Below are 72,089 nucleotides of genomic sequence, written 5' to 3'. Positions count from 1 at the left end.
TATGTGTGGAATCTTATGGGACTTAACTACTAAGGTCATCAGTCCCTAAGCTTACACACTACTTAACCTAAATTACCGCCGGCCGGAGTGGTCGTGCGGTTCTAGGCGCTACAGTCTGGAACCGAGCGACCGCTACGGTCGCAGGTTCGAATCTTGCCTCGGGCATGGATGTGTGTGATGTCCTTAGGTTAGTTACGTTTAATTAGTTCTAAGTTCTAGGCGACTGATGACCTCAGACGTTAAGTCGCATAGTGCTCAGAGCCATTTGAACTATTTTTGAACCTAAATTACCCTAAGGACAAACACACACACCGATGCCCGAGAGAGGAATCAAACCTCCGCCGGGACCAGCCGCACATTCCATGACTGGAGCGCCTAAGACCGCTCGGCTAATTCCGCACTGCCTCCGTCAGGTGAAGGCGCCTTAACCCTTTCAGACATCAAGTTTTTTCTGCAGGAAGGAAAAGTTTTATTTGTGTGGTAATGTTCTTAGGTGATTTTTTAATGATTTTAGATTCCAGATGTATACAAAAGTATGTACCCATTTTCAAAACGTATTCTTGGCTTCGTTTTATGGACTAAACTAACTAATTACGAAATATTCTCTATTGTAGTAAATAGTGATCATTTTGATCATTCAATAATTAACGTGCAAAATAACAATAACAATATTCAATTATGCAGTGGAATATAGCGAACCAACCGCATCCATATATTCTGGTGATCACGAGCTGCTGGTATTTTCATAGTGATACCCAACAGTTAGCAGCACTTTCACATGATGAAAAGGTTGAACATTCACAAATATGTACCTCAGGTTTCCAAAATACTTCTGTGCAGCTAAGACACAATGAAAATTAATGTATACAATTGTACCCAGAGGGTCTGAAAGGGTTAAGAAGAAGGATAGCTGTTATTCCAGCTGACCAGAATTTTATAAAATACTAGTTACTTGGCAGATATTTCTTTGAATAGGACTGAAATTTCAGTCATTCACCCTTATACTCATCACCCGTGTCTAAGTACAGCATTAAGCACTACAATTCGTTTCTTCATAAAGTTATAACTTTTCTATCACAGTAACCGTATATTTTATCGTGAAACTTTTTGTCGTTAGTATATCCTTGATACGCAGTTTTTTATTCTGTTAATGACAAAACTCGTCTTCGAGTTCCACTATCTGTGAAAACACTGTGCTGACACGAAAATAATGAACTACTTGTGGAGCCGGAACGACAAAAGACTGAACGAAAACATTTGGTCTACATTAAGCAGCGAAAAGACATTCAAATACTCGTCATTCGTAAGTGTGACATGATCAGAATAAGATGTTCTTTCATTTGAAGAACTAGCCGTGATGAGAACGCCGCCCTTCTCTTTATGAAAATAATTACGCATATGGGGAACTTCGAAAGCAACGGGATAGATTGTCATAGCTCTTTTACAGGAAATCCAATGCCTTACTACAAGCTCTGAATGAATCAAAAGGCTCGCTCCGTCTGCTTTCCAGACGGTTGTCGTATTGATCGACACCGAAACGTGTTTCACAGCTGACTGAGAAATGTTTAAAGGTCACTGCTCCTCACTGGGTGACACAGGCGGACGCAGCAGGAACTTTCACTCTTTCCGAAACAAGAAGTTTATGAGCGGTTGTAGTAGACTTTGTAACCCCTGATACAGTACTCGTTAAAGCCTGTGCTGTGGTAAGTGAGCGAGATTCACCTTATGAGAAAGGATTTTCGCATAGATATCGACTGCGCGTACCTGAATGGAGGCAAATCAGACTTACATCCACTCTGTAATAACAATGATCGGTCAAGCAAGTTCGAAATGAAATTGCACGTCAGGATGGACCAAAAGCAAACCAGAAGATGCTACCAACGTGACAATAATACGGTCGCCAACCTAATTAGGCATTAACTGAGTTTCTTCCCTGTACAAGTTGGTATATATTCATGTAAAACAACAAGTTGTAACACTGCATAATATAGTAGAATTTTAGAACCAGAAACTCTATTGAACTGATAGTTTCACGTTCTGTACTGATATGGAGAATCATGAATACATAACACTACACTATAATGTTTACTACAAAACTTTATACTATCTATTAATCTGATTAAAATCTGGCATAGGTTATCCTAGAAACTGTGCTTTCATGCCACATACAAAATGTCAATTTTGATAAAGATAAAACACTGATAAATTTTGACTTTTATATTGACTTTAACTTTTGCTGGTCAAGCCAATTTAGAACACTTCAGAATTCAAATGAATGAAGGGGGGGCCCTGAAACTGTTATGATAGCTCTATTTAAAAAAAATGATTACTGAATTTATTATTCATTAAAGATTTCCAGTATATAAGTTACTAACTCTTTTCATCTTACTTACTGCTCATTTAAATGCCTTTAAATCTGTCTCGAAATAATAAACTTTATTAAAATATTAATACTAAAGTTATCTTTCGACTTCGTTAGACCTTCGCTATTCATTTACTGGTTCATTAATAAAACATTTCTTTAAACACTACTCTAATATAGCTAGTTTTGCAAATAATTAGTATTAACACAATTTTTAATTTTCGGTTCGGGACACTCGAATTGCACAGCGTTTGGAAAGGACCCTGTCTAGGTTAGTTGTGAGGATAATTAAATGATGGAAAAGTTCTGGTAAAATTTAGGTTATTATTGCACCAAACAAACACAGTTCACTCTTTGATCCACACGAATACAGTACTAAAAGTTTGAAACTGCTATTATCGATGCGGCGGTTGGCGGGCGGCAAGGTGGCGAGGCACAGAGCACACATACAACCACAGCTATGGCTCTTGACGTATCGGCGCTTTAATTCTTCTTAGCGTAGCAATACTTTTCCATTTAGTGCCTATGGAATTTTGCCATGTTGTGTGGGCGTTGGAACGGCATACCCGAGGCTCAGTGAAGCTATGTCTTCCAGGAGAGCCTCCTCGCTCCATAAGGTGTTGCTCAAACCAGTGCCAAACTCCAACTACTACTGTGCCCGTTGTACCGTGCAGTGCCCGCGCCTATCTTCCCGCGCTCGCCTGCCATCCTCCTTTTACCGCTCCCAGACAGGCCGGGTATTCACCCGAGGTTTTACATTCTACGTATCCTAACACATTGCCTACGTGTGGACCAGACGCACCGTTACAATTTTAAACGTCTTACAACAGTTTCAACATTTCTATTACAATATTACTTAACATTTGACTAAACATTAATATTCACATTGAAACTTACAGTTTTCTTAACATAATGGCATGAAACAAAAAGAAATGAAATCATAACATCAATTACACAAGTTTATCGTAAAATCAGACGAAAAGAATTTCTTATATGTACAATAGTACAGAGTCGTTGTTGTTACAACTTTGCTTGTATTCACAACAATTAACTGTAATGGCAGCAAGCTGTACAGAGCAGTGAGACGGGTTGCACGTCATTTTACAGCATTCCGACACTTGGAATAATAAACAAGTCAGGTAACTTGTTAGCGGGCGATCAAAATACTGTGGTTGACTACATTTGTGTTCAATCACAGTGAATATGTCATTATCAGAATGTACAACGGCAGCATGTTTTAAGACTTAAGCGTTCTTTTCGATGTCTATAGGTCTTTAAATCTGTTTAAGATTTGTCCTAGTTTTCGGTGTTCTGTTAGTTGGTACTGCTATTCCCGTTTGGTTATCTGAGAATAATATGCACCATCCGTCCAAACACACACATCAAAAAAAGTTTTGCATAAATCCGGTTCCCAGAACTCCTGAAGATAGATGCTCACTGTGCGTATTGTATCACAGACACAGTCCCTTTCACTGTTCAGAGACGTAAACAACCATGCATGAGCAGCGCTTATTAGACGCAGGGGGTCCGACAGCCGATCACTTCCAGTCATTCCACCAGAAAGGAGGTATACGGCTCGTGTTGTCTGTAGTTAAACCATGCCTAGACGGTCAATACCGCGGTTCGATAGCGCCGCATTGTTACTTTGTGCCATGAAGGCCTCTCAACAAGGGAAGTGTCCAGGCGTCTCGGAGTGAACCAGGGCGATGTTGTTTGAACATGGAGGAGATAGAGAGAGACAGGAACTGTAGATGACATGCCTCGCTCAGGCCGCCTAAGGGCTACTACTGCAGTGGATGACAGCTACCTTCGGATTATGGCTCGGAGGAACCCTGACTGTAATGCCACCATGTTGAATAATGCTCTTCGTCCAGCCACAGGACGTCGTGTTATGACTCAAACTGTGCGCAATAGGCTGCATGATGCGCAACTTCACTCCCGACATCCAAGGCGAGGTCCAACTTTGCAACCACGACAGCATGCAGCGCGGTACAGATGGGCCCAACAACATGCCGAAGGGACCGCTCATGATTGGCATCACATTCTCTTCACCGATGAGTGTCGCATATGCCTTCAACCAGACAATCGTCGGAGACGTGTCTGGAGGCAACCCGGTCAGGCTGAACGCCTTAGACATACTGTCCAGTGAGTGCAGCAAGGTGGAGGTTCCCTGCTGTTTTGGGGTGGCATTATGTAGGGCCCACGTACGCCACTGGTGGTCATGGAAGGCGCCGTAACGGCTGAACGATACGTGAATGCCATCCGCCGACCGACAGTGCAACCAAATCCGCAGCATATTGGCGAGGCATCCGTCTTCATGGACGACAATTCGCGACCCCATCGTGCACATCTTGTGAATGACTTCCTTCAGGATAATGACATGGCTCGACTAGAGTGGCAGCATGTTCTCCAGACATGAACCCTATCGCACATGCCTGGCATAGATTGAAAAGGGCTGTTTATGGACGACGTGACCCACCAACCCCTCTGAGGGATCTACGCCGAATCGCCGTCGAGGAGTGGGGCAATCTGGACCAACAGTGCCTTGATCAACATGTGGATAGCACGCCACGACGAATAAAGGCATGCGTCACTGCAAGAGAACGTGCTGCTGGGTGTTAGAGGTACCGGCGTGTACAGCAATCTTGACCACCACCTGTGAAGATCTCGCTGTATGGTGGTACAACGCGCAATGTGTGGTTTTCATGAGGAATAAACAGGGCGGAAATGATGTTTATGTTGTTTTTCTGTATAGGTTCCGGAAATGTCGGAACCGAGGTGATGCAAAACTTTTTTTGATGTGTTTCTGTATGTCAAAAAATGGTTCAAATGGCTCTGAGCACTAACTTCTGAGGTCATCAGTCGCCTAGAACTTAGAACTACTTAAACGTAACTAACCTAAGGACATCACACACATCCATGCCCGAGGCAGGATTCGAACCTACGACCGTAGCGGTCGCGCGGTTCCAGACTGTAGCGCCTAGAACCGCTCGGCCACTCCAGCGGGCTTTTTGTATGTCCATCCTTTTTTTTATGTGTGTAGTTCCGAGACACGTTTTATACGAGCTGTAGAAGCTGGAACTAGCAACTGAAAATAATAGATGTGCATTCGACTGATCAGTTGTGAGCAGGAAGACGTTCAGGAATAGTGTGTCAGCGTTGTGCCGTCAGAAATCGCAATGGAGGAGTTAAGTGTTAATGGCATTCTCCAGAATATTTTGAAAAATTGTAAATGACTGTACAACGTCGTACCCCCACACCATGTCTGCTGACCAAAAATAATGACGTGTGGACGCCGACCTTGACTTGACTGAAATGCAGAACACTGATAATTATTTTCGAGAAGGAATTACACTCCTGGAAATTGAAATAAGAACACCGTGAATTCATTGTCCCAGGAAGGGGAAACTTTATCGACACATTCCTGGGGTCAGATACATCACATGATCACACTGACAGAACCACAGGCACATAGACACAGGCAACAGAGCATGCACAATGTCGGCACTAGTACAGTGTATATCCACCTTTCGCAGCAATGCAGGCTGCTATTCTCCCATGGAGACCATCGTAGAGATGCTGGATGTAGTCCTGTGGAACGGCTTGCCATGCCATTTCCACCTGGCGCCTCAGTTGGACCAGCGTTCGTGCTGGACGTGCAGACCGCGTGAGACGACGCTTCATCCAGTCCCAAACATGCTCAATGGGGGACAGATCCGGAGATCTTGCTGGCCAGGATAGTTGACTTACACCTTCTAGAGCACGTTGGGTGGCACGAGATACATGCGGACGTGCATTGTCCTGTTGGAACAGCAAGTTCCCTTGCCGGTCTAGGAATGGTAGAACGATGGGTTCGATGACGGTTTGGATGTACCGTGCACTATTCAGTGTCCGCTCGACGATCACCAGTGGTGTACGGCCAGTGTAGGAGATCGCTCCCCACACCAAGATGCCGGGTGTTGGCCCTGTGTGCCTCTGTCGTATGCAGTCCTGATTGTGGCGCTCACCTGCACGGCGCCAAACACACATACGACCATCATTGGCACCAAGGCAGAAGCGACTCTCATCGCTGAAGACGACACGTCTCCATTCGTCCCTCCATTCACGCCTGTCGCGACACCACTGGAGGCGAGCTGCACGATGTTGGGGCGTGAGCGGAAGACGGCCTAACGGTGTGCGGGACCGTAGCCCAGCTTCATGGAGACGGTTGCGAATGATCCTCGCCGATACCCCAGGAGCAACAGTGTCCCTAATTTGCTGGGAAGTGGCGGTGCGGTCCCGTACGGCACTGCGTAGTATCCTACGGTCTTGGCGTGCATCCGTGCGTCGCTGCGGTCCGGTCCCAGGTCGACGGGCACGTGCACCTTCCGCCGACCACTGGCGACAACATCGATGTACTGTGGAGACCTCACGCCCCACGTGTTGAGCAATTCGGCGGTACGTCTACCCGGCCTCCCGCATGCCCACTGTACGCCCTCGCTCAAAGTCCGTCAACTGCACATACGGTTCACGTCCACGCTGTCGCGGCATGCTACCAGCGTTAAAGACTGCGATGGAGCTCCGTATGCCACGGCAAACTGGCTGACACTGACGGCGGTGGTGCACAAATGCTGCGCAGCTAGCTCCATTCGACGGCCAACACCGCGGTTCCTGGTGTGTCCGCTGTGCCGTGCGTGTGATCATTGCTTGTACAGCCCTCTCGCAGTGTCCGGAGCAAGTATGGTGGGTCTGACACACCGGTGTCAATGTGTTCTTTTTTCCATTTCCAGGAGTGTATAATGAGAGACGAGACTTCGTGTAACATTCAAGCCAATGTGAACTGCGAGTTGAACAACACAGCAAAGAAGGACTTTTCTAACAGTTTCACAAGGTTGTGTGAACGTTCTGTGGGTTTTACACAAGCGGGGGCAAGGTAAGGTGAGATGAGGATGTTAGCTTCCTGATCAGTAGGCTTCGCTCTGATGTCCTGGATTAAATTCTCCGCTGTTTATTATGGAGTGTGAGCATCTGATAGTGTTCATTGCGATTTGTCGGCCTGCCGCTGTGGCTGAGAGGTTCTAGGCGCTTCAGCCCCGAACCGCGTGACTGCTACGGTCGCAGGTTCGAATCTTGCCTCTGGCATGGATGTGTGTGACGTCCTTAGGTTAGTTAGGTTTAAGTAGTTCTAAGTTTTAAGGGACTGGTGACCTTAGGTGTTAAGTCCCATAGTGCTCAGAGCCACTTGAACCATTTTTTGCGATTTGTTAACGGGCGGTCCTCATGGTCATGTTAGCGAGGAGGAGGCCACGTACCAGCACCGGAACTCCATTACATCCATCTCTCTCGTGGTCGACAACATAAACACAGTTTCACTTGCTCTTTTCACACTCTCCATCAAACAAAAGATACACTTACGACACAACTGTCGCCGTTCGTGAACGAACATGGTCATTATGCGCGAAGAAACAAAAATCTATATTTAGAGGTCTACAAGCCAATAATGCAAAGCCCGTCTTTCTTCTTTTTATTATTGCCAAACGTAGAAAATTCATTTCAGTAGCCTGTATTTGTTTTATTTGTATCAATTTTGTAGTACATTTTCGCTTCCATTCAGCAGTAATACACTGAAGAGACAAAGAAACTGGTACACCTGCCTAATATCGTGTAGACCCCCCGCGAGCAGGCAGAAGTGCCGCAACACGACGTGGCATGGACTCGACTAGTGTCTGAAGTAGTGCTGGAGGGAACTGACATCATGAATCCTGCAGGGCTGTCGATAAATCCGTAAGAGTAAGAGGGGTGAAGATCTCTTCTGAACAGCACGTTGCAGATATGCACAATAATGTTCACGTCCAGGGCATTTGGAGGACAGTGGAAGTGGTAGTGGTAAGTTCCTATGGGACTAAACTGCTGAAGTCATCGATCCCCAGGCTTACACACTACTTAATCTAACTTAAGGGGCTCCGGAACGCCCTATACTTGCAATGTTAAAATAACGCTTATAAATTACATCTTACCTCACAAACTACACTCCTGGAAATGGAAAAAAGAACACATTGACACCGGTGTGTCAGACCCACCATACTTGCTCCGGACACTGCGAGAGGGCTGTACAAGCAATGATCACACGCACGGCACAGCGGACACACCAGGAACCGCGGTGTTGGCCGTCGAATGGCGCTAGCTGCGCAGCATTTGTGCACCGCCGCCGTCAGTGTCAGCCAGTTTGCCGTGGCATACGGAGCTCCATCGCAGTCTTTAACACTGGTAGCATGCCGCGACAGCGTGGACGTGAACCGTATGTGCAGTTGACGGACTTTGAGCGAGGGCGTATAGTGGGCATGCGGGAGGCCGGGTGGACGTACCGCCGAATTGCTCAACACGTGGGGCGTGAGGTCTCCACAGTACATCGATGTTGTCGCCAGTGGTCGGCGGAAGGTGCACGTGCCCGTCGACCTGGGACCGGACCGCAGCGACGCACGGATGCACGCCAAGACCGTAGGATCCTACGCAGTGCCGTAGGGGACCGCACCGCCACTTCCCAGCAAATTAGGGACACTGTTGCTCCTGGGGTATCGGCGAGGACCATTCGCAACCGTCTCCATGAAGCTGGGCTACGGTCCCGCACACCGTTAGGCCGTCTTCCGCTCACGCCCCAACATCGTGCAGCCCGCCTCCAGTGGTGTCGCGACAGGCGTGAATGGAGGGACGAATGGAGATGTGTCGTCTTCAGCGATGAGAGTCGCTTCTGCCTTGGTGCCAATGATGGTCGTATGCGTGTTTGGCGCCGTGCAGGTGAGCGCCACAATCAGGACTGCATACGACCGAGGCACACAGGGCCAACACCCGGCATCATGGTGTGGAGAGCGATCTCCTACACTGGCCGTACACCACTGGTGATCGTCGAGGGGACACTGAATAGTGCACGGTACATCCAAACCGTCATCGAACCCATCGTTCTACCATTCCTAGACCGGCAAGGAAACTTGCTGTTCCAACAGGACAATGCACGTCCGCATGTATCTCGTGCCACCCAACGTGCTCTAGAAGGTGTAAGTCAACTACCCTGGCCAGCAAGATCTCCGGATCTGTCCCCCATTGAGCATGTTTGGGACTGGATGAAGCGTCGTCTCACGCGGTCTGCACGTCCAGCACGAACGCTGGTCCAACTGAGGCGCCAGGTGGAAATGGCATGGCAAGCCGTTCCACAGGACTACATCCAGCATTTCTACGATCGTCTCCATGGGAGAACAGCAGCCTGCATTGCTGCGAAAGGTGGATATACACTGTACTAGTTCCGACATTGTGCATGCTCTGTTGCCTGTGTCTATGTGCCTGTGGTTCTGTCAGTGTGATCATGTGATGTATCTGACCCCAGGAATGTGTCAATAAAGTTTCCCCTTCCTGGGACAATGAATTCACGGTGTTCTTATTTCAATTTCCAGGAGTGTATTTGAGCTAGGAAGTTGAACTTTTTACAGATTATTTATTGGAATATGGGCTACAACTTAACACAGGGATTTTACAAAATTTTTGTTCAGTTATTAAAGATGATTTTTTTTTTCAATTGTAATGAAAATTTACAACATTTTTTTGCAATTTTTTATTTATATATTCAAAAATATACAGTTTTTTGGAAAAAGGCTGTGTTAAATTATGCAGAAGGTACTGTGTAACATTTACTGAAAGTTTGAAACAAATATGTTTGGAAGATCCTTAGAAAACATGTAATTAGTATGAGAAAATAAAAGTTTTGGGAATCGAGCGACAAAGATTGGATTAACTTTTTAGTGCATTCCAGGTCCATAGGATGGATTATCTTCATCCTCTGCAAACTCCTCCTCCAGCTTCCTCTTGTTCCTCCTCCTGTTTACTCTTGCTTGTATTTCTAGACTCTTTACAGCCCTGTCTGCAGCCCGAAGGCGTTCCTTGTCTAAAGCAAGCATCGCTCGTTGTTGTGTTCGTAGATTTTGCTACCATTTCCTTCAGCTGCAGTTACTGCAACACTGTTCCAAAAGGTGGTCATGTATGAACACTTATCACATTTCAGTTGTATTTCACTAGCAAGTCCTACGTGCTTTATTATGGAGAGTTCCAGACCAACTTCACTACAATGAATACATCTTACACAGTTTGAAAAAATTCCTTTGAGAACCGACATATCAAATATTTCATTCACATCCGATTCGCCATAAAACATTCATAGTATTCACTCATTGAACCAAGCTTCTTCTGTGAAGTATTTTCTTTCCCACTTTGACTGCTATGGGCAGGTGTACTTGAGAGGTTAGGTTCACTCACTTGGTTATCGTCTTTATTGTTTACAGTAATAACACATACCTTTGGCTTTCCAACATTTCTCTTTTTCTTAAAAACCTTCAGAGGATTTCTAATAACTTTACTTTTACTCATTATTATACTTCAACAAAACAGAGACTCAAGAAACAGAATTAATTACGAATATTTTCGAAATAACGACAGAGTAAATAAACATGAAACAATCGACAATCACACCAGCGATATATATTGAACCATCACAGGTTAGCCACAACACATACTTTATCTCACATCACTAAAATGTACCTGATGAACACGGACGTTAATAATAACACCATTTGACAGCAGTTTAACAGCGCCACAGTGGTCACGCCCATGTAGAACACATTTCAAAAAAAATTTAAAAATAGTTGTAGTCTTCGGAATTGAATAAATTAATATCTATTAAAAGGCAATAGTCTGCAGATTCAGAAAACGCAAAAAAGTAAAAATTGAAGTTTTCATGATTTTGAGCCTTTCCGGAGCCCCTTAAACTAACTTACGCTAAGGACAACATACAAACACATGCCCGATGGAGGACTTGAACCTCTGAAGGGGAGAGTCGCGCTTACCGTGGCAAGGCGCCTCAAACCGCACGCCTACCCTGTCCGGCAGTGGAAGTGTTTTATCTCAGAAATCTGTTCCTGGAGACACTCTAAAGCAATTCTGGAGGTGTGAGGTGTCGCATCGTCCTGTTGGAATTGCCCAAGTCCCTCGGAATGCACAATGGACGTGAATGGATGTAGGTGATCAGACAGGACAGGACGCTTACGTACGTTTCACCTGTCAGAGTCGTATCTAGACGTATCAAGGGTCACATATCACTCCAACTACAGACGTCCCACACCATTACAGAGCCTTCACCAGCTTGAACAGTCCCCTGCTGACATCCAGGGTCCATGGATTCATCAGGTTGTCTCCATACCCGTACACGTCCATCTGCTTGATACAATTTAAAACGAGACTCGTCCGACCACGCAACATGTTTCCAGTCATCAAGAGTCCAATGTCGGTGTTGACAGGCCCAGGGTACAAGGGTACAAGGTTGGTCCTTCGACGCCGAAAACCCATGTCGATGATGTTTCGTTGAATGGTTCACACGCTGACACTTGTTGATAGCCGAGCATTGAAATCTGCAGCAATTTGCATGTTGTATTCACGGACCCAACCAACCAACTAACTCGCGCACGCGCGCCCTGACCGTGACATCGCTGGCCACAGTTCCTGTCGCGGCCGTCGGCGTCTCAGGGCGTTACCGCCGACGGAAGAGGTCGCGCCATAGCTGAGCTCGGGTCCGCAGCGCCCTCTGCATTTTGCATATAAGGAGGAGCGCTGGCCCCGAGACGGACAGTCTATTGTCGAGTGTCTGTTGCTAGCCTTTCGTGGAGTTTATAGCGGAGCCATTGCAGTGTGATATTTGCTATTGTACTCGACTAGGCTCAGTACACTTGGACTTGTATTGCTGGTGCACGTTTCGTCAGAAATAAAGGTAAGTTATCTCTTCATTCTAGCTGACGCAATTCTTGTCATTAATTATTTTTCGGCCAACAGACATAGCTACTATCCACGCTTTATACAATTTGTGGTGGCTGCCCCAAAAGTACCGCCGAGTATCTTGGGTTAGGGAGCCGTCACAAAATTGCACTTCTGCCACGTTGGATGGCCCTCTTCAGTTGTCGTTGGTCCCGTTCTTGCGGAATCTTTTTCCGGCCGCAGCGATGTCGAACACTTGATGTTTTACCGACTGCTGATATTCACTGTATGCTCGGGAAATGGACGTACGGGAAAATCTCCATTTCATGGCTACCTCGGAGATGCTGTGTCCTAACGCTCGTGCGCCGACTATAACACCACGTACAAACTCACTTAAATCTTGATTACCTGCCACTGTAGCAGCAGTAACCGAACTAATAACTATGCCAGACACTTGTGTTATATAGGCGTTGCCGACTGCAGCGCCGTATTCTTCCTGTTTATATATCTCTGTATTTGAATACGCCTATGCCTATACCAGTTTCTTTGGAGCTTCAGTGTAATACTAACGTTACGACTTGTAATATAAGTAACGTTTCCCTTTTTACAGTGCAATTGACAATATCTTGCACTCTTTCTCATGGACTGTCTGAATCTGTTAAATAACATGGGCACAATGTTTAGACTTTTGTTTTAATATTATGCGAAAACACCAAACTGGCAAGCCGGCCGAAGTGGCCGAGCGGTTCCAGTCGCTACAGTCGGGAACCGCGGGACCGCTACGGTCGCAGGTTCGAATCCTGCCTCGGGCATGGATATGTGTGATGTCCTTAGGTTAGTTAGGTTTAAGTAGTTCTAAGTTCTAGCGGACTGATGACCTCAGAAATTAAGTCCCATAGTGCTCAGAGCCAACCACCAAACTGGCAAATTCTGTACTGGGATTGCCGGGTGCATCCAGAAATAAGAGATCAATCCAGATGGGTAGTCCACTACTGGCCATTAAAATTGCTGCATCACGAATATGACGTGCTACAGACGCGAAATTTAACCGACAGGAAGAAGATGCTGTGATATGCAAATGATTAGCTTTTCAGAGCATTCACACAAGGTTGGCGCCGGTGCCGACACCTACAACGTGCAGATATGAGGAAAGTTTCCAACCGATTTCTCATACACAAACACCAGTTGACCGGGGTTGCCGGGTGAAACGTTGATGTGATGCCTCGTGTAACGAGGAGAAATGCGTACCATCACGTTTCCGACTTTGATAAAGGTCGGATTGTAGCTTATCGCGATTGCGGTTTATCGTATCGCGACATTGCTGCTCGCGTTGGTCGACATCCGATGACTGTTAGCAGAATATGGAATCGGTGGATTCAGGAGGGTAATACGGAACGCCGTGCTGGATCCCAACGGCCTCGTATCACTAGCAGTCGAGATGACAGGCGTCTTATCCGCATGGCTGTAACGGATCGTGCAGCCACGTCTCGATCCCTGTGTCAACAGATGAGGACGTTTGCAAGACAACAACCATCTGCACGAACAGTTCGACGACGTTTACAGCAGCGTGGACTGTCAACTCGGAGACCATGGCTGCGGTTAACCTTGACGCTGCATGACAGACAGGAGCGCCTGCGATGGTGTGCTCAACGACGAACCTGGGTGCACGAATGGCGAATCGTCACTTTTTCGTATGAATGCAGGTTCTGTTTACAGCATCATTATGGTCGCGTCCGTGTTTGGCGACATCGCGGTGAACGCACATTGGAAGCGTTTATTCGTCATCGCCATACTGGCGTATCGCCCGGCGTGATGGTATGGGGTGCCATTGGTTACACGTCTCGGTCACCTCTTGTTCGCAATGACGGCACTTTGACAGTGGACGTTGCATTTCAGATGTGTTACGACCCGTGGCTGTACCCTTCACTCGATCCCTGCGAAACCCTACATTTGAGCAGGATAATGCACGACCGCATGTTGCAGGTCCTACACGGACCTTTCTGGATACAGGAAACGTTATACTGCTGACCTGGCCAGCACATTCTCCAGATCTCTCATCAATTGAAAACGTCTGGTCAATGGTGGCAAAGCAGCTGGCTTGTCACAATACGCCAGTTACTACTCTTGATGAACTGTGGTATCGTGTTGAAGCTGCATGGGCAGCTGTACCTGTACACGCCATCCAAGTTCAGTTTGACTCAATGCCCAGGCGTATCAAGGCCGTTATTACGGCCAAAAGTGGTTGTTGTGGGTACTAATTTCTCAGGATCTGCGCACCCAAATTGCGTGAAAATGTAATCACATGTTAGTTCTAGTATAATATATTTGTCCAATGAATACCCGTTTATCATATGCATTTCTTCTTGGTGTAGCAATTTTAGCGGCCAGTAGTGCAAAAAAATGAAATATCGCTCATATTCTAAAGAACTTAATGTTGTTTTGAGTATCATATCGATCTACCGTATTTTCTCCTCTTTCTCGTTTATTGTACTGGTAACTATTTAAAAGTTTCGGACCTATCGAAAATAATGTACTTTACAAGGATAATCACCAAAATATATATTTAAAATAACTGAGCAAGACGTTCTTAAAAAGGTCTTGCACCAATATGACATTGTCACTGGAAATATCATTTTATAAACCAGAACCGCCAATAGGGTAATGTTCGACAATGCTTGTCGTACTCTTATATGGCGAGAGGTGGGAACACGTAATGCACCCAGAAGTATTGTCGAACATGATGGTGTTGGTAGTCAATGTGTTGTGTGGGGAGGCACAACGTTCCAAGGGCGTAATGTCCTCCAGATCTTTAAAAACCGCGCACTCAGTGGTGAAGTTACTGTGACACGGTACTCCTTCTACATGTGCGTCTTGTTGGTGGTGCATTCGGGACTTTGTTTTTACGGATGACAATGCACGACCGCATAGAACAACGGCGGTGGAGGTGCTTTTCGAACAAGACGATGTTCGGCGAACGGACTGGCGTGCCCGGTCCGTCAACTTACATCCCATGGAGCGCGTGTGGGATGCATTGATGAAACGTACTGCGACACGCCCTGTACCAACAACATCCGGCAGTTGTCGTAACCTCTGGTGGAGCAACGGAACACCTGGCCACAAGAACTTCTCAGCAACCTTGTGGTCAAAATTGGAGCACGTTGTCACAGCATGCATTGCCGTACCTGGTAATCACACACCCTGCTAAGAACTATGGCTCGCCTTTTGTAATGCCCAGAGGACCGTAATGAATCGCGACAATTTTAGTGTAATTATTGTCTTTGAATAAATGTGTATTTTCTGTATGTCTATTTGAGTATATGAACTGTTACCTTCTGTACTGAATCAGTTATTACTATACAGGGTGGTCCATTAATAGTGACCGGGCCAAATATCTCACGAAATAAGCATCAAACGAAAAACTACAAAGAACGAAACGCGTCTAGCTTGAAGGGGGAAACCAGATGGCGCTATGGTTGGCACGCTAGATGGCGCTGCTATAGGTCAAACGGATTTCAGCTGCGTTTTTTTAAAGAGGAACCCCCATTTTTTTAAACATATTCGTGTAGTATGTAAAAAACATGAATGTTTTAGTCGGACCACTTTTTTCGCTTTCTGATAGATGGCGCTGTAATAGTCACAAACGTATAAGTACGTGGTATCACGTAACATTCCGCCAATGTGGACGGTATTTGCTTCGTGATACATCACCCGTGTTAAAATAGACCGTTTACCAATTGCGGAAAAGGTCAATATCGTGTTGATGTATGGCTATTGTGATCAAAATGCCCAACGGGCGTGTGCTGTGCATGCTGTTCCGTATCCTGGACGATATCGTCCAGGTGTCCGGACCGTTCGCCGGATAGTTACATTATTTAAGTAAACAGGAAGTATTCAGCCACATGTTAAACGTCAACCACGACCTGCAGTAAATGATGATGCCCAAGTAGGTGTTTTAGCTGCTGTCGCGGCTAATCCGCTCACCAGTATCAGACAAATTGGGCGAGAATCGGGAATCGTAAGAACGTCGGTGTTGAGAATGCTACATCAACATCGATTGCACCCATACCATATTTCTATGCACCAGGAATTGCGTGGCGACGACTTTGAACGTCGTGTACAGTTCTGCACTGGGCAGAACAGAAATTACGGGACGATGACAGATTCTTTGCACGCGCTCTATTTAGCGACGAAGCGTCATTCACCAACAGCGGTAACGTAAACCGGCATAACATGCACTATTGGGCAACGGAATATCCACGATGACTGCGACAAGTGGAACATCAGCGGCGTTGGCGGGTTAATGTATGGTGCGGCATTATGGGAAGTAGGATAATTGGACCCCATTTTATCGATGACAATCTAAATGGTGCAATGTATGCTGATTTCCTACGTAATGTTCTACCGATGTTACTACAAGATGTTTCACTGCATGACAGAATGGCAATGTACTTCCAACATGATGGATGTCCGGCACATAGCTTGCGTGCGGTTGAAGCGGTAATGAATAACTTATTTCATGACAGGTGGATTGGCCGTCGAAGCTCCATACCATGGCCCGCACGTTCATCGGATCTGACGTCCCCGGATTTCTTTCCGTGGGGAAAGTTGAAGGATATTTGCTATCGTGATCCATCGATAACGCCTGACAACATGCGTCAGCGCATTGTGAATGCATGTGTGAACATTACGAAAGGCGAACTAATCGCTGTTGAGAGGAATGTCGTTACACGTATTGCCAAATGCATTGAGGTTGACGGACATCATTTTGAGCATTTATTGCATTAATGTGGTATTTTCAGGTAATCACGCTGTAACAGCATGTTTTCTCAGAAATGATAAGTTCACAAAGGTACATGTATCACATTGGAACAACGGAAATAAAATGTTCAAACGTACCTACGTTCTGTATTTTAATTTAAAAAACCTACCTGTTACCAATTGTTCGTCTAAAATTGTGAGCCATATCTTTGTGACTGTTACAGCGCCAACTGTCACAAAGCGAAAAAAGTCGTCCAACTAAAACATTCATATTTCTTTACGTACTACACGAATATGTAATAAAATATGGGGGTTCCTATTTGAAAAAACGCAGTTGATATCCGTTTGACCTATGGCCGCGCCATTTAGCGGGCCAACCATAGCCCCATCTGGTTTCCCCCTTGAAGCTAGACAAGTTTCGTTCTTTGTAGTTTTTTCGTTTGACGCTTATTTCGTGAGATATTGGCCCGGTCACGATCAATGGACAACCCTGTAAATCTACCAAATTTCATAGAGCTACGTTATTGACAGTGACACATGTCGCGAATGTTACTTTTGCACACCAGTGTATCTTTGGTGCTTACGTCCAATTGTTGACAGTATAGAAGTTACTTTCACTTCACAGGCCTGTCGATTCTCTGCCGATGACCAACTCCTCCGCCTCACTCATCTCCTCTCCCCCCAGCTTAACTCCCGTCGCTCCGCCATTTTTGCCTCCCTCGACCTCGAAAAGGCCTACGACCGTGTCTGGCATCCCGGTCTCCTATTTAAACTCCAAACCTACGCCCTTCCTGTCAACTACATCCATCTGATGGCCTTCTACCTCCCCGCTGCCCCTCCTACGTTATCATCCATAATGCCAATTCCCACACCTTCTACCCCTCTGCAGGTGTGCCCCAGGGCACTGTCCTCTCACCTCTCCTCTAACTCCTGTACACGGCAGATATGCCCCAAAGCCCCCCCCCCCCCCCCCAGTCCAGTTCACCTCTTGCAATATGCCCATGACACCACTTTCCTCTCCCTCGCTCCTACCCTCCAACGGTCCCAACGCCTTCTCCAGAATCACCTTGACCTTTTTGTAACCAGTGGCTCCTGAAAATCAATCCTTCCCAGACCCAGGCAATCATTGTAGGTCGTACCACTCACTCCTTCCGGCTCCTGGATTTCTCCCTGACCGTCTGCGCTCGTCCTGTCCACCTCACCCCCACTCTCACCTACCTTAGCCTCACCATTGACCGTCACCTCACCTGGATACCTCATCTCCGCTACATCCAATCCAAAGCCCACAACCGCCTCCGACTCCTCAAAGTACTCTCTGGCCAGACATGGGGTTTGCACCCCTCTACCATATTCCACACCCACAAATCCTTAATCTGTCCCATCCTCTGTTATGTATGCCAGTCCCATCTTGATATCTGCCCCCACCCCCCCCAAATTCTGTAAGTTCCTCTAGATCCTTGAGCATGATGCACTCCGCCTCGCCTTCCATATACACCTCCCGTCCCCCACGCAGATCCTCTATGACCTCATTCCTTCCCCCCCATCTGCCCCTATTCCTCCAACATATCCGCATACTCTACACCTCCTGCAGCCTCGATCCCCCTCACCCTCTGGTTGCTCCTCTCCTCTCCCGTCCCCACTCCCTGCCATGCCTTCACTGTTGTGTCCCGCCTACCCTCCATCTCTACACCCTTCATCTCCTTTCCCAATTCCCAAGGTAGCTTCCATCAACTCCCCCTCCCAGATGATGCTCTCTCTCCCTCCATCTGTCCCTCCTATCAACTCTGATCCTCACCCCCCCTCCTTTCCTCCATCCTTTCCCTGGGCTCCCTCTTCACCCCCCTTCCATCCTGTTTTCTCTCTTCCAAACCTCTCCCTAGCTCCCTTCTCCCCCTCTCCCCCCGAGTCCTTTTTGTATTCCCCTCCTCTACCTTCCCCACTACCTGTAGCGTCTGCCCAGCACCCCTCACCCCTCTTATGGGTCCTCATCCCCCATCAGCTACTTTCCCCCTCCCCTCTTCGCTTTTCCTCTCCTTCCCCCCCTTTTTTTATTTTCACGTCATCTGTCCAGTTTCCCCCCCCCCCCCCCCACTTGCTCTCGGCTGTGGTATGTCACATTTGCCAACCTTTTAGTGCAGTGTTCCAGTGAATGTTCAGTGTTGTTCGTCTTTGTAGTGTTGCGAACAGAAACCAGACTGTCACAGTGTTTTTTAATTGTCTATTATTTTACCTGTCTGCTTCGAATGTATTTTATTCGCATCATATCCCCTTTGGTCTATGTTTTAAGTTCAAAGATTTTTTCGCCATGTTACAATTTAAGTCTCCGATTTTATCGCCTGTTTTTATTCTCTTCATCTTTTTAAAACAAAGTCTGTAGGCTGAAGAACGGCATACGGCATACTAAGCTGCTGCCAGCCCGCCCCCCTTCGGGGGGGGGGGGGATCGAAATTCAATAAAGAAAAAAATGCATGAAGACCCCTGTACGATCAAATAACGAATATGGTGTTATTTCCAAGTACTAAGAAATGCAATGTAACAGTCTTATAAATGAAAATATAGGTATATGAGATATGAACAGGTATTCGGCACGACTTTCATAGCGTAAATCGTAATGTAGTAATGCAATACTGTACACTAATTGCAGAATCACTCGAAAATGCCTTCAAAGCTGAAGGACAGAAAACCGTAAAAAACTTAAAGCAATATCAGTCACACAATTCCTTATGACCGTGATTGCTACTAATAAAGAAATCATGCGTTGTACTTCTTGTTCGGAAATATACGGATACTTATTAGAACGAGTGACTCTGGAATAGGGAAATGCGAGTGGTGTTACACCCCTCGAGCTGACAGCTAGCAGCGTGGGTGTGCGGTGGCCGGCTTTCAGAAGACGCAAATAAACGGTATCGACTTTGATAGGGATTTTGACGAGCAGCGCATTCACGGCGCCAGCGCGCCGGGTGCAGCTTATCTGGGCAGCTCGCACGCCGCTTTCATCCCGCGCCGCCTGTGTTCTGCGCTGTCATCATGTAATTCACACACCCTGCCACTGGCGCAGGCAACCGACCACGGACGCGCTCGCCGTTCGTTTATCGCCTCCTCGCAGGCACAAGCTGAATTCCTGAATAGGTCGACTTATACACCTTAATTAAATATGAACAACGATCGACAGCCTATCTCAGAGAACGGGGCGTACATCTTAATAGAAGACAAATTTCTTCTTTCAGATGTTTTGTTACGATGGTATTTCTAGTCCTACTAAATCTGTATGACATTCGATGGGTAACGGTATATTACTTGTAGAGAACACAGTTACGGTTCAATTTTTTTTACTTTCTCTACAGTGCTGGTTTTCATGAAGTGCTGAGTGCTATTGACAAGGGATTTCAGATCGATTCCATATTTCTGGAATTCCGGAAGACTTTTCCCACTGTACCACACAGGCGGCTTGTACTGAAATTGCGTGCTTATGGAATATCGTCTCAGCTATGTGACTGCATCTGTGATTTCCTGCCGGCCGGGGAGTCGAGCGGTTCTAGGCGCTACAGTCTGAAACCATGCGACCGCTACGGTCGCAGGTTCGAATCCTGCCTCGGGAATGGATGTGTGTGATGTTCTTAGGTTAGTTAGGTTTAAGAAGTTCTAAGTTCTAGAGGACTGATGACCTGAGAAGTTAAGTCCCATAGTGCTCAGAACCATTTGAACCATTTTGTGATTTCCTGTCAGAGAGGTCACAGTTCATTGTAAATGACGGAAAGTCATCGAGTAAAACAGAAGTGACTTCTGGCGTTCGCCAAGGTAGTGTTATAAGACCTTTGCTGTTCCTTATCTATATAAACGATTTGGGAGACAATCTGAGGAGCCGTCTTCGGTTGCTTGCAGATGACGCTGTCATTTATCGACTAATAAAGTCATCAGAAGATCAAAACAAACTGCAAAAAGATTTAGAAGAAATATCGGAATGGTTCGAAAAGTGGCAGTTGACCTTAAATAACGAAAAGTGTGAGGTCATCCACATGAGTGCTAAAAGGAACTCGTTAAACTTCGGTTACACGATAAATCAGTCTAATCTAAAAGTCGTAAATTCAACTAAATACCTAGGTATTACAATTACGAACAATTTAAATTGGAAGGAAGACGTAGAAAATGTTGTGGGGAAGGCTAACCAAAGACTGCGTTTCATTGGCAGGACACTTAGAAAATGTAAGAGACCTACTAAGGAGGCTGCCTACACTACGCTTGTCCGCCCTCTTTTAGAATACTGTTGCGCGGTGTGGGATCCTTACCAGATAGGACTGAACATCGAAAAAGTTCAAAGCAAGGCAGCACGTTTTGTATTATCGCGAAATATGGGAGAGAGTGTCACAGTAATAATACAGAATTTGGAATGGACATCATTAAAAGAAAGGCGTTTTTCGTTGCCACGGAATCTTCTCACGAAATTCCTATCACCAACATTATCCTCCGAATGTGAAAATATTTGGTTGACGCCGACTTACATAGGGAGGAACGATCACAAACATAAAATAAGGGAAATCAGGCATCGTACGGAAAGATATAGGTGTTCATTCTTTCCGCGCGCTATAGGAGATTAGAATAATAGAGAATCGTGAAGTTGGTTCGATGAACCCTCTGCCAGGGACTTAAATGTGATTTGCAGAGTATCCATGTAGGTGCAGATGTAGATGTGCACTGAAATCCTCTCTCCACGTTACCGTAGACACCGCTAGAGGAGCCAAATGAGTTGGCGCGGTTCATTGTTGATGTGGAGGATGGGGCGGCTGCCGTAATTCCTTTTCTCCATTCGAAGGCGACAGTCCAAGTGTACGTCAACAACGCGCTGGCATATGACATAATGAGTAAACTTCCAATGTGTTAGACAAGCCTGAATGTCTAAGAACGAAGTAGCGGCCATCTGTCTATGAAGAACCGGAAATCGCAAGAGAAGTGGAGGACTTACTGCCGCGAATCGCGATCATGAAAAATGGTGAGTTTTGTACATTTTGTATCAAGTTTTGAACATTACTTGTATTGGCGCTCGTTAGTTTCCACGCCTGCTGGTACTCATTCAAAAATCCCGTCAAATCGAGGCAGCAGCGGAACTGAAACTTCCTGGCAGATTAAAACTGTGTGCCGGACCGAGAGTCGAACTCGGGACCTTTGCCTTTCGCGGGTGAAAGACAAAGGTCACGAGTTCGAGTCTCGGTCCGGCACACAGTTTTAATCTGCCAGGAAGTTTCATACCAGCGCACACTCCGCTGTAGAGTGAAAATTTCATTCTAGCAGCGGAATTGTTGCAGTTGGGACAGTGCTGTCAAGATGACATTTTAGCGACTTAATCATCACAGTCGACGCCGGCCGAAGTGGCCGCGCGGTTCTGGCGCTGCAGTCTGGAACCGCGAGACCGCTACGGTCGCAGGTTCGAATCCTGCCTCGGGCATGGATGTGTGTGATGTCATTAGGTTAGTTAGGTTTAAGTAGTTCTAAGTTCTAGGGGACTAATGACCTCAGCAGTTGAGTCCCATAGTGCTCAGAGCCATCACAGTCGACTCTATGATCGTGAGACACAGGTGCTGGGCAGGCAGTGGAACCACCGCTTAACAGGGCGAAGGCCCAACCACAATTGGGAAAGATGATGTGGAGTGTTTTTTGGGACTTCCAGTGTGGTGTGCTGACAGCTTATGCCTGTAAAAGGGTAATTCGTCACAGTGGAGGGCTGCCTGGGTTGTCGTCCTAAGAGTGAGGTCTCGTCGTAAAGCTAGTACCTCACGGCGGCACCACAACATGTAGACAATCAGTACCAGGCGCAGCCACGAATTTGAGACGTAGACAAAGAGAGGCTTTCCAGAATTTCCGTACGACGCCGTACAAGGTAGCCTACTTACCAGCAGGTTGGTTTTATTCAGGATTCCAGTACGCCACACTATTCCCCACTCACTTGTCTACAAAACCCCATTTATCATCACAATATCCTTTCAATGCGACGGCCTTACGCCACCTTACTGTGGGCACGCATGGTAGCACTGTACCTGTCGACGTTAGAGTCAACCTCTTCCTGCATCAATAACGGCTATATCACCCGCGTACTCTACCTGCTAAGTGCACCCTACATTGGGCCAGCCGCGCGGGATTAGCCGATCGGTCTCAGGCGCTGCAGTCATGGACTCTGCGGCTGGTCCCGGCGGAGGTTCGAGTCCTCCCTCGGGCATGGGTGTGTGTGTTTGTCCATAGGATAATTTAGGTTACGTAGTGTGTAAGCTTAGGGACTGATGACCTTAGCAGTTAAGTCCCATAAGATTCCACACACATTTTTTTTAATTTAATTTAATTTTATTTTATTTTTTTTTCGTTGGGCCAAGCAGATGGAAGTCAGCAGGTATGAGCCCCGGGCTGTAGGATGGATGAGGAACAACAGTCCAATGAAGTTTTGTGAGCTCCTCTCGGGTGTGCAGCCTCGTGTGAGGCTTTGCGCTGTCATGGAGAAAGAGCAGTTCTCTTGCATTTTTGTGGCGACGAACAGCATGAACTCTCTGACGGTGCGTACGACCGTCCGGCACGTGGGGCAGGTTTGAGCGACCTTGTTGCGATGATTACAGAGACTCGCCCAAAGACTCACCGTGCTTTTGTTCATTGCCAGGTCTCCGTAGACATTTTGCAAGTGCCTATGTATATGTGCAATGCTCTGGTTTCCCGCCAAACAATCTCACTGACACCTCACTGCTTGGAACGCACATCCATTAAAGAGGCCATTTTGAAGGCTACCTTCCGAAACTTCATAAAACTACACTACTGGCCATTAAAATTGCTACACCAAGAAGAAATGTAGACGATAAACGGGTATTCATTGGACAAATATATTAAACTAGAACTGACAGGTGATTACATTTTCACGCAATTTGGGTGCATAGATCCTGAGAAATCAGTACCCACAACAACCACCTCTGCCCGTAATAACGGCCTTTAGACGCCTGGGCATTGCGTCAAACAGAGCATGGATGGCGTGTACAGGTACAGCTGCCCATGCAGCTTCAACACGATACCACAGTTCATCAAGAGTAGTGACTGGCGTATTGTGACGAGCCAGTTGCTCGGCCACCATTGACCAGACGTTTTCAGTTGGTGAGAGATCTGGAGAACGTGCTGGACAGGGTAGCAGTCGAACATTTTCTGTATCCAGAAAGGCCCGTACAGGACCTGCAACATGCGGTCGTGCATTATCTTGCTGAAATGTATGGTTTCGCAAGGATCGAATGAAAGGTAGAGCCACGGGCCGTAACACATCTGAAATGTAACGTCCGCTGTTCAACGTGCCGTCAATGCGAACAAGAGGTGACCGAGACGTGTAACCAATGGCACCCCATACCTTCACGCCGGGTGATACATCAGTATGGTGATGACGAATACACGCTTCCACCGCGATGTCGCCAAACATGGATGCTGTAAACAGAACCAGGATGCATCCGAAAAAATATCGTTTTGCCATACGTGCTCCCAGGTTCGTCGTTGAGTACATCATCTCAGGCGCTCCTGTCTGTAATGCAGCGTCAAGGGTAACCGCAGCCATGATCTCCGAGCTGATAGTCCATGCTGCTTCAAACGTCGTGGAACTGTTCGTGCAGATGGTTGTTGTCTTGGAAACGTCCTCATCTGGTGACTCAGGGATCGAGACGTGGCTGCACCATCCGTTACAGCCATGCGGATAAGATGCCTGTCATTTCGACTGCTAGTGATACGAGGCCGTTGGGATCCAGCACGGCGTTCCGTATTACCATCCTGAACCCACCGATTCCATATTCTGCGAACAGTCATTGGATCTCGACCAACGCGAGCAGCAATGCCGCTATACGATAAACCGCAATCGCGATAGGCTACAATCCGACCTTTATCAAAGTCGGAAACGTGATGGTACGCATTTCTCCTCCTTACACGGGGCATCACAACAACGTTTCACCAGGCAACGCCGGTCAACTGTTGTTTGTGTATGAGAAATCGGTTGGAAACGTTCCTAATGTCAGCAAGTTGTAGGTGTCGCCACCGGCGCCAACCTTGTGTGAACGTTTTGAAAAGCTAATCATTTTCATATCACAGCATCTTCTTGCTGTCAGTTAAATTTCGCTTCTGTAGCACGTCATCTTCATGGTGTAGCGATTTTAATGGACAGTAGTGTATAGGGGCTGAAGCGGGAATATTCCCTCCTATCCCACAAAAATTTCCGCAGTTTTTTCAACCTGCACTGACTGAGAAAAAAAGTGTTGATTAACTTATTGAACGTAGCACCGCTCGCCCATCCTGACACTAACCTCTTCGTAGTCTGGATCCGGTAACGATCTAGGGTCGTGTACTGAAGTTCACAGTTAAATATAACAAGCGATATTTGAATGTCGTATTGGGCTGAGAACCTTTCTGTGTAGAACAATTATTCAGTACAAGAACTATAAACAGTTGCGACAACAGCAGCACTATTATTCGATGTAGAGAACTGTTTATCATTGAATGTGTTTTGAGATTGCATGATGTATTATCGCCCCACATAAGGACATGGATGTCTTGTAAAGGTAAGTATTTGCTTTAAAGTATTTTGCTGAATCTGATCGAATGATACGAGGCGTGTTTTTTAAGTAAGTACCGTTCTGAAATTTTAAAATAAAATTGCTATGATATCTCAATAATTTTATTTTTACATGAAAGCCTGTTCCTTGATCTGCTTTTCTACATAATTTCCGTCAATATTGAGGCACTTGTCATAACGTTGTGCCAGTTTCTGAATACCTTCCTCATAGAAGTCTGCAACCTGACTTGTTAACCACTGCATTACCACTGTTTTGACTTCGTGGTCGTCTTGAAGGCGCTGACCGCCCATGTGTTTCTTCAAGTGCAGGAACAGATGGTAATCACTGGGAGAAAGATCGGGGTTGTTCGGAGGATGATCTAGTTTCCCATTGAAAAGATGTGATGAGATCTTTGGTCTGATTCGCCACATGCGGACGGGCATTCTCTTGCAGAGAAACGATGCCCGTGCTCAACTTCCATGGACTGTTGCTTTGATTCTGGTGTGACGTAGGCCACCCATGTTTCATCGCCCGTAACAATTTGGCTTAAGAAATCATCACTGTCGTTGTGGTACCGCTCAAGGAAAGTCAATGCACTGTCTAAAAGTTTGGTTTTGTGCACATCCGTCAACATTTTCGGTACCCAACGTGCGCACAATTTTCGGTAATTCAAGTGCTCGGTCACAATGCCATACAAAACATTACGAGAAACATTGGGAAAGTCATCCCGAAAGGAGGAAATCGTAAATCGTCTGTTTTCTCTCACCTTATTGTCCACTTCCTGCACCAAACTTTCATTAACGTGCGAAGGACGCCCACTCCGTTGTTCATCATGCACATTTGTACGGCCATTTTTAAATGTTCTCACCCACTTTCCTACCATTCCATCACTCATAATGTTTTCTCCGTAAACTGCACAGATCTCAAGATGAATATCGATCGCTTTTAGGCCTTTAGCACTAATAAATCTTATAACAGCCCGTACTGCACAGTCGGCGGGACTCACGACTATCGGAGGCATCTTAAATTCTCAGAACACAACGTAAACAAGGAAGAATCAGACTGTAATGGCGTCAGTGCGTAGATTAAGGTACAGGCTTTCATGTAAAAATAAAATTATTGAGATGTCTTAGAACGTCTTTTTTCAATTTCAAAAACGGTACTTACTTAAAAAACACGCCTCGTATTTAAACGTTGTAAAGGCTTCTCGGCCTCCTTCGGAAGTTAACACCGTAGAAGTGTGGTCTAAGCTTCCTACGACACAAAAAACTACTGAAATCTCCGGATGAGGTTACGGGAGGCTATCAAGGCGAATCGCGCGGGTAGTTAACCAATGCGATGTTTTTGCTCCATGACAACATCCCAGCTGGTTCTGCACAGGTAACAGTTACTCATGCTGCTTCTTTGAGCTAGAAAATTTTATCTCCATCCCACCAGTATTCCTCTGACGTGGCAGCAGGTGTTTTCTTCCTCTTTCCTCGGATGAAGAGTCCATTAGATGGAAGCAATTTCCAGACTAATCATGTACAGGTTTTCGAAATGTAACGTATCCTACACAGCCAAAACTCAGACTGTTGCTACCAAAGTCTCCGCTGATTTATTCATCGATGGGAGAAGTGTCGCATATAAGGATGAAGGTGTAGAGAAGAACTAATAACAGCACAGAATTTCATAGCTGCAGTTTAAAAATTAAAACCTGATGACTCCGTCTGTTGTGGTCCCGGCTGCACCAGGCTAGCGTTTTCAGTATTTTCTAACTAATTCATCAGTAAGTCCTATGTCTCTGAAGACAATCAGATTCGGTCCCACACTTCGTTCACCTTCAAGTTGTGTCTACCAGGTAGTTCGAATCTGAATGATATAAGCAATTTTTGTCCGCAGCTCGTGGTCGTGCGGTAGCGTTCTCGCTTCCCACGCCAGGGTTCCCGGGTTCGATTCCCGGCGGGGTCAGGGATTTTCTCTGCCTCGTGATGACTGGGTGTTGTCTGATGTCCTTAGGTTAATTAGGTTTAAGTAGTTCTAAGTTCTAGGGGACTGATGACCATAGATGTTAAGTCCCATAGTGCTCAGAGCCATTTGAACCATATAAGCAATTTTTGTGGCTATTGGTGGAAGAAAGTGAATTCCTGATGCAGCATCACAGTTTATCCCTCAATGCCTCGTTATTGGTGTTTGTGCAGTTTACTGTTGTGTGGTGTGTTGTGTGAATAACACTGGTCCATGAATTTTCACTTCTTATTTCTTACAGAAACTAAAATAGCCGTGCCTTATAGATTTAAATGCGCTGAACACGGATGTGAATGCCAAAATTATCTTGTAGCTCAGAGTTACAAGCAGACAAGGTTTTTTTGTTTCATAGTCACGCTTATGGGATATTATAAAAGCTACAGGCAAAGGCATTCTGACAAGGGTTCCTCTGCCATAGGTGAGTGGTGCGGACACTTCCAGTATAATTTGGCAACACTGCTTTTCACCATGACTCGTGTGCGCACCATAGAGGCAAGTGAGCATTGCGTTGAGGTAGGAAGCGGACGCGATTTTAATGATTGTTGGTCAGTGCTGCGTGGCGTGCTCTTGTGGTGTGTTAGTTCACTTGTTACTCGAACGAGAGTCATTGCGATTCGTAGTGAATTTAAGTGAGGTGAAGTGTTTAAATTGAAGAACTGCGTTAGTGTGCACGTATATGCTTTCACAAATATGCCCCGCTCTTCAGTAACAAACCTGAAACTTTTGTTATATTTGTGCAGATGTTTTTTGTGGCTCAAGAAGTCGACCATTAATTAAAGCAATGAATCAAGTAAAAGTAGTGTATTTCGGGTGTCGAGTTGGAGACCAAGATAAATTACAGGCTACACAATTATGTTCACCTCGTGTTTGTCCACAATGAATACTTGGATGAGCAGTGAAAACGTCTCCATGAAGTTTGATGTGCATGCTATCTGGCATGAACACACAAATCATGCATCGGATTTCTATTTATATATGGTACCTTCGTTGAGGAAAGGAGTCAATTCCAAGAGAAAGAGGAATATTCAGTACCCTGACATTCCATTTGCAATTCGCCCTTTGGCTCTTGAAGGATTGCCAGATCCTTTTTCCCCCAGATGTACCACTATCAAGGAGTGATAACAATTATGCTGAACCGACACATACAGCCGGAAAAATGTAATCATCCGCCAGTAAAACTCCCCCTACATTTACACCAACATCGTCATCTGGAGAACCATACAAAACCACTCAGTGTGAAATCAGTGATCTGATTGGGGATTTAGATCTTCCAACGCATAAGGCCAAACTCTTGGCCTCACGACAGCAGCAGTAGAATCTCCTCTCACACACAGTACCTGTATTACACAATAGTACGACGGTGAGTCAAATGAAAACCTTAAATATTTTTTAAAATATTATTTATTGTTCAGAAGTGGTACAAAGCTGTATCACTTTTCAACATATTCTCCCCCACGCTCAATTCAAGTCATCCAGAACTTACAAGGTTCATAAATTCCTTTAGAAAGAAATTCTTTTGGTAGTCCGCACAACCACTCATGCACCGCGTGGCGGACCTCTTCATCAGAACGGAACTTCTTTCCTCCCATTACGTTTCTGAGTGGTCCAGACATATGGAAATCACTTGGGGCAAGGTCCGGTGAGCATGGTGGGTGAGGATACTCTAAATGCAGGTCTGTGATTGTTGCAACTGTTGTACGGGCAGTCTAGGGCCCTGCATTGTCATGTTGCAAACGGACACCTGCTGACAGCAATCCACGTCGCTTTGATTTGATTGCAGGCCGCAGATTATTTTTTAGGAGATCTGTGTATGATGCACTGGTGACAGTGGTCCCTCTAGGCACGTAATGCATAACCTTCCATGCTGATCGTCCTGTTCAAAACTTCTTTGGTTTTGGTGATGAGGAATGGCGCCATTCCTTGCTCGCTCTCTTCGTTTCCGGTTGGTGGAAGTGAACCCAGGTCCCGTCTCCAGTAACGATTCTTGCAAGGAAGCCATCACCTTCTCGTTCAAAGCGCCGAAGAAGTTCTTCACAAGCATCAACACGTCGTTCTCTCATTTCAGGAGTCAGTTGCAGTGCCACCAATCTTGCACACACTTTGTGAAACTGGAGCACATCATGCACAATGTAGTGTGCTGACCCATGACTAATCTGTAAACATGCTGCAACGTCATTCAGTGCCACTAAGCGGTTTTCCTTCACTATGGCTTCAACTGATGCAATGTTCTGTGGAGTCACAACTCGTTGTGCCTGACCTGGACGAGGAGCATCTTCCACTGAAGTCACACCATTGCGAACTTCCTATTCCATTCGTAGACTTGCTGCTGTGACAACCATACATCACCGTACTGAACCTTCATTCGTTGATGAATTTCAGTAGGTTTCACACCTTCACTACGCAAAAACCGAATTACAGAACGCTGTTCTTCCCTGGTGCAAGTCGCAAGTGGGGCGGCCATTTTTATACTGATACTGCGACGGTATCTGTACATCTGCACTACGCTGCCACCTATAGACCATTCTGCACGCTGTTTGTAGCACGCTTACCAACTTACAGGATAACGGCGCCAAATTTGGATTTGTTATTACAAATTCAAGGTTTCCCTAAATCGCTTAAGATAAATGCTAAATATTTCTTTTCAAAACAACGGGAACTACTTCCGTCGCTGTTACTCACCAACCCGTTCTTCTCTTCGCTCTCTAATGACTTATTTGTTGACAGGTTGCTAAATCTTAATCTTATATCCTCGTTTACAGCGATATTCGGTGCAGTAAATCTCAGTGATAGCCAAATTCTGTGAGATTTTTTAAACATTGTTCCCCAGACTTGTTACCGTGAATTGGACCGTTGTTTAGAGAGGATTCTAAATTCGTAAGAACAGTGGTGAGCAGCATTTGAAAGACAAATTTTGTCTTCCATAGGTAATAAATCGTCCTGCTTTTACGTTTAGATGAGCAAATTTATCAAATCCTTGGCCTATTTAAAAACCAACTAATTTCTTGTCATTCGCGCCACTGCTCAAAGCCTGAGTATATAGCACGAAAAGTACGGCTTAAAGGTGGACTGTATTCCGAATAAAATCAGTAGCGATTTCACTTAATGGAAATAGTCACATTATATCTGTACTATGAAAACGAACTTTTCAACCAATACATTGCAAGATGAGTAAATCAAGATTAATATCCAGTTTTAAATATTACTGTACAGTTTGTATTGTTGGACACACACAGGCATCTAGTTCGATTACTTAGAACTGTGCAGCGAAAGTTTAGAAAAACTCTGTTGAACAATGTAATATCCATGACACTATGTTCTAGCCACAAGATGTTAAAATGAACTAAGTGTAAAAACTTCAACAAATATTATCGATACTACGTACAAAAAAGACTGCATCGCGTAAAAATGACGATAATTATTTCATTATTTCTGTAATAATTTAATTTCTGTGTGAATTAAAATTATTATCAGAGAACTACACTCATGGACAACGAGAATTATAATTTTATTGTTATCTGTGATAATTGTGGTTCAGTTGTTCTTCCTGTGCTAACCGATGAACTGTTGGGACGTGAGACGCATGACGTCTGTAAAGAGAAAACCTGTAACTATATATTGTTAATCATTATTTGAAAAATAGAGTCGCTATTGTCCAGACGTGGATTTGTATTTATTTCAGTTGTAATCCAATCTAATTAATGTTTATAAGTGTTAATTTTCAGCTTCGCAATTAGGAGCGCAGCCGTTTGCTCTAGTAACTTACAGCGGAGTTTACTAGTAGCTGGTATAAAAAATATGACGGCATTTATCATTGAATATGATTTTAAATGCTAAAAAATAGAGATAAAAGGGTTAAAGAGTTTTATCTAAATATATTAACTTGATATAAAAGGAAAGGAATCGAGAATAACAATAGACAAATTGACTATCGTTTGTCTGCCGCCATCTTAGCAAAAATATCTCCGCGGCAGTTTTGAATCGAGAATTGTAACAAACATAAATGTTGTTAGATATAAATGAATGGAAATAAATGTGGACCGGTGGTCCCGAATCTACTTTAAAAGACAGAATTCAACTCAGATTGTATCCTTAAATACAGTGCTCACAGCACGTTACGTAATATTCTTATTTGCTGATGTATTTCGCACGATTTACATGAAATGTTTTAAAAGGAGACATGCGTCAGTGCTGTGCGCGGGTAGTATTTTGTGACTAAATGTTCCTTTTGCTAGAGAAAAGTGCTTCCATGTTAAGTAACAGTGTAAAATCTGATAAATGATATGCAATTTAGTGTCACTCACACGACTTTAGAGACAACATTTTTACACAACGTCAAGTGGAGATTTCTTTAGCAGAGTGACAAATATTAGCCGGGATGAAACATCCTGGCAGATTAAAACTGTGTGCCGGACCGAGACTCGAACTCGGGACCTTTGCCTTTCGCGGGAAAAGGTCCCGAGTTCGAGTCTCGGTCCGGCACACAGTTTTAATCTGCCAGGAAGTTTCATATCAGCGCACACTCCGCTGCAGAGTGAAAATCTCATTCTGGATTAGCCGGGATAATCATTTTTGAGATCAAACGAACTGTTACGCAGACAATAGGTAACTGGTTTTATATTTTTTTGATCTATCTGAAATGTCATTTATAAGTACTTAAAGTCACGAAATACTATAAAGCGGTTCTGCCACAATAACTAAATAAACTGGAGAGAAAATGAAAATGAGATTACATTACCACGATTTCAATCCGCACATAGAAATTTTAAGCCGATATCCCGATTCCTCCACCTAGGATTGGGTTAGAAACACGAACAATATAAGATTATATTACATATGTATGTAAATAATTTAGAGTTTGGTGCAAAATACAGCTAGAATGTGGAAGGGTCCATGAAAATCGAACTGAAACGCACTTCCAGTGCAAGTGTTTTCCCTATGAATATTTTGTCGTTTATTTCTACTGACGTTGTGCATGTGGCCATACAGCTGTCGCTCTCGCACTATCTCTCTCTCTCTCTCTCTCTCTCTCCCCCTCTGGAGTGTTACAGTCACTGTACACGCAGGGCACAGCATGTCTGCCAGCAGCATCCGCCTCCTGTGAAGTTGCTTATCTGCCTGTCACCCACTGTTGCCTCTGCAGCTGACCCCTTTCCCCCGTCGGGATCGACTGCTTATGGACGTGAATAGCGACGGATAATCACTGAAGGATCTCTTACAATGCGTGCATTGTGAGCGACATAATAAGGGACGCGGCTCAGTGTCACTATTTCATTATTGTGATATCCGGATTCTTCTGTCTGTATTGCCCAGCAGTTGTTCTAGGCTGCTTTAAGAGTCATGATGTAACTACGGTGGCTCTCCTAAAGCAGAGGTAGCAGGCATAAAGCTAATCTCGGATGCGAATAATGCTCTTAAATATACTGGTCATATGTGTCTACCTTCATTAAATTTAGAAACAATCACAGCAATTACAATTTACACACAGTCATGCTCAAAAGTATCCGAACTACCTGAATAGCCTTTCGCCTTATTCGCATGCAACCCGTATAACGCAGCTGTCTAGCAGGTCCTTCGTATTTATGATTTCCTCTTCACAGTAACATATCGTACTTAATATTTAACACAAAATGACATTAAAAATTTAAGATATTCACGAGCAGCTAGCTGAGAATGTGTATGAACTTCAAATGACACGACGAACCATCTCGTTCTGCATACGGATTCTAACCCAGGTCATGCAGACTAAGCGAAGATTTCGTAACTGACAGAAAAAAGTGGTTCAAATGGCTCTGAGCACTATGGGACTTAACTTCTTAGGTCATCAGTCCCCTAGACTTAGAACTACTTAAACCTAACTAACCTAAGGACATCACACACATCCACGCCCGAGGCAGGATTCGAACCTGCGACCGTAGCGGTCGCGCGGTTCCAGACTGTAGCGCCTAGAACCGCTCGGCCACTCCGGCCGGCATACAGAGAGTGATATACATCGATTTTAGACATTATCAGTTAGCAAATATCAACTTTGAATTACATAACGTAAACATTTTTAACGGACGCGAATTCCTACCCAGCATCTATTGCCCCTGTAAACGAACTACGAGAGATGTTACATATTGCTTCTTCACAAGTAACTTACTTGAAATGCCGTGAGGTAAAGCTTTGTGTTGGACGAGATTTCTAACCCAGAACGTAATCGGATTGTTATCGAAGCACAATCAACTGTGACGTATCGAATTGATTTTCTAAAACATTCTCTGTCATACACAAGTTGAAACAGGTCACGTCGACCAAATCATATGGAAGAACTGACAGCGACGTATATCGGAAGGCAGTAAGATCCCTTGGCTTTTGGTTTGGCAGTATTCGACAGCCATTTCTAGGCGCAAGTAAATGAAGAAAGGCAGCGCGTTTTTGTTACCACGTAATGTCTTCATCAATTACTTTAGTTTTAATGTAATCTACGAGTAATTGCTGATATTTGCTATAAACATGAAAAGGATTCTGTAGACAGGGAAAGAACCTGTTCTTGGGCAACTGTAATGACCAAAAGGCATTAAATGATCTTCAAGCACATGTGTTCCAGCAGCGGTATGAAGAAAATGATAGAAATAATGACGGTAATAATCGAATTATCCGGTAACTTCACACTTAACAGTGGATTTTCTCGAACTACGAAATTTGCTGAGTTAGTGAAAATTTCATAATGGCTTCACATCCAGGCTATGATACCTAGAAGGGTCTTTACATCCTGCTGACATGAGTATAGCATAATCTCCGCGTCAGAAGCTAGGTTATACTAAACCATATAACAGACACGCATTTTTTCAACCGTGACTAATTTTGTAAGCTAAGTACATCATCCTTTACACCACCATCATCCTTTACACCACACCACATTTCCCAAATGTGGCCACAGTGGTCTGGTGGAACCAACTATCACAAGTGCAATGCGTGGGTTCAGGCATTTACTTTTGAGAGGCAGAAACAGATTTGCTTTACCTCTGGTAACCTCGAGAGAAAGACGTTATAATCCAGAAATCGCTTTAAACATCACGTTCCTTCATTACCAACTGGGCATAGCCGGCTTACGGGGGGAATGACATAGGCGGAAGTCATGGTAAACAGAAATACTGTCACCAGTAAACTTACTTACGTTAGAAAATTTTATTTTATTTGATAAAACGATAGCTATTTAAAGGAACAGGGTTCTTATTTTACTTGTACTTGATTGAACTAGAGACGTTGAAAAATTTGGTGTTGGACTGTGATTCGAATTCGTATCTCCTCTTTCGAGGATCTGAATCTCTCGGAGCAGTATAGTTCAATCATCTCGTTCCTTTTACCAAGAAAGCAATCTTCTCTAGGTCTCCTCCAAAGGTAAGTATGTGGGTCCGAATCCTGATCCAGTACAAAAATATTCATAATTTCTATTCAAGTCCTATCACGTACACACCGGCCTGCTAGTGAATATTAACGTGCATTTTTAATGTCTGTGCATGTGTAGCCAACAATCGCAATAGGTGTCGTTATTTCTGGTCAAACACGCACACATCTTACTGTTGGTGAGTACGAAATTGGTACTTAAGCTATATTCGTGGATGATAAAGAAGGACGGTAGGTGTGCGGTTCGATTGTCGCTCAGGCACAAAAATTTGTATCCTTATTTTAGATCCAAACACCTAGCAGCTGGTAAGAAAAACCAAAACGTAATATTTGATTTTACTTAGTTAACAATCTGATCACGTGCAGGGTTCGTATCTCCGTCACAGAACTTCACATCATGCACTTCATCTTTAAATGGATGCACTCATTGTTACTTCTGAATGGAGGCATATCAGACATCTTTCGTGGTTAGTTAACAGGGATGAAAGGGTCTTGATAGGAGTCCCGGTTTATTATAAAAACTGTCGTCTTTTATTTTTAAGTTTAGACTTGGTTACTGATATTGGCGAAAATTTCGGTAATTCATGACTTATCATCGCTAGTCAGCAGTATGATTACATTAGATTAGATTATATTAATACTTTTTCCATAGATCATGAATACGACTTTTCATAGTGATGTGGAACATGTCACTTTAATGAAAGATTTCCTTACATACCATGATTCAACTTCTTTACAACAATTTTTTACTCTCTCTCTCATTCTTTTTTATACTTCTCTCTCTCTCTCTCTCTCTCTCTCTCTCTCTCTCTCACACACACACACACACACACACACACACACACACACACACACATATACACAAACGCACGCACACACACACATTCTTTTTATATTTTTATTTGTGAGAAAGAAGAGGAAGTGGGAGAATACAAGATCTACCTGTCAGGAGACAAAGCAGGAATAGCACAATGGGGTGTAGGGCTTTACATCAGGAAAGAAATGGAACCCAGCGTAGTTGCAATAAGGTATGTAAACGAACGACTGATGTGGATAGATTTGACAGTGTCTAGCAAGAAAATTAGGATTGTGTCAGTATATTCGCATTGTGAAGGGACAGATCAAGATAAGATGGATAGTTTTTATGAGGCACTCACTGATGTAGTTGTTAGAGTAAAGGACAAGGACAGTGTTCTGCTCATGGGTGATTTTAACGCCAGGATTGGAAATCGAACAGAAGGGTATGAAAAGGTTATGGGTAAAATTGGAGAGGATATGGAGGCCAACAGAAACGGGCAACAACTCTTGGATTTCTGTGCCAGTATGGGCTTAGTAATCACAAACTCCTTTTTTAAACATAAGAACATTCACCGGTATACTTGGGAAGGCAGGTGAACCAGATCTGTCATTGACTATATAATAACAGATCAGGAATTCAGGAAGGCTGTGAGGGACAAACGTGTATTCAGGGGATTCTTTGATGACACTGATCATTATTTAATCTGCAGTGAAATTGGGATTGTGAGGCCGAAAGTGCAGGAGGTCAGGTCCATATGTAGGAGGATAAGAGTGGAGAAACTTCAGGATAAGGAAATCAGACACAAGTACATAACAGCGATCTCAGAAAGATACCAGTTAGTTGAATGTAGTCAATTACAGTCATTAGAAAAGGAATGGACAAGGTACAGGGACACAGTACTAGAAGTGGCTAAAGAATGTCTTGGAACAGTAGTGTGTAAAAGTAGGATGAAGCAAACAGCTTGGTGGAATGACACAGTCAAGGCAGCCTGTAAAAGGAAAAAGAAGGCGTATCAAAAATGGCTACATACTAGAACTCAGGTAGACAGAGAAAGTTATGTTGAAGAAAGAAACAAAGCCAAACAGATAATTGCAGCATCCAAGAAGAAATCTTGGGAAGACTTTGGAAACAGGTTGGAGACTATGGGTCAAGCTGCTGGAAAACCATTCTGGAGTGTAATTAGCAGTCTTCGAAACGGAGGTAAGAAGGAAATGACAAGTATTTTGGGCAGGTCAGGAAAACTGCTGGTGAGTCCTGTGGATGCCTTGGGCAGATGGAGGGAATATTTTGAAGAGTTGCTCAATGTAGGTGAAAATGCGATCAGTAATGTTTCAGATTTCGAGGTAGAGTGGGATAGGAATGATAATGGAAATAGGATAACATTTGAGGAAGTGGAGAAAATGGTCAATAGATTGCAGTGCAATAAAGCAGCTGGGGTGGATGAAATTAAGTCGGAACTCATCAAATACAGTGGATTGTCAGGTCTTAAATGGCTACACAGGAAAACTTAAATGGCCTGGGAGTCGGGACAGGTCCCATCAGACTGGAAAAAAGCAGTAATCACACCAATCTTTAAACATGGAAACAGAAAAGATTGTAACAACTACAGAGGTATCTCTTTTTTCAGCGTTGTGGGTAAAATCTTCTCAGGTATTGTTGAAAGGAGAGTGCGAGTATTAGTTGAGGACCTTAGAGGTTGTCAGGACCAGATCTTTAGCAAATAATGGAGAAGTGCTATGAGTGGAACAGGGAATTGTATCTATGCTTTATAGATCTAGAAAAGGCATATGACCGGGTTCCTAGGAGGAAGTTATTGTCTGTTCTACGAGATTATGGAATAGGAGGCAAACTTTTGCAAGCAATTAAAGGTCTTTACATGGATAGTCAGGCAGCAGTTAGAGTTGATGGCAAATTGAGTTCATGGTTCAGAGTAGTTTCAGGGGTAAAACAAGGCTGCAACCTATCTCCACTGTTGTTCATATTATTTATGGATCATATGTTGAAAACAATAGACTGGCTGGGTGAGATTAAGATATGTGAACACAAAATAAGCAGTCTTGCATATGCGGATGACTTAGTTGTGATGGCAGATTCGATTGAAAGTTTGCAAAGTAATATTTCAGAGCTAGATCAGAAATGTAAGGACTATGGTATGAAGATTAGCATCTCCAAAACGAAAGTAATGTCAGTGGGAAAGAAATATAAACGGATTGAGTGCCAAATAGGAGGAACGAAATTAGAACAGGTGGCCGGTTTCAAGTACTTAGGATGCATATTCTCACAGGATGGCAACATAGTGAAAGAACTGGAAGCGAGGTGTAGCAAAGCTAATGCAGTGAGCGCTCAGCTACGATCTACTCTGTTCTGCAAGAAGGAAGTCAGTACCAAGACTAAGTTATCTGTGCACCGTTCAATCTTTCGACCAACTTTGTTGTATGGGAGCGAAAGCTGGGTGGATTCAGGTTACCTTATCAACAAGGTTGAGGTTACGGATATGAAAGTAGCTAGGATGATTGCAGGTACTAGTGGATGGGAACAATGGCAGGAGGGTGTCCACAATGAGGAAATCAAAGAAAAACTGGGAATGAACTCTATAGATGTAGCAGTCAGGGCGAACAGGCTTAGATGGTGGGGTCATGTTACACGCATGGGAGAAGCAAGGTTACCCAAGAGACTCATGGGATCAGCAGTAGAGGGTAGGAGGAGTCGGGGCAGACCAAAGAGAAGGTACCTGGATTCGGTTAAGAATGATTTTGAAGTAATAGGTTTAACATCAGAAGTGGCACCAATGTTAGCACTGAGTAGGGGATCATGGAGGAATTTTATAAGGGGGGCTATGCTCCAGACTGAACGCTGAAAGGCGAAATCAGTCTTAAATGATGATGATGATGATGATGATGATGTACACTTACGAAAGAAATATAAAAACTATGAGAGTTACTGATTCATGATGCTTAGTTTTCAGGCAGTTCTGAGTATTATTAGTAACTGCCCTCCAGTCCCTAAACCTAGTTACAGAAATGCGAATCAGACGCATTACGTTTTCCAGGCCGTGGCAGCCGCGTCTTTGAGATGCCAACTATGGTCACTTCCCAGCCCGCTGTAGGAACACATCGGTTCGTCTTCTTCCTGCTGGTACTGTAACTGAGATTTGGCAACAAGGCAAGGTATGTTTGGCAACACTATGATCGACGACTTACTTCCTGGTGTGCACGGAATTAAGCCTCAAAGTTCACTTGATTTTTCCTGTCACTTCCATTGAATAATCTGAGTTATTACCGCTTGAGGTGTAACAAAAGATTGTAAATTTACAGTTTCCAGCCCAGGAAAGTCGTTGCACGTCGAAATCGCAACTAATCTCGTCCTTTAAATAGCGGTTTACGAGTTCTACCCACTATTGACCACGTTAGAGGAAGCTAAGGTACATACCTCTTCGATAGCTCTGTGGTAACGTGCTGACCTGTGAATAGGCGCCTGTAATGGTTCGTCGTTCCAGTCTCGCTGGCTGTGCCTTTTTTATCCCTTCTATGAAAGAGCTACAAGCAGTCAGATCAAACATCAATAAGGAAATCGCAAGAAAATACTTTCGGCTCATAGTGCAATGGTGATAAATTTACAATGCTGCACAACAGATAACGCCTCTTTCCTCTTCTGACAAGCAAATTTTGGGTTTCTAGGAATATATAACTTTGTTTATGAAATGCCACATTTGCATTCCTCTTGAGTATGATACAACATACCAATTAAACATAGACCCAATAGAAATCTAAGTGAGTAGTATTTTACTAATTCGTGCTGATAGAGGTACCCTTGTGTTCAGATACTCAGTTTTATTAAAACAGACTTTCGTCGTAAGGTCATTGTGGGTAGTTTTACTTCATTTCGTATAATACAGAGCACAATTTTCCTAAGGATTCTTGTTAAAACAACAGTAAACATGAGAGAGAAATTAATCATCAACGATGTATGCGAATTCTCTTACATAATATATAACAGTATGACACTGCACATGCAGTTTACTGATTACATGCATGTAGAAAACTTATTCTGAGTTAAAGCTGTCAAACAAGGTTTGAAGGAGAATAAAATGGCACTACCACATGACAGCTAATGTAGAAAATACTTTTCTGACGTATTTTGGCAAGACGCGCTCTCCCCATACATAATACAAAAGTTTCCAGATGCATCTGCTGCCTGGCCGTCTATTAAACCCGAAAAGAACAAAATGTCGCAGAAGTTAGCCCTTTTTCCACATGCGACTATTTTGGGTTGAGAAGTGAAGGGAATTATGTTCAAAGTTCCATTAGATTGATAACTTCAGCAGACAACAGAAAAACGTTTTAAAAAATGTGGCAGTGGTAGCTCTGCAGCCAGGCGACGGCGCGAGTTTTGGTGTTCTCGTAAAGATAAGTCATTTTTTATTATAAAACATATAGTTTACTACTGATTCCGTAGTAAATAGGTGAATTAGTGTGCCATTTAAGTGTACCATGAAGGGTTCCATTTTTCTTTATGTAATATAGCAGAAAACGCGAAAAGATCGTACAGTCGGATTTTCTGTTTACGTTTTGCCGCAGCAGATCTATATAATTTCGTTTAGTTGTTCTTTGCTCTCTCCAGCAATTTACCTGTAGCGTACCTCATCATTATTTAACTAGCATTTCCGGAGAGTAGCGTGAAGTTCAAGTTGTTGTTTCATAAACTTTACACTGTTGTTTTTGTTTACACACAGTTGGGTATAGCCCAGATTTGTGGGACCATATTTTCGTGTTTATCTGTAATTTAACTGACTCATTCCTAACAAACTATTACGTTTATCATAAGTGAAAAGTGCTTGACTTGCCGTAGAATTGTTAGGTCGGGGCTTTGGTGTGATGGATGCTGTAGTTTTTTCCATGTGGGTGAATGCAGTGACGTGGGAATAGGAGAAGTAAATGAGACTCATCAGTGGTTTTATAGGATTTGTAGTAGAGATAGGAAGATACTAGAACAGGAGGAGAAAATTGCCGCCCTTCAGGCTGAGTCAGACAAGGCCAGGTGAGATCTTGACAGGTTAAGGAGGGAGAAGGGTAAATTGAAAAGTAAGAAGGTAGGGAAATCAGCAAAGAGAAAGAAAGTGTTGTTGTTAGGTAGTTTCCATGGTAGAGGTGTTGGCCAACTTTTGCAGGATGAACTAGGATCAGAATACCAGGTCACCAATTTCTTTAAACCTAGTGCTGGTCTGGAGCAGGTGACAGAGGATTTAGGATCACTTTGCAAAGATTTCACTAAGGAAGACACCGTGGTTATAGTGGGTGGGGCAGGTAATAGTATTGACAGAGATCCTGGGTACAGTATAGAGTGTGACCTGGCAAAGATTGCATCAGCATCGAAGCTTACTAGTGTTGAGTTTGTATCTGTTCTTGGGCGCCATGGACGACCTCATTTGAACTCTTCTGTCAAGAGAGTTAATTTGAAGTTGGAACGGTTGATTATGTCGGGTGCAGGGTCACACATTGGTGTGGTTCCTGTTGATTCTCTCAATAGGTGGGATTATACTAGGCATGGCCTTCACCTCAACAGGAAGGGGAAGGGTAAACTGGCTGGGAAAATAGCAGGAAAGTTAAAAGGGGGAGGCACTATCATGAGTGATAAAATACCAGTGGTTATAGGGTTCAGAAAAGACCCTTTTTTAGGGTAGTGAGGAAAGAAAGAAACCAAATTTTAAGATAGGTTAGGACTGAGACAAACCTTCAGTTTGAGAAAGAAACCAAAAAACATAATTCTAACTTATTACATCAGCATAAACAGCCATTGGTAAAGAATTTTCAACAATCAGCAGATATTTTAACTCTACCCAATTTTAATTCAGTCAATGTGAAATATCAGCTATCTTTCTTTATTGCATCAAAATATTCGAAACAATCAGCAGATATTTTAACTCTACCCAATTTTAATTCAGTCAATGTGAAATATCAGCTATCTTTCTTTATTGCATCAAAATATTCGAGGACCGAGAAATAAAATTAATGAATTAATGATCTGCATAGATGAATTAGAGTCTTCAGACCCAGCTGATATAATCTGCCTCTCTGAACATCGTGTGACCACTGGTATAGAACTTTTAAGTGTTATGGGGTTTAGGTTAGCATCTCACTTTTGTAGATCAGAAATGGAGAAAGGAGGATCTGCCACATTCATCAGGAGCTGTCATAAATTTAAGAACATAGACATTCATAAATTTTGCCTAGAACAGCATATGGTAGCATGTGCAACAGAAGTAGAATTTCACAAAAAATCCTTCATAATATTAAGTGTATATCGAGCACCTGCAGGTAACTTTAATCTGTTCGTAAACCACCTTGAAGCTGTACTGCCCCATTTAACAACCAAAAACAAAGAAATAGTGGTTGCTGGTGATTTTAGTGTAGATTTCCTTAAAGACTCTCCCAATAAGAACTTATCTGAGTTAGTAACACTATCATTCAACTTAATTCCCACTGTAAAGTTCCCCACTAGGGTAGTCAATTGCTCACAAACAGCCATTGATAATATCTTTATAGAAAAATCCAATTAACAAAATAATATTACAAAACCAATAGTCAATGGCCTCTCAGATCATGACATGCAGTTCCTTCTGTCAAATGTTAACACTGAGCAGGATATACAATCTGTTAAATCTGAGCTCAAGAGGGTAATCAATAAGCCAAAAATTGATTATTTTAGGACACTCCTCAGATACATTCACTGGACTGATGTTTACAGTGCTCAAGGAATGAATGAAAAATATAACACTTTTGCTAATAAAGTGTTTACCTTATTCGAACACTGTTTTCCCCAAAAACTTACCAAGGTTAGAGCAAAGTCTACAAAGAAGCCATGGATTACTCAAGGAATAGGGATATCTTGTAAAACAAAAAGAAAACTGTATCTGTCAATCCGAAACAGTTCCGATGTTGATGCTATAGCACATTACAAGAAATACTGCGAAATATTAAAGACTGTAATACGTACATAAAAGCAAATATATTACAAGGAAAAGATAGTCATATCAGATAACAAAATAAAGACAATATGGGATATAGTGAAGGAAGAGACCGGTAGAACCAGACATAAAGAGGGACAAATAGCATTAAGACTAAATGATACGTTGGTGACAGATGTGTATAGTGTTGCAGAACTTTTTAACAAACATTTCATAACTGTTACTGAAAACATGGAGTTGTCAGGTTCTGTAGATGTTGCTATGGAATACCTCAGACCAGACATTTCAAGTAACTTCCATAATATGAATTTGACCCTCACTACCCCAGCAGAAATAATGTCCATCTAAAATTTTTAAAATCTAAAACATCTAGTGGGTATGATGAAATATCAACAAAGCTAATTAAAGAATGTGATTCTGAGTTATGTAACATATTAAGCTATCTGTGTAACCAGTCGTTTATCAGTGGAATATTTGCTGAATGGTTAAAATATGCTGAAGTTGAGCCACTGTTTAAGAAGGGAGATAAAGAAATAGCATCAAATTTCCGTCAAATTTCACTTTTGTCAGCATTCTCAAAAATTTTAGGAAAAGTAATGTACAATCGGCTTTATAACCATCTTATCTCAAATAACATACTGTCAAAGTCACAGTTCTGATTTCTAAAGGGTTCTGATATTGAGAAGGTCATCTACACTTACAGTGAAAATGTGCTTAATTCATTAGACAAAAAATTGCAGGCAACTGGTATATTTTCTGACCTGTCAAAGGCATTTGACTGTGTAAATCACAATATCCTATTAAGTAAATTAGAATATTATAGTGTAACAGGAAATGCTGCAAAATGGTTCAAATCTTATATCTCTGGCAGGAAACAAAGGGTGTTATTAGGAAAGAGACGTATCAAACTATCACACATCATCCAACTGGGAACTAATTACATGTGGGGTCCGACAAGGTTCCATTTTAGGGCGCTTACTTTTTCTTGTGTATATCAATGACCTTTCATCAGTAACATTACCAGATGCCAAGTTCGTTTTGTTTACCGATGATACAAACATTGCAATAAATAGCAAATCAAGTGTAGTCTTAGAAAGATCTGCTAATAAAATATTTGTGGACATTAATCACTGGTTCCTAGCCAATTCCTTGTCACTAAACTTTGAAAAAACACACTACATGCAGTTCAGAACTTGTAAGGGGTGTCCCACGAGTATATGCCTAACATATGATGACAAGCACATAGAAGAAGAGAACATTGTTAAATTCTTGGGATTACAGCTTGATAATAAATTCAACTGGGAAAAGCACACCACAGAACTGCTGAAGCGTCTGAACAAATCTCTATTTGCAATGCGAACTGTGTCAGACATAGGGGATATAAAAATGAAAAAGCTGACATACTATGCTTACTTTCATTCTATAATGTCATATGGGATTATTTTTTGGGTTAATTCGTCAAGCCAAGCTGAAGTTTTCTGGGCACAAAAACGTGCAGTAAGAGTTAAATGTGGTGTGAACTCAAGAACATCCTGCAGAAGCCTGTTTAGGGAACTAGGGATACTAACCACTGCTTCCCAACATATTTATTCTTTAATGAAATTTGATATTAAAAATATATAACTTTTTCAAACCAACAGCTCAATTCATGGAATCAATACTAGAAATAAGAATAATCTTCACAAGGATTTAAAGTCACTTAGTCTTGTACAAAAAGGTGTGCATTATCCAGGAACACACATTTTCAATAGCTTGCCAGCAGCCGTAAAAAGCTTAACAACCAATGAAATTCAGTTTAAGAGAAGCCTAAACGATTTATTGGTGGCCAACTCCTTCTACTCCATTAATGAGTTTCTCAGTAGAACCAAATGATTTGTATAATATAACTTCTGCACAATTTCAGTGCAGTAACGTGTTCATTGTAAAAAAGTGTGTGTGTGTGTGTGTGTAAGTACAATCTAACTTCTGCACCATTTCAGTGCAGCAATGTGTTCATTATAAATAAGTATTATAGTAGTTGTATTACACGTTTATTATCTTATAAATAAATAAATAAAACTTTTTTGTTTTAAATTCAATGCATTAATATTTGTAAAATGATTCTTTCATATAGTGTTCACTAAAAAATGACGATCATTCCACTTGAGACCTGTGGAATGGTACGTTAGCTTATTTGTTGTAAATATTTGTCATGTATTGTTGTTTTTCTGACATGTTCTACATCCTGGAGGACCTCCTCACTACGGATCAATTGGAATGAAAATAAATCTAATGTAACGTACTCGAAATCGCGATGTCTTATCTATGGTGCATGATGCTTACCGTTACGCTACTAGCTGACATGTAGCTACAGCAGATCCAGAAGTCAACAACAATTCCTCCAGAATTTCCGCATTCCATAGTGCTGTGAGATAATGCATATGGCCGGATCTAGACTTCTGAGAGAGAGACAGCTGCAGTTTTTCTTTTGCACTGCACGACGTTTTCAACAAACTGATAGCACAATAAAGTAGCTGAAGTGGAAAGGAACACTTCCTATTTAAATTTCTGCATCCTACACTTTTGGCAGTTCTTTGTAGTTGCCAGTTATGTGATTTTATTTCGATAATTACAAAATAGAGTCGAATGTATCCACTGGGTAGCCGAGGAAGCTAATTCATGGCAATTTAGTCAACCAAGTAAATGAATGTACTGAACACGCTGCAAACCACTACAGGGAGCCTGTGTGTCAGAATTCTCACCCAGTGTGGCGCAACGGCGTTATGATAGAAAAATGAGTCACAGAGAAGAGGATTTGGTGGTCTGTTGGATTGATGATAGGTTCATATACTTATGGTCTGGGTGGGATTCCAATTTCTGCGGATGATTTTTGATAGGGAGAGGCAGATTCTGTTCTCTTCTGGCTATGCCAAGTGAAGAATGTATAATGGCACTGTGGTCTGAAATTCACATTAAACATGATATTCTTTCTCTACCATGTAGACGTTAGGTTGAACCACAATAAAGTCAGGAGTGGCGACATGTAGAAACTCTACCACCAGTAACCTTTCTTATACTAGTTATTTATTTCTAGTGACCAAAAAAACGCTATGTAGGGTAACAGGAAACTTATTACATCTTTTAGTTGAGCTTCTGTATGTCGATAAAATTGGTTCTGAACTTGGAATGCAACTCAGACCGCCCTTAACGCGGAATTTGATCCCTTCGTGACAATCCAGCTCGACTACAATTTGTTGTTTGTTCAAAACTGCAGATTCCTCAACATCTCCACATACAGCGCATGAATGGATTGGAATCCTGGCCCAGCAATGAAGTTTTCATTATGTATTATCAATTTCTAGCATGAGAACACCTATCTGCTGGTGGATAATAATTTTGATTTTTAATGCACACTACTGGCCATTAAAATTGCTGCACCAAGAAGAAATGCAGATGATAAACGGGTATTTACTGGACAAATATAATATACTAGAACTGACATGTGATTACATTTTCACGCAATTTGGTTGCATAGATCCTGAGAAATCAGTACCCAGAACAACCACCTATGGCCGTAATAACGGTCTTGGAGTCAAACAGAGCTTGGATGGCGTGTACAGGTACAGCTGCCCATGCAGTTTCAACACGATACCACAGTTCATCAAGAGTATTGTGACTCGCCAGTTGTTCGGCCACCATTGACCAGACGTTTTCAATTGGTGAGAGATCTGGAGAAGGTGCTGGCCAGGGCAGCAATCGAACATTTTCTGTATCCGGAGAGGCCTGTACAGGACCTGCAACATTTGGTCGTGCATTATCCTGCTGAAATGTAGGGTTTCGCAGGGTTCGAATGAAGGGTAGAGCCACGGGTCGTAACACATCTGAAATGTAACGTCCACTGTTCAAAATGCCGTCAATGCGAAAAAGATGTGACCGAGACGTGTAACCAATGGCACCCCATACCATCACGCCCGGTGATACGCCAGTATCTCTTGCAAATGTCCCCATCTGTTGACTCAGGGATCGAGACGTGGCTGCACGATCCGTTACAGCCATGTGGATAAGATGCCTGTCATCTCGACTGCTAGTGATACGAGGCCGTTGGGATCCAACACGGCGTTCCGTATTACCCTCCTGAACCCACCGATTCCATATCCTGTTTACAGTCATTGGATGTCGACCAACGCGAGCAGCAGTGTCGCGATACCATAAACCGCAATCGCGATAGGCTACAATCCGACCTTTATCAAAGTCGGAAACGTGATGGTACGCATTTCTCCTCCTTACACGAAGCATCACAACAACGTTTCTGTAAAGGATGAGCCAGACAGTAGGAGATTTTACTTTATTATATGAGCTTCCAAACGCTAACTCCATTTTTCCATGGCGGCCACGCCACGGCCGGCAGTGTTAGCTGCCTGTAAATTCTTTCGTCCCACGGTTTAGTAACAGGTAGTCAGCACCGAGGAAGGGCACCTTGATCATGCGCCTGTTTCATGTGCTTACGAGGTAACGCCGCCCCAGGCGTCGCTTAGCAGGCAACGCTCTGGAAAGTTAGATGCCGCCCGCACAGTTTGCGCGCTCCTGACCAATCAGGGCGGAGGAAGCCGCGTAGTGCGCCGAATATACCCCGCCGCCCGTTGCCGGGCCCGCTCTCTGATATTCTTACTCACCCGCGAGTCGGATGCGCGCCCTGTAGCACTGAACATCTCCCGCTTCTCCCGGTGCCGCGGCACTGTGGACTTAGTTTTGGCAGACAACCACTTTCGTTAGCTTCGCGAACAATGTTTCGCCAAACTCTAAGCTCTGTCTCATCCTCACCTCCCTAGGCCCATTTAGCCCATTTCAACATGCTTTAGCCAATAAATGGCCTTTCTCTAAAAATAATCCTTATCATTCCATAACGCCCACCGCCTGCTCATACGCCCGTCCTGTACATTTCACCAGGCAACGCCGGTCAACTCCTGTTTGTGTATGACAAATCGGTTGGAAACTTTCTTCATGTCTGCACGTTGTATGTGTCGCCACCGGCGCCAACCATGTGTGAGTGCTCTGAAAAGTTAATCATTTGTATATTACAGCATCTTCTTCCTGTCGGTTAAATATCGTGTCTGTAGCACATCATCTTCGTGGTGTAGCAATTTTAATGGCCAGTAATGTATTTCACTCGTTGTCATCACTAACGTTATCTGACTTTTTGACTCCCAGTGAGACACAGAACTATTTGCGAGATCACTGTAAGTTCAAGGATGTTATTCCGAGCTGCTGTTGGAGAAAAATTCGGTAGCTGACGCCTCTTTGTGTGTAGTCAACAACGACATGTGTGCGGTTCGATTACCAGTCAGCACTGAACTCCTCGTCATATTATTTCTAGTTCAAACATGCTCACATGTCGGTGCTGGTGTAAGAGACCCATATTTAATGTTCGTTTTCTCTAGAATATAACAGTGATAGGTGCCAGGTTGGAGTACTGCGAAGTAAAAAATTAATGTTTAATCTCGTTATTTCAGTAAAATCATCTAGCTACTGCCGAGAAAATCCCATATGTTAAAGTTGGTTATGCTTCGATAACAACCCGATTAGGTTCTGGGTTCGAATCCCTGTCCAACGCAAAGCTTTACCTCACGGCGTTTCAAGTAAGTTACTTGTGAAGAAGTAATATGTACCATCTCTCGTAGTTCGTTAACAGGGGCAATAAATTCTGAGTAGGAATTCGCGTCCGTTAAAAATGCTTACGTTATGTAATTTAAAGTTGATATTTGCTAACTGATAATGTCTAAAATCGAGGTATATCACTCTCTGTATGCCTAGTCAGGAATAAGTGTTAGTTTCCACCAGTCATGAAACCTTTTCTTAGTCTGCATGACCTGGCTTTGAATCCATACGCAGAACGAGACGGTTCGTCGTGTCATCTGAAGTTCATACATATTCTCAACTAGCTGCTCGTGAATAACTTAAATTTTTAATGTCATTTTGTGTTAAATAATAAGCACAGTATTTATCTTTGAAGAGGAAATCATGAATACGACGAACTTACTACGTGCATTACCTATCTGACGTAATAATGAGAGTGGTAACAATTCAGGCATGTCATTTATTGTAATAAATCTGAGCTTACAAGCCTTAAGGACAGTCTTATCTGTGATAAGGTGTTCCCTGATATTTGCAGTATCGTGGTATTACTTTACATGTTGAGTTATTGCTATACATGGCAGTGTGTTCGAGTGGTGACTTGTTGGAACCATTTTCAATAGTCAAATGACTGTACCGAGGAGCGATTAGAGGACCTGCTAGACAGCTGCGTTATGCGGGTTGCATGATAATAATGCGAAATGCAATTCAGGTCGTTCGGATACTTTTGGGCACGACTGTGCATACATACAACGTCCTCAAAAACTTGTAATTGCGTGTCCGCTGATCCAAACACAGCCTTAATCACCTAAAGCCTTTTAGTTTGTATGGTTCGATATATCGAAACAAGGTACCCTGCAAATAACAGTAGGCGAATGAGAGCATCATTTTATCATACTCTTAACTTTTGTAGCAATCGTAATATTGAAGCAAGCATGGAGATTTTATTGTATTTCCATTTGGTCTTACTTTACGCATGACAGGTGCAGGATCCGTTGCGATTATTATAAATCGATTTGTATCCTAACCTCTTTGTGATATCTCGAATCATTCACGACATAATGTGTGGAAGTTTGGGGCTGTTTACACCATGAATTACAGAAGATCTCGCAAATCTTTCGGGCCGTAAATGTACAGAGACTGAAGATGCTGCAGTGAGTATCTTGAGACAATTGACCAACGGCCGGAAATGAGTATTTCAGGTGGTGCGAGGTCTCCAATGATGCACATGCTCACTGAAGTACCTAGAAAACAATACGCAGTCACCCATGATGTGTACACTGTGGACTTTACCAATGTTTCTAATTCGTGAATTGTCAGTGATGTATCGTTACTCGTAATTTGAACTTGCAGACATGCGTTTCATTTATGGAGTGTAGTAAAGGATATGTACTAAAGCCGACCGGATATATAGTGATCAATGCTTCACAAGAGGTTTCATCACAACTGGAAGAAATTCATGTGGATAAAATTGCATCATTCAAGCCAAGAAGAGGCAACCGCGCTTCTCGACAAGTATTTGTACCCATAACACGGATTTAGAAGGTGGTGAGGGTCAAGAAGGAGAAATGGTGAAGCAAAAGCAGAAATCACACCCTTGCCGCTAACAGAATTTCGAAGTAAATAAGTCACATGATTTCGAATATACAGTTCAGTTCTGTAAATGGATTACGCTACAATATATGCTTTGAGCCTAATTTGCTGTTATTTTGTATAAACTGCTTATGTCGATAAATAAATTAAATCAGTTCCAATCCTTAGGACAATACCTCGAAAGTTTTCAAAACACACTGGCTTTGTGCTCGTCGAGTCGCAAATCTTGCGACAAAAAAGTGCCAAAAGCACTGAACGACAAAATTATGCAGTGATTTATATTTGATAGTGTAAAATTAGTAGAACGATAACTTTTTGACGTATATCATTACTCGAGACAAAATGGCTGAAGAGCAGAAAGAATGTTCTGCTCCAACTGTATAAGCGCCAATATACATGAAATTACAGTAAGAGAGTAAGCTTAGGAGATGAATAAAAAAATATATTCTCAAATAAAATAAAAAAGCAGCAAAATTAAAGGCAGTGCTTTCGAATGTGCACATCTGTGAAACAAAACTCTGCTGGTGGGCAACAATAATACCACATTCCTCTATCTCAGTAGTGGAGCAAAGACACAGCTAGTACAATTTATAGGATAATCATACAAATGAGCTGTCACATTCAAGGTCACCCCACCCTTCCCAATTACCCCTCACTCCACCCACCCCCTCTATCCTTTTATGCTTCCTTCTCTTTTTTTCGAGCAGTTGGGTGGGAGCAATAGCTGGCATAGTCTACACTTATGATGACACAAAGAATGGTGGACTATGACCACACTACCAAACAAGACAGCTTCCACCATGAACTGCCATATAAGTCAGCCAGAGTATTTTAGTTGAGTTCACTTACCACCACCATACACACCACCTCCCTCAGACTTACTATCTGTAAGCCTGACTCCTCACTCATGCTCTACACACCATCAGTTCAATATCAGCTGACAAATGGTAAATAGTTATTAATTATTTGTGGCCCAAAACTTACTGTTTCACTTCAAACATGACTGGGAACAGAAAACTTAAGTTCATGTATTGTACTGTTCCTTTAGTGAATAAGCACAGAATGCATAGTTCACGGATAGGTTACTTCTTGTATAATTTGAAACATGATAAATTACAGATTCGTCAGCCCGAAGTACTTTTTCCCTGTTTTAACGAACTCAAGACGTTTAAAAAATGCAAGTGACATAGTATGGTCTACTTACGCAGGTGGCATCCATCAGAATATGGTGCACTCTTGCTACATAATGATCGCCCTCTAGGTGCATAGAAATTTAGAGTATAGAGGTCTGTTATTACATTGTTTCTGGTGGGAAAGCTACCTATGGGTGACTAGTGACTCTACATAGCATATCATGAACAGATTTGTCCATTTAAGTATGCTTGTTCCAAGTAAAATTTCAGACAGCTACTGCTTTTTTGAAAAAATACCATTACACACACACACATATCACTGTAGACACTGAAAACGTAGACCGCAGCTCGACGTTTTAACAATTTTTACAGGAGTTTTTTACCCAGTCACTTTTCACCGTCATATGTCATACAGAGGAAGGAGAGGGCAATAACTTCTTTTTATTATTAACAAACACAGTATCTGTCAAGCACAACTGTGTGGCAGCCATGTCAAGTGGCAACAGCAATAGACCAGGCACAGAACGTTTTCCTGTGACATGGAGCTGCATGGATCTTAATTCAAATAAGATTACTGTTGAGGGTGCAAGAGATGCAAGTGCAGGTCTGGGTGGATCATGATATGTGATCAGCCTTCTGGGGTTTCCAGCACTGGAGACGCTATCCCAGCAAGTGTCTTGGCTGAATTAACACAGTTCCATGCATCTACATCTACATCTACATCTATACTCCGCGAGCCACCTTACGGTGTGTGGCGGAGGGTACTTATTGTACCACTATCTGATCCCCCCTTCCCTGTTCCATTCACGAATTGTGCGTGGGAAGAACGACTGCTTGTAAGTCTCCGTATTTGCTCTAATTTCTCGGATCTTTTCGTTGTGATCATTACGCGAGATATATGTGGGCGGTAGTAATATGTTGCCCATCTCTTCCCGGAATGTGCTCTCTCGTAATTTCGATAATAAACCTCTCCGTATTGCGTAACGCCTTTCTTGAAGTGTCCGCCACTGGAGCTTGTTCAGCATCTCCGTAACGCTCTCGCGCTGACTAAATGTCCCCATGACGAATCGCGCTGCTTTTCGCTGGATCATGTCTATCTCTTCTATTAATCCAACCTGGTAAGGGTCCCATACTGATGAGCAATACTCAAGAATCGGACGAACAAGCGTTTTGTAAGCTACTTCTTTCGTCGATGAGTCACATTTTCTTAGAATTCTTCCTATGAATCTCAACCTGGCGCCTGCTTTTCCCACTATTTGTTTTATGTGATCATTCCACTTCAGATCGCTCCGGATAGTAACTCCTAAGTATTTTACGGTCGTTACCGCTTCCAATGATTTACCACCTATGGCATAATCGTACTGGAATGGATTTCTGCCCCTATGTATGCGCATTATATTACATTTATCTACGTTTAGGGAAAGCTGCCAGCTATCGCACCATGCATTAATCCTCTGCAGGTCCTCCTGGAGTACGTACGAGTCTTCTGATGTTGCTACTTTCTTGTAGACAACCGTGTCATCTGCAAATAGCCTCACGGAGCTACCGATGTTGTCAACTAAGTCATTTATGTATATTGTAAACAATAAAGGTCCTATCACGCTTCCCTGCGGTACTCCCGAAATTACCTCTACATCTGCAGATTTTGAACCGTTAAGAATGACATGTTGTGTTCTTTCTTCTAGGAAATCCTGAATCCAATCACAAACCTGGTCCGATATTCCGTAAGCTCGTATTTTTTTCACTAAACGTAAGTGCGGAACCGTATCAAATGCCTTCCTGAAGTCCAGGAATACGGCATCAATCTGCTCGCCAGTGTCTACGGCACTGTGAATTTCTTGGGCAAATAGGGCGAGCTGAGTTTCACATGATCTCTGTTTGCGGAATCCATGTTGGTTATGATGAAGGAGATTTGTATTATCTAAGAACGTCATAATAGGAGAACACAAAACATGCAGAGAGTGTCTTCACTGCAACGTCCAGTGTCAACAGAAAACAAACTTTCTGTACCATATACACCCCACCATATGATATGTTGTACAGGGATGCCACTAAAACATGGAAACGACACAAGAAATGAATGGTAGAATATAAATTCAGATGCAGTCCAAAACTGGATGTGTTTAATATATTATTATCTGCTACTCCATTAATTATTTAGTATATTTAGTGCTTTCACAGATTCCCACGTCTCACTCCAAATAATACTGTCGTTGTCTGATGGGCCTTTGTTATTAGCCTCGGGTGGAAGCCATAAGGCCCTTGAAACCAGGAGGAATACATTACAGTACTCATTTCCTACCACATTCAATCTATTGACGATCTTTAGCTACCATATGGAGTGTAGTGTGTATCATAACAGTAGAGCTCTATTTAATTGTCATCTGCTCCATTGATCAGCAAAGAGACTTTCTAAACGACAACCATGTTGAAGGAATCACGCATATATTCAACAGTAATGACAGAAAACTTGTGAAAATGTGAGATGTTTATAGCACACTCATAGAATCATATCCAGCAGAGTATAGCATCTAGGACTAGTGTTCATCAGAAATATGTATTGAACTTTCAGCGTCATAGTTGTGATGGTTTTGAGTCTGTGACAGCAATGGGGACACTGCTAAGGTGATAATTCAATAGATAATACTGCCACATGTCAAAACCATAAGGACAGGCTGGAAAAAACACTTCCAATTTTTTTAAACTCTTAAAACTTTGTGAAAAGGAACTTAATTAACTAACGTTTTACATCTTCATTCATCATGCCTGTATATATTTTTTTCAACAGACACCTTGGCAATGGACAAATTTCTCCCAACAGAGGGACCAGTTTGTTGATACCCTCACTGTGGAAAGTTCGGCTTTGTCGATGGAGCCAAAACCTCACCATTGCTCACACTGTTTCATCAATGCCGAAGTGAAGTTCTTGAAGTTTTCGTTAAGTTTTACAAACCGATGGTTATCGGATGGGGACAAGTCGGGACTGTATGGAGGATGACCAATGACAGTTAATCCAAAGTGTCGGATTGTTCCAGATGTCGCAGTACTCTTGTGTGGTCTACCATTATCACGCTGAAGGAGAGAGGGCGCCACTCATAGACGAATTCTTTGAATTCATGCTTTCGGATTTCTGAGAATCTTGAAGCACACAAACGTAGTTACATCACACATCTCTATGTTACGCACTACAATTCGTATCTCTATAGCATTGCAACTCGTGCCAATGAAGCCAGCAGGTAAATCACGTAATGTGCGTGACATGTAATACTTCAGTCGATATTGAGAGCAGAATAAAATATTCAGAGGCATTACTTTTCAGCACGCCCTCATACTTCTTTTCTACCTGCATTGCTTGCAACGAAATAAATTTAACTGATACCCATCCTCCAACTTCTGGGGTGTACTGTGCATTGTGTCTGAATGTTTGAAAGAAAATCAAAATGAGAACTGATGTGAATTCCATAAAAAATCTATGTAAACTTATCAATGGAATACATCACACCAAGTCATCACTGTATTAGATAATTCCCTTAAATTATTCACTGATTTCAGAACAATGTTGATGGATCTCTTTATTTCTGTCATGCAGACAGTGCTTTAGTAATCTCTGCAATGAAGATGGTGCATTCACAGAAAGGTTTTGCCACTGAAGATCCGAAGATTGCAGACTACACTGACGAGGACAGTGGGGGTATGTAGTCAGAAATTCTGGGGCAGGGGACTCCTCGCATTTGATACTACACACATTTGTAAGTAAGATTGTGATACATAATTATCCTTGCAGAAAGAAGTCGTGGTTTCACATTATGTAATAATCAAACACCTCCATTTTGTCCATCACATCTCTATTTTTGCATACCAGTCATTCATTTTTAACTGCCCTAAGATTATCACAAAACTTAATACATCTATGAATGATACATACAAGAACGTAATCTCCCTTCCCCCCCTCCACACAAAGTCAGACAGGAATGCACTGTAACACTTCTGTATAATCTAACAGCGCAAAAATTATTGCATATTAATAGTTGACCAATTTTGGTATTATCTGTCTTGATGTGGAATGCTGATGTGCGGTGTCTCACTTTAATTATGAATTGGGGTGTGAAACAGCACCACTTGTCTGCGATGTCATAGTGGCATGCATGGAGACAGATAGCAAGCAAAAGTATAGTATATCCAATACAGTTTTCACAGCACAGTATCCCTACAGGATCAGACACATCACACATCTAATTTATAATATTTATTTCCACATTTTGACAGGCTACCATACGCCTTACGCTGGAAAATCGTAATGAGGAATTATTTTGGTCATGAAACAGATCCTCACGACTGTCTACAAGTATATGACATATATAGTCAACTGACTTGGAACTGCACTAGATGCAGACTATGTCACTACTTTACATTTCTCGATGTGAGAGTTCTCCGAACACGAACAGGTTTTCCTCAAATGAAACTAGGAAAGTGGGGTGTGAAGCAGATACACACCACCACACACAGTAAGGATGAGAGTACATCTGAAGTCAACCGGATTCATCACCATGATTTCCACCAAGAGATACACCTTGTAGAGTAATGTGGTACGACGCTCCTGCCATTAAATATTTCATTAGTACTCCAGCCTTCTACCACACAGGTACCTCTAACGTCTATGCTGTTATTTCCAAATTGCAATTTGCTTATGAATGGTGGTCATTACTTCAGCAGAGCAATGGAATAGGATGTGAACACATTTCCACATAGTTTACAGTCAGATAATTAAAACTATGGGCAGACAGATTCGAGTTTATTACATTTTCCCAGCCTTGATTTTCTAGAAGATGCCTTCATCATAGCAACTCTATGTTTACATAAAAAGTATGAACTGACTACATCTGTTCTCAGGAAGTGAATAGTAAAATACGTGATAAGAACTTATATACAAGTTTTGTAATTTTAAAACAGTAATCACTTGTTATATTGTATTCATGTACCCAAACTTTTAATACAACCTCATTCTTCTTCTTCGTCTTTCATCAAAACTGTTTGCCACACAACAATACTTGTCAAATAACTGTTTATTATGCATGTAAAATTCAGCATGTATGTAGTGTTTCCCATGTGCATCTATGTAATCGTCCATTCCAGGAACCACACACAGACGATGTTGCATTTTGGTTCTTACAATGTCACTGAATACGTTTTTCAGATTTCCACTTACTTGATACATTTGACGAACAGTAAAACGTATCACATCTAACAACTTCTGGATGGTTGAGACACTATTTTTTTTTAACAATACACTACGTGTCCAAGATTTTAAGTTCTGTGCCACTAATTGCAGCAACTACCAAGATACTAAGAAGGGTTCTGTTGTGGGAGAGAATGCTGATGTTGATTTGATCCAGTTTGTACACAATGGTTAACTGGCTCTCAGTGTAAGATACTCTGTCACACAGAGTCTCCACGTTGTTAGAGTTGACGGAAACTTCCTGCTATGCAACGCGTTCTCTGTCTCAACTACCACTTCAGACTCAATGTGTGACGAAATACCATCATTGACTCATTGGAACCAACAATTGGCCTAATAAAATGTACTTGGAAATATCAACAGCAATTTGATGGTTAGGTGAAATGAGGGGTTTATGGACACACAGCCCATACCAAATACAGCTGATGTCTACCAATCATGACAGCTCACAACTGTCTGGTGGTGTGAGGTGGGGTGGAGTGGGCTATCGATCTGAAACCAGTCTGAATGTATCATACGATACATTGAAAGGCACTTGTTAACAGATCGTGATATGGAACCGTCTAATACAGCTCTAAATTTCCAGTTCTACTACATCTGGCATACAAAAATGATGTTAACCCTATGGAAGGGGCTGTGCACATTGATAAACAGTAATATTTTCTGATAATTCTACGTTTTGACACTAAAATCATGATCCTATAATGCTGGTGAAGACATTGGTATCGGTTTTAACAGAACTAAGACGATTTTTTGACGATGTAATATGAACAGTTTGGACTATGAGCAGTTCATTACCTAATTTCAATTTACTTCAAGCAGGCAGCAGAAGTCCTTTATGCAAGGTACATCGTGCAGCTTTGAGCATCTGCCAGTATCAGCTGGCCTCTGCCAGCACCTTCCTCCAAGGACTTTTAGCAACACGTGGAAGAGAGGCTGATGCAGTGCTCCTACCAGTTTCTGCCTGTCACAGATTCTTGGACAACGACTGACAGGGTCAGCTGCGGTCTGCTGCCATCGACATCAGGAACACAGCATGGATCATATATTTAATCTTCCAGTTTTTCAAAAGAAATGCTAAGATCACAATGTAATTAGATTAAGAACTGACGATCTAGATACTATCTGTCTGTATACATACCGTCAGAATGTGGCGTCTCATTTGGACACAAAAAAGGCCAAAACCTTTTCGTGTATATAAAATTATACATACGTTTTTGCTGACCCAGGGAGCTCTAAGGCAACACAAACTATAAAGAGTATCCCAAAACGTCTAGATACCTTCTATGTCCGAACTATCATGTAAAACTATTATGCAGTAGTAATCACCCCTGGGACCACTATTTTACCTGCAAGTACATTAGCATACATGTATTCTCCTTTGGCTTTTTACGATTAAATGTAATTGTAAATGTCTAGTTTGACATTTGAAAGAAAAGAAACGAGTGCTCTATACAGACGCTTTCTAGTTTCACTCTCCCTTCGTGGGCAAATCTGAATTACTGTTAAGCAATAAGAGAACAAATACACTACTGTACATTAAAATTGATACACCAAGAAGAAATGCAGATGATAAACGGGTATTCATTGGACAAATATATTACACTAGAACTGACATGTGATTACATTTTCACGCAATTTGGGTGCATAGATCCTGAGAAATCAGTACCCAGGACAACCACCTCTGGCCGTAATAACGGCCTTTATACGCCTGAGCATTGAGTCAAACAGAGCTTGGATGGCGTGTGCAAGTACAGCTACCCATGCAGCTTCAACACGATACCACAGTCCATCAAGAGTAGTGACTGGCGTATTGTGACGAGCCAGTTGCTCGGCCACCATTGACCAAACGTTTTCAATTGGTGAGAGATTTGAAGAATGTGCTGGCCTGGGCAGCAGTCGAACATTTATTGTATCCACAAAGGCCCATATAGGGCCTGCAACATTTGGTCGTGCATTATCCTGCTGAAATGTAGGGTTTCGCAGAGATCGAATGAAGGGTAGAGCCAAGGGTCGTAACACATCTGAAATGTAACGTCCACTGTTCAAAGTGCCGTCAATGCGAACAAGAGGTGACCGTGACGTGTAACCAATAGCACCCCATACCATCACGCCGGGCGATACGCCACTATGGTGCTGACTAATACACGCTTCCAATGTGCGTTCACCGCGATGTCGCCAAACACGGATGCGACCATCATGCTGCTGTAAACAGAACCTGGATTCATCCGAAAAAATGACGTTTTGCCATTCGTGCACCCAGGTTCGTCACTGAGTACACCATCGCAGGCGCTCCTGTCTGTGATGCAGCGTCAAGGGTAGCCGCAGCCGTGGTCTCCGAGCTGATAGTCCATGCTGCTGCAAACGTCGTCGAAATCTTCGCGCAGATGGTTGTCGTCTTGCAAACGTCCCCATCTGTTGACTCAGGGAGCGAGACGTGGCTGCACGATCCGTTACAGCCATGCATATAAGATGCTTGTCATCTCGACTGCTAGTGATATGAGGCTGTTGGGATCCAGCACGGCGTTCCGTATTACCCTCCTGAACCCACCGATTCCATATTCGGCTAACAGTCATTGGATCTCGACCAATGCGAGCAGCAATGTCGCGATACGATAAACCGCAATCGCGATAGGCTACAATCCGACCTTTATCAAAGTCGGAAACGTGATGGTACGCATTACACGAGGCATCACAACAACGTTTCACCAGGCAACGCCGGTCAACTGCTGTTTGTGTATGAGAAGTCGGTCAGCACGTTGTAGGTGTCGCCACCGGCGCCAACCTTGTGTGAATGCTCTAAAAAGCTACTCATTTGCGTATCACAGCATCTTCTTCCTGTCGGTTAAATTTCGCGCCTGTAGCACGTCATCTTCGTGGTGTAGGAATTTTAATGACCAGTAGTGTATTCTTGTACATTTCTACATGCAATATGGAAATAATATAGAAAAAGGATTTGTACGTAAAATATGGAAAATTATTAAAGAAATGTGGACAAGAAATGTAAATATTTGGTAGCTATATTTACAGCAAAATACTAAAGGAGAGTGGTCACACGTTGATGTACAATCAGAAAAATCGATTGCTTGAAGAGTGTTTACTACATCCACAACAGTTTTACATGATACTTCGGACATAGAAAATAAATAGGTGTATTTGGATATTTTGTATTGTTTATGTTTAATTAGAAATCCAATGGCGGAATTAGCAAAAAACTTTATAGTATTATGTATGTACACAAAGAATGTGGCTTTTATTTGACACTGCAAATCGGTAGCCTATGTAGTGACAGCTAATATTTTAATAGGTTAGTTCTTAATCTGACTACATTGCGATCTTGACACTTCCTTCAAAAACTGATGAACTTCATGGAATCACGAATTTAGTACTGATACATAACGTGCACTGTGTTTGTGACATCAACAGCAGCAACCTGTAGCTGCCCTTCTTGTAGGCTGCCCTAGTCATAATTGGATAATTTTTTGCAGCAGGCGGATATGGGTTGGGAAGGCAGTACCACGTTATCTGGCAGTTGTCAGTAGAAGATCCTGCAGGCAGATGCTGGCAGATGTCGGTAGATGCTATTAGCTCCGCCATCTACCAGAGATAATGGATGGCTGCAGCAGGCCAGAAGTAGACTTGGAAGTTGGTCATGAACCGACCGAAGTCTAAATTTCCAGTATTATTTTGTCAAAATCTCGTCTTAGTTCTGCTAAAATCGATACCAGAGTTTTCAGCAGACTTATAGAATCATACGATTAGTGCCGAAAAATAGAATTTTCAGACAATATCAGTGTTTAATGATGTAAAGAACGTTCACTATAGGGTTAAAGTCATCATTTTTATACCCCATAAATTACAATTATTAAAACATTATACCTACACTACACAGTTCTGTATCAACACGTGCTAACAGATGATTTGCAAATTCATACTGTTTTCAACTTCACATCCCTGCCCACTCCTCTGGACCGATGTGGTCTGTCATGAACGTAGTTAGCTACTGGAGTAGGGAGGGATATAGTGTCCGTTGAAACCCACTGGTTCACCCAGCTACAGAACCAATGTTTCTGTTCATATGTAAGATTTATTTGACAAATTCTTGGTCACTACCTGTCATTGTCAGCATTTTGTCAGACATTGAGTTTGAAGCGGTAACAGAGATAGATGTTTCAGTTCACTCTAATAGAGTGGAGGCAGTTCTGCGACAGAATGTTATGGAACACGTATCATGTTCAAGTATAATGACTTTTCTGGAGACTAGAAATCTACTTTGTAGGAATCAGCATGGGTTTCGAAAAAGATGATCGTGTGAAACCCAGCTCGCGCTATTCGTCCACGAGACTCAGAGGGCCATAGAGACGGATTCGGAGGTAGATGCCGTGTTTCTTGACTTCCGCAAGGCGTTTGATACAGTTCCCCACAGTCGTTTAATGAACAAAGTAAGAGCATATGGACTATCAGACCAATTGTGTGATTGGATTGAAGAGTTCCTCGATAACATGTCATTCTCAATGGAGAGAAGTCTTCCGAAGTAAGTGATTTCAGGTGTGACGCAGGGAAGTGTCGTAGGACCTTTGCTATTCACAATATACATAAATGACCTTGTGGATAACATCGGAAGCTCACTGAGGCTTTTTGCGGATGATGCCGTAGTATATCGAGATGTTGTAACAATGGAAAATTGTACTGAAATGCAGGAGGATCTGCAACGAATTGACGCATGGTGCAGGGAATGGCAATTGAATCTCAATGTAGACAAGTGTAATGTGCTGCGAATACATAGAAAGATAGATCCTTTATCATTTAGCTACAATATAGCAGGTCAGGCAACTGGAAGCAGTTAATTCCATAAATTATCTGGGAGTAGGCATTAGGAGTGATTTGAAATGGAATGACCATATAAAATTAGTCGTCGGTAAAGCAGATACCAGACAGATTCATTGGAAGAATCCTAAGGAAATGCAATCCGAAAACAAAGGAAGTAGGTTACAGTACACTTGTTCGCCCACGGCTTGAATACTGCTCACTGGTGTGGGATCCGTACCAGATAGAGTTGATAGAAGAGATAGAGAAGATCCAACGGAGAGCAGCGCGTTTCGTTACAGGATCATTTAGTAACCGCGAAGGCGTTACGGAGATGATAGATAAACTCCAGTGGAAGACTCTGCAAGAAAGACGCTCAGTAGCTCGGTACGGGCTTTTGTTGAAGTTTCGAGAACAGACCTTCACCGAGAAGTCAAGCAGTATATTGCTCCCTCCTACGTATATCTCACGAAGAGACCATGAGGATAAAATCAGCGAGATAAGAGTCCACACAGAGACATACCGACAATCCTTCTTTTCACGAACAATACGAGACTGGGATAGAAGGGAGGACCGATAGAGGTACTCAAAGTGCCCTCCGCCACACACCGTCAGTTGGCTTCCGGAGTATGCATGTAGATGTAGATGTAGATATAAATCGAGAGCAAATTAACAATCATATACTAACAGGACCAAATCAGTGTCAATATTTTCTCCAGCAGCAGCAGCAGCCACCATAGCTACTCAGTAATAACCTTGTTTGGAGGTATAGCACCTATATAGTATTTCTTTCTTCCCCACTTTCTGTTTATTAATTACGTTGCTCACCTCTTCCACTCCCACTTCCCCCAATTCTAACCAACGCTTTTCCCATAATTGTTCTACTATGATTGAAGTGATTTATGATCAGTCTTTGATACGTAACTGCATTTCCTTTCCTTGGCACACATGATTAGTTGTAGGACCTTATATGTTTTGGTAGCTATAACGTTGTCCTTAGGCAGGTCAAAATGCTATAATTATTTTATCGAAGCTATAGTCAGAAAATTACAGTCAGTGGGTTTCAATCAGAATGACAGCTTCAATAGTTTGCAGAAAGTTGTTATAATGAGATGGCCACTAACTTTCTATTTACAGCCAGAAAATTATTAGCACTATTTTACACTCTATAGCTTAACCATATACTGTTGCAGTTAGTTCCTGCTCGTCTACACACAATAGCTTGGCCATATGGTGTTGCAAAAAAATGACTCTGAGCACTATGGGACTTAACTTCTGAGGTCATCAGTCCCCTAGAACTTAGAACTACTTAAACCTAACTAACCTAAGGATATCACACACATCCATGCCCGAGGCAGGATTCGAACCTGCGACCGTTGCGGTCACGCGGTTCCAGACTGTAGCTCCTAGAATCCCTCGGCCACCCCGGCCGGCTATGGTGTTGCAGATAGTTACTGTTAGTAGTCGCCTGGTAGTTAGACATTTATGGTTACTGATAGTACGCCACCCACAACTTACATCGGGTGATTCCCTTTTGCTACAGGTGATTAGCCATTCAAAAACAATGAGCTATATGCTTTCTATTTTATAGCTACAGGTGCTTTTCCCTGTAGCTGCCAATAGTGATAATGGCTAACCAGCAGTGTTAGTCATTTAACGTCAGTCAGTCAAATCTATTTTACTGATACAAGATACAGTTACTTCATGAAGCAGATTTACGACTTTGTATAGATTCATTTCACTGTAGCAGAAGTACGCAACTATAGCCACATTTCTTTTCTTTTGTAGTTGCTTTTCTCCCTTCATTTTGCCTACTAATTAGGAACTGTTTCTCTGTTTACTCCAGTTATTGTTTCTGGCCCCATGGTGCGGCTTACACGCTGTTTGCATAGGCACATTCCCTGCAAGCACGCTAGTCACATCTCTGCACCAGTTCAATGAAGTGTTCTAAAACTTGCAATACGGCTGGTATTTAAGTCGCTACTTTCACGAATCGTATTTGCGACCTTGCATCGTTCCAGTACTAGTTGCTACACTATAATAGAGATATACAATCGTGCCCACGATATAGTCATTTTCTGATCCTTCATATTAGATACCGACTGAGAATTTTCTCTCTACTTAGTTCAGTTACTACTTCCGGCACCACGATATGGTTCGCACTTTGTTCTCGCCGACAAGTTAACTGCTACCACGCTACAGACCTCACTACACCTTTTACGTGATCAGCTTCTTAACCTCACATGCACATCGCCAAATAGCGTTTGTATTGACTTATTTTATTTGTGATTAATATGTAGAATTTTGTGTATTAGTTAACACAATGGTTATGTGCACTTAAATTTTCGTCTATTTTGTGGTAACTATAGTTGCGTTAGTTATTGTTTTATCACTCTATGTTATTTTTATCCCCACTCTGAGCTTTAAGATTTGCATGTCATCAGTTTAATACCTTCAATTCTTGCATAATGTCTTCCCTTGTACATACACTGCTATTCATATGTAAGCACTTAAGATCTCTTTTTGCATTAACGCATATTGTTCTCGTATTTTTACAGAATTACAGTACTATTCTGCATATACCGGTTTATTTTCGATGCTCGCTAATCATGCTATGTATGTACGAATGACATCTCTTTCTCTTTAAAATTTTAAACTTTTCCTTCTTAACTTTCTACTAGGTGCGTTCAATAAGTAATGCAACACATTTTTTTCTAGAAAGCAGGTTTTTTTTTGGGACTCCTACAAGCTATATTATTCTCCACTCTTTCGGCTACAAAACCGTATTTTTTAACGCAATCTCTGTTCAATGCGACAGCCTTACGACACTTTACTGGGAAACCTGTGTGCCTGCGTGGCAGCACTCTATTGGTCGCCGCCGAAACCAACGTCATACTGCATCAATAATCTTCATGTGATGCATATACTGCTTCCCACAAAGTGCATCCTTCCATGGTGTGCTGGTGCGTTTCTGGCGCCAGTTTCCATCGATCGTCATTCTGATCTTTGAGTCGACTTCGATGCTTATTTGTCTTCTGCTCTTCTTTGGCGACGCGGATTTAACGGCAGCGCGTGCGCTCTGCTGGGGAGGTGTGTCGGGATCGGCGGTGAGCGACAGTCACGTGGGACTGTGTACGTAGGCAGGGCGGCGAGAGGACGAGTCGGACAACGGAGGAGCTGGGCCAGCGGCTACGGCGTGTTGAGTCGTGAGGGCAGATCCACCGCCCACGGTGATCTGGCTTTCCTAGAGGTCGGATGGACAAGCTCCTTCGAGTCTGTTATAAGCTACGCCGGCCGATGGAATTGGAGTCGCCGAGTTGCTTCGATGGGTTGCGTGCGGCTTTATTGAATATGCCAGTGTACTAAAAATCCTTTGGAATTGTTTTAGTTGTTTATCATTTACCTCGGTGTTGTGACTAACTATCTTGACGGCAGTTGAGGAAGTGTGGCTACGCCCAACCAACCGACATGTAGCGTGGTTAAAGACGTAGCTAGAAGTGCAACGGCTAGTGAGTAAGTCCGGCTCTGGCGTTTCAAGACACGCCGAGATACGTCCTCTATTCTACCTTGTAGTTCATTTGATAGTTTGGCGTGTAAATGTGCGCCGAGATAATTCATGTCAGCTTAACTTTAGGGCATGATTTTTAGCGAAATTATTAATCAAAGTTTAAGGGCTGGCACTGGCCAAGTAATTCATGGAGGCTAAATTTGTTTCTATTCAGTTGTATTGATCACCTGTTCTCTAGATATGATTGTGTAGTTTATGTTTCAGAATATCGTCTGCAGTTCATGTGTTACAGATAATTGGCAGCGGTCGACGCGAGCATACTGGGGGCAGAGCACCACAGGGGCAGAGAGATATTCAAGGCCCTGTCCTCTGCTTAGCATCTTGGGTTATGTTGTCATTGTTGCGTGATTCCATATTTCCAGTGGAGAATTGTGGCATCTGAAGTTCAACTGCAGTGCAAAGTTGAGTACATTTTTATGTCATTTCCTGTCTCGTGGATCTCTCGTATTGATTTGAATCCTTGGTCTGCTCTCGTCTATCGCTAATTCACACGCAATATTGAAGGAACCTCATTTCAGGGGTACTGTCATATGGTCATGTTCTAGTTTTAATCATTCTAAGAATATTGTTGATTAATCAGCTGAATAAATTTGAAGATTGGTTTGGTTAAAATTAAAGCACCTCCTTAATTGTTTTAGTCATTTGTATATAGTTTTGTATAGGAAAATTGGATAGCCAAACTTTAAAAGATCTGTGTTCTTACCCTTAATCTGTTCCTCAGCTGATTGGAAGTAATGAGCACTGATGGGAATTGTATGGACATTTGTACTATTTAAGTAAAGCTTTACCTGAGTATATTCACCTACTCATGTTCAGATTTCAAGTTTTATGGGTCTTGATCCGGTTAAAGAAATTTATTTGTTATTTGTACAACTGATCTGGCCTTGTAAGGCAGTCTCCTGTATTATTGTGATTGTGATTTTATAATGCTTTTGATTGTAATAAAATATGTAGCAACTGCAACGGATTACTATTGTGATTTTGGCGTGTCACTACTATTACCACATTTCACATGGGCTATGCAGATGGAAGTCGAAAGGTGCGAGATCCGAGATTTAGGGTGGATGAGGACGAACAGTCCAATGAAGAGTTGTGAGCTCCTCTCAAGTGTGCAGACTTGTATAAGGCCTTGCAGTTTCATGGAGCACGAGAAGTTCGTTGGCAGTTTGGTGGCGACGAATACACTGAAGTCGTTTCTTCAAATTCCTGAGGGTTGCACAGTACACTTCAGAGTTGATTATTGTGTCATGAGGGAAGACGTCAAAAAGAATAACCCCTTCAGGGTCGCAGAAGTCCCACTCCATAACTATACCAGCTGAGGATGTGGCTTTGAGCTTTTTCTTCAGAAGAAAGGTGGCGTGGCGAAATTCCTTGCGTTTTGTTTCCAGCTCGGAGTGATTAACTCATATTTCAGCGCCTGTGATGATGTTCGACAAAAAATTGTCACGGTCGCCCTCGTAAAGCGCAAGCAACTCCACACAGATGGTCGCCCATCGCTTTTTATGGTCTTGTGTTAGACAGCGAGACCCCAGCACACACACATCCTTGAGTACGCCAGCTGGCGGACGAATTGGTCAACATCTGCAACAGAGATGTTCAGCTGAGCAGCAAGATCCGTCGATAACCTCAAATAAGAGACTATGCCTGTTCCAACATCAGGAGTCACAGCTGTGTGCAGCTGGCTGTCACACGGGAGTTCGAATAAGTTTGCGTGACCTTTTTCCAATGATGACAAACATCTCGCTCTGCGACTCACCATTCTATTGTTACTGGTGGGACTACCAACTGGTTTCAACAACCAATTGTCTAGTCCAGTGGTTCCCAACAGGTGGTCCGCAGACCCCCAGGGGTCTGCGAGCTATGCCAGACGGGACCGCTAGATGCTATTAGAATAAAAAATATATTTCGTATGATAACAGATTTTTTGTTTTGGGCGCCTCTTGCATGAACAGTTTTAAGCTCAATATTTTTTCAATAATGAATATGTCAATGTTTTTCTAAGTACCAAAAATAGAAAACGTATAAAAAGACTCTTGATTTGGCTTTTTTAGGTACTTGATACTGTGATATGACAAGGGACCAATCATGCTCGATGAGGGGATCCTCAGAAAATTTTGTTGGGAACCCCTGGTCTAGTCGATTTATTTTTCGATCAGTCGATTTTTTCAGTCAAATGAGATAACTGATTTAAAATTTGTCTCTGGCCACGTCACGCTTCAGGTTACATACAGTAGTTTCGCTTAATGTGACACAACAGAAAGACAAGTATTTATTTGTTACATCTGTTAGCTACACTACTGGCAATTGCTACACCACGAAGATGACGTGCTACAGACGCGAAATTTAACCGACAGGAAGAAGATGCTGTGATATGCAAACCATTAGCTGTTCAGAGCATTCACTCAAGGTTGACGCCGGTGGCGACACCTACATCATGCTGACATGAGTAAAGTTTCCTCCCGATTTCTCATACACAAACAGCAGTTGACCGGCATTGCCTGATGAAAAGTTGTTGTGATGCCTCGTGTAAGGAGGAGAAAGGCGTACCATTACGTTTCCGACTTTGATAAAGGTCGGATTGCATCCTATCGCGATTGCGGTTTATCCTATCGTGACATTGCTGTTCGCGTTGGTCGAGATCCAATGACTGCTAGCAGAATACGGAATCGGTGGGTTCAGGAGATTGATACGGAACGCCGTGCTGGATCCCAACGGCCTGGTATCACTAGCAGTCGAGATGACAGGCATCTTATCCGCATGGCTGTAACGAATCGTGCAGCCTCGTCTCGATCCTTGAGTCAACAGATGGGGACGTTTGCAAAACAACAACCACCTGCACGAACAGTTCTACGACGTTTGCAGCACCATGGACTATCAGCTCGGAGACCATGGCTGCGGTTACCCTTGACGTTGCATCACAGACAGGAGCGCTTGCGATGGTGTACTCAGCGACGAACCTGGCTGCACGAATGGTGAAACGTCATTTTTTCGGATTAATCCAGGTTCTTTTTACAGCATCATGATGGTCGCATCCGTGTTTGGCGACATCGCGGTGAACGCACATTAGAAGCGTGTATTCGTCATCGCCACATTGGCGTATCACCTAGCGTGATGGTATGGGGTGCCATTGGTTACACGTCTCAGTTACCGGACGTTACTTTTCAGATGTTTTACGACTCGTGGCTCTACCCTTCATTCGATCCCTGCGAAACCCTACATTTCAGCAGGGTAATGCACGACTGCATGTTGCAGGTTCTGTACGGGCCTTTCTGGATACATAAAATGTTCGACTGCTGCCCTGGCCAGCACATTCTCCAGATCTCTCACCAATTGAATACGTCTGGTCAATGGTGGCCGAGCAACTGGCTCGTCACAATACGCCAGTCACTCCTCTTGATGAACTGTGGTATCGTTTTGAAGCTGCATGGGCAGCTGTACCTGCACACACTATCCAAGCTCTGTTTGACTCAATGCCCAGGCGTATCAAGGCTGTTATTACGGCCAGAGGTGGTTGTTCTGGGTACTGATTTCTCAGGATCTATGCACTCAAATTGCGTGAAAATGTAATCATATGTCAGTTCTAGTATAATACATTTGTCCAATGTATACCCGTTTATCATCTGCATTTCTTCTTGGTGTTGCAATTTTAATGGCCAGTAGAGTAAATGTTTTCACTCAGTATCTGGGGTTTTACTGACACCACATACGTACCTTTTCACCCCTTTCCATGGGGATTGACGGTCGTTGGGGCGGTCTCGTGGCGCCGCTGCGGGAGCCTCCTCCTCCGCCTCCTGCCGCTGCTTGCTGCTGCTGCCAAGGCCAGGGTCGCAGCCGGTGCGAGAAGGTGGAGCAGTGTCTGATGCTAGCGCAGCACTTCTGGGACCTGTGTTCCAGCGGTGATTGACTACCTCTCCAGCCGTCAGCCGCCCTAGCTCTTACAGCATCAGGACGCTGGCGTGGGCGGAACACGAAGTGCAGTCTCAGAGGCTACATTAAAATGGACGTCGTCATCGATCACACCTTTTCAGTAAAACGCAATGCAAACAGTCACAAACTTTTGGTAACGTTCCTTTCTTCTTTACATATCCCTGAAAGTACTTTTATGCTTGCTCAGATTTGTACTCCCAGTGAAACTTCATTAGTTACATGTTAATTCCACTAGCAATAATACAGGGTGGTCCATCGATAGTGACCGGGCCAAATATCTCACGAAATAAGCATCAAACGAAAAAAATACACAGAACGAAACTCGTCTAGCTTGAAGGGGGAAACCAGATGGCGCTATGGTTCGCCCCCTAGATGCACAGCCATAGGTCAAATGGATATCACCTGCGTTTTTTTAAATAGGAACCCCCATTTTCATTACATATTCGTGTAGTACGTAAAGAAATATGAATGTTTTAGTTGGATCATTTTTTTCGCTTTGTGATAGATGGCGCTGTAATAGTCACAAACGTACATGTTCAAGGTATCAAGTAACATTCCGCCAGTGCCGACGCTATTTGTTTCGCGATACATTACCCGTGTGAAAATGGACCGTTTAACAATTGCGGAAAAGGTCGATATCGTGTTGATGTATGGCTATTGTGATCAAAATGCCCAACGGGCGTGTGCTATGTATGCCGCTCGGTATCCTGGACGACATCATCCAAGTGTCCGGACCGTTCGCCGGATAGTTACGTTATTTAAGGAAACAGGAAGTGTTCAGCCACATGTGAAACGTCAACCACGACCTGCAACAAATGATGATGCCCAAGTAGGTGTTTTAGCTGCTGTCGCGGCTAATCCGCACATCAGTAGCAGACAAATTGCGCGAGAATCGGGAATCTCAAAAACGTCGGTGTTGAAATGCTACATCAACATCGATTGCACCCGCACCATATTTCTATGCACCAGGAATTGCATGGCGACGACTTTGAACGTCGTGTACAGTTCTGCCACTGGGCACAAGAGAAATTGCGGGACGATGATGACAAAATTTTTGCACGCGTTCTGTTTAGCGACAAAGCGTCATTCACCAACAGCAGTAACGTAAACAGGCATAATATGCAATATGGGTCAACGGAAAATCCACGATGGCTGCGACAAGTGGAACATCAGCGACCTTGGCTGGTTAATGTATGGTGCGGCATTATGGGAGGAAGGATCATTGGCCCCCGTTTTATCGATGGCTATCTAAATGGTGCAATGTATGCTGATTTCCTACATAATGTTCTATTGATGTTACTATAAGATGTTTCACTGCATGACAGAATGGCATTGTACTTCCAGCATGATGCATATCCGGCACATAGCTCGCTTTCGGTTGAAGCGGTATTGAATAGCATATTTCATGACAGGTGGATTGGTCGTCGAAGCTCCATACCATGGCCCGCACATTCACGTGATCCACCGACGACGACTGACAACATGCGTCAGCGCATTGTCAGTTCATGTGCGAACATTACGGAAGGCGAACTACTCGCTGTTGAGAGGAATGGCGTTACAAGTATTGCCAAATGCATTGCGGTTGACGGACATCATTCTGAGCATTTATTGCATTAATGTGGTATTTACAGGTAATCACGCTGTAACAGCATGCGTTCTCAGATATGACAAGTTCACAAAGGTACATGTATCACATTGGAACAACCGAAATAAAATGTTCAAACGTACCTACGTTCTGTATTTTAATTTAAAAAACCTACCTGTTACAAACTGTTCGTCTAAAATTGTGAGCCATATGTTTGTAACTATTACAGCGCCATCTATCATAAAGCGAAAAAAGTGGTCCAGCTAAAACATTCACATTTCTTTACGTACTACACGTTTACGTAATAAAGAATGGGGGTTCCTATTTTTAAAAACGCAGTTGATATACGTTTGATGTATGGCAGCGGCATCTAGCGGGCCAACCATACAGCCATCTGGTTTCCCCCTTCAAGCTAGACAAGTTTCGTCCTTTGTAGTTTTTTTCGTTTGACGCTTATTTCGTGAGATATTTGGCCCGGTCACGATCAATGGACTACCCTGTATAGTCCACAACAGTCTATTTATCAGTTGAAAATGGTGAAAAGAAGAATTCTTTCAATAGATAATTCAATGAATATGTATATTGCTTACTGAGATGTCTTCACGTACACTTGGGGGTGGGGCTATCAGCTGGTGGCATGTGTACCCTCGATTTGTATTGTATACCACTGCTTTACTTCACCCGATGAAAGTACTACAGACAGGTTTCAAGCAGAAAGATAACTAGGTAACTCAGTCAACTAAACTACTAAGCAGTGGTTTCAGTTGAATAAACTGGTGAATACATGCTTCAACAAATAGAAAATCTAAAGACTGATTTCGCTTGAAAAGAAAGAAGAAATAACACAGTAAGTACGCAAAACACTACCGGATTGTGTCGACGGTTATCATTCGATTGCTCCCAGAGACGGGTTTTACATTAAAGAAATGAATGAATAGTTATCCAATTGATAAGTAAAACTACAACCAACTGATTCGATTGTTAGCATTCGGTTGCTTCCATGGACTAGTTTCACTCAAAAGTATGAATGAATAATTGAACCATTAAGTAATACTACAATCAAATGCGTTAACTGTTTTCCAACAACTGATTAAATCGATTGTTTTCATTTGGTTGTTCCCATCACTAGCTTTTGTTCACTTCCAGATCTCTGTAGATATTCCGAATACGCCTGCGAATATTTATGATGCTCTGGTTTTCCCCTGAAAGAAACTCAGTGACAGCTTTCTGCTTAGAAAGCAGTTCCGTTCTAGATACCATTTTAAAGGCTACATTGAGCATTGCTACCCATCGGAACTTCGTGAACCTATGAGGGCTGAAGCAAGAATATTCCACGATGCTCCACAACCAATTCCGCAACATTTTTAACCAGAGTTGGTTGAGAAAAAGTGTGTTAGTAGTTATTTATCGCCCTCATAATACTCTTATCTGAGTTACTTGCGGTATATTTTCCTGTACAGTCTTCTGAAGGAGGAAACTGCGTGTCTAAAACTGGTAAAGAAATAAAATTGCTTTTGCGCAACTGGTTGCCAAGTCTTTCAACAAATATACTGCATTTTTAGTAGCTTTCTGACTCCGTGCACACCGTCGTAATGTCGCAGACATCTGTTTTTTGAAAGGAGAGACTGTATATCACCACCCTAAATCGAGACAAACAACATATATGTAGGTCAACCATTAATATGACCGCTATATTTACATCGTAATAGTATACGAAAGTATTACAATACCCTCCTGTCTGACTCTGCACCAAACGGGTTCTTGTATTGTTCACCCACTCATAATTTAAGTTTCGTGGCAATGTTATGATCAAGTGGCCTGGAGTGGAAAATTGGAGAAGTGATGGAGGAAATGCATGTGTATGATTCTTACCAATCATCAAACCATGACTTGTGTGTTTATGCTGAGGGATTATCAAGGAAGCAGGAATACGATTATGCACTCCAGTCTGTTCGACTGCATGGGAGACAATTTATGTGCTTTAAACAAAGACAGCGCAATTCCTTATAGCCTACGCTTCCTCACCCCATAACAGTTC

The sequence above is a fragment of the Schistocerca serialis genome, chromosome 3, assembly GCF_023864345.2.
Source record: "Schistocerca serialis cubense isolate TAMUIC-IGC-003099 chromosome 3, iqSchSeri2.2, whole genome shotgun sequence".
NCBI classification, from domain to species: domain Eukaryota; kingdom Metazoa; phylum Arthropoda; class Insecta; order Orthoptera; family Acrididae; genus Schistocerca; species Schistocerca serialis.
This window is presented reverse-complemented; position numbering follows the sequence as displayed.